This window comes from Ornithorhynchus anatinus, chromosome 2, assembly GCF_004115215.2.
Source record: "Ornithorhynchus anatinus isolate Pmale09 chromosome 2, mOrnAna1.pri.v4, whole genome shotgun sequence".
NCBI lineage: Eukaryota > Metazoa > Chordata > Mammalia > Monotremata > Ornithorhynchidae > Ornithorhynchus > Ornithorhynchus anatinus.
The window spans coordinates 120,504,336-120,576,424 of record NC_041729.1 but is presented as its reverse complement, the minus strand read 5'-3'; the positions used below and the strand labels follow the sequence as shown (position 1 = coordinate 120,576,424).

The 72,089-nt window shown below is 41.2% G+C and overlaps 1 protein-coding gene across 1 annotated transcript; it reads left to right on the top strand.

Annotated features, from left to right (window-relative positions):
- The first annotated feature begins 55,433 nt into the window (after positions 1-55,433).
- On the top strand, positions 55,434-61,110 carry PCDH20 (protocadherin 20). Its single transcript, XM_001509519.4, has 2 exons — positions 55,434-55,614; positions 57,004-61,110. Exons 1-2 carry the CDS (start codon positions 55,498-55,500, stop codon positions 59,719-59,721), a joined length of 2,835 nt encoding a protein of 944 aa, XP_001509569.3. The 5' UTR covers positions 55,434-55,497; the 3' UTR covers positions 59,722-61,110.
- The last annotated feature ends 10,979 nt before the right edge of the window (positions 61,111-72,089 follow it).

The window sequence follows — 72,089 nt, the reverse complement described above, 5'->3', positions numbered from 1 at the left end:
CAATATATTGCCTTTATTTTAAAGTTACTTTTCAAATAGCACTCCTGTGGGCAAGTCACTTAACTTCTCTGTGCCTCAGTTCCCTCATCTGTAAAATGGGGATTAAGACTGTGAGCCCCACGTGGGACAACCTGATTCCCCTATGTCTACCCCAGCGCTTAGAACAGTGCTCGGCACATAGTAAGCGCTTAACAAATACCAACATTATTATTATTATTATTATTGGGTATCAAATATTTCTCCAAATCTGCTCTTGCATAGTTATATCTACAGATATAGATAACAATTTAAAGGATTATTTTAAATAACTTAAAAAAATCAAATAATTTAAATAATAATTTAAGTATGGAGATATTTATCTGTTTTCACCCTGATATGGTTCATGATGAATAGGGAGTAGAGCAATGTAATATGCTGTACATAGTTGATTTACAACATTTTGACTGTATTTATAGACCACAATGGGAGTTTGGTCCACTACACTTTTGAAGTGGGAAATATGTCAAACATGGGGCACTCAAGGATAGAAACAATTAAAATGAAGTTAATGAGGCAGAAAGTAGCTTTGAGCAGGATTAAATCCACTTTATTGTAACATTCTTAATAAAAATGTAAATGTCAATTTTCTGACACTGAGATTGGTAGGAAGCACATTGCACAGCACCAAACTGTAAGTGACATATTGAATAGAGAACAGCAAGTTGCTTGCTATTAGAAAAACATGTGCACTGCTAAATATAGAGTCATCTATCTAGTGATAGGACAGTTCATGAAGAAATTGCAAATTTAATATAGAAATATGAGACAGAGAGTAAAATATCAAATACAAATCTTGAATTTGAAATATCATACACTTATGTAATATAAGCAACAGAGAAATTGGTAGGGAATGTTTACTAGTACAATCTCTCTCCTTCCTTCATGTGATAGGACCTCACTTAGAGAGGTGGACACTGGGCTTGAATTTTCCTGAGGGATGTTTTCTTTCACTTGAGAGTATCCAGTGGGGCCACAACAGGAGTACAATTCACATAAAACACAATTGTTTGGATTACAAATATACGGTCTTCCTACTAGATCTACCTTTCCCTACCTAGGAGAAAGGGTTGAACTATGACCCTATATGGCACTGGTCCATGAATGACATCTGCCAGTCGAACACTAGCCTGCTGCCCACCTCTTATGTATGCACCTATGCATGTGCCTAGGATGGTCTACTCCTCAACCATGGCAAAGACCCCACCACTTTCCCCTGCCAGAGCAGCCTCTCTACTCCCTAGAGTGTCAGGAAACCCAAGGGTCAGCAGGTATGAAGGTAAATGCCGCGGGTAGACACAATCTCTCCTGAGAAGTCATGGAGACCCCCTTTGGTATACACATTTCCCCACCAGCCTAGGGGAGGAAACCAATGTGCACATGTTCCCCTTCATCCTCCCAACTCTCCTATATCTTCTATGTCCCCTGGAGGGGCAGCATCCTGGGGCTAAGGGATATGGAGGCAAATTTCCCCATGCAGGCACTATCTCTCTGGAGGAGCTGGGAGAGAGGTGTTTCAGTTCACACACACTCCCCGCTCCAGAAGAGAAAAATGTGTGTCCTTGGCACTGGTGAAAATTCCACTCTCCATCTCACAATCCCTCTCAGATATGGACCAGCCTCCAATCTGCCCACCCAACTTAGGCCTGGGTCCTTTTCTCTACAGCTTCACAGTAATTCCTGCTTCTCTCTTCCCCGCCGTGACCCTCTGGTTGGAAGACTGAGCTACCTTGTAATATAAACTATGGAGACAGTTGGTCAGGCCCCACAACCAACTGCTTGTTCATTGAATCAATTTGAAAGATTTATTTGGATTAATGTGTCATAGTGCAAAATGTTCCAATGCAAGCTTTGGGGACCTCTTGAAGGAGAATAATGTCCTACAAGTATTTTCAAAATTCATACCATTTGCTCCAGGATGGATTCAATCATAATTTTTAATTAACAGTTAAGCACTGGAGTAGACTATATCTATATTCATGTGTCCAACCTGATTTGCTTGTATCTACTCCAGTGCTTGGTACAATACCTTGCACAAAGTATTTAAATACCACACATTATTATATAGCAGATATGCTATTTGTCCCACATGGGACTTACAAAATATAATAATGATAGGTTTATTTCACAAAAATTGGTGTTCAAAAGAAGGACAGCAGTAGGGTGTATTTTCTCAGCTTTGCTCATCAGCAGCCCCAAAGGAATTTGCTCAGACTTTCTCCCAGGATCATGGACCCAAAGTGGTGAGTTAGCCATTGATATATGAGAAGCAGCATGGTTCGGTGGAAAGAGCACGGGCTTGGGAGTCAGAGGTCATGGGTTCTAATCCAAGCTCTGCCACTTATCAGCTGTGTGACTTTGGGCAAGTCACAACTTCTCTGTGCCTCAGTTACCTCATCTGGAAAATGGGGATTAAGACTGTGAGCCCCACGTGGGACAACGTAATTACCTTGTATCTACCCAGCACTTAGAACAGTGTTTGGCACATAGTATTTGCTTAAATACCAAAATTATTATATTCAATCTCAGACAGCAGGTGGAGAGCATCTCCTCCAGTTGAGTTGGATGCATTTCTGCCCCTGTTCTCAGATGATAGCATAGGTCCTGGCTCCTGTCTTGATTTTGGACACACCAAACCTAGAAAAAGCTTTCTTAAACTATGTCTGAGAGCAATGAAAGATTAAAGAGGGTGAAGAGCTCAACATCATCACCACTAGCCATGCCTCATCCTTTGCCCTGATGGGAAAGAGGAGACACCTTTTACAGGAGTATCATAAGTAAACCTTAAGTTTTCTGTGATTTTGAAAGTAAAATAGAATCATGGACTAATTTAATGATTGAATGATACAAGTCTGGATATGGTAGAATTTCTTATTCTAGGAGAAGATTTAGGCAAATGAGAATGACTGTCCAAAGAAAAATATTAAAATGGGTCATAGAAATCCAAGATACCTATAAGTGACATTCACAAATTTAGAAAAACTTAGGTATAGTGAGGAATTTCTTACTGGCTTAAATGCTACTGAACCCTAGCTAAAAAAGAAAAAAAAGTTAAGGGATCCTTTTCATCCTTACTGTTCATCCCTCTGTATCTAGAGATGATATTTGGATTGAAGGACCTTTCAAATGTCCCGTCTAGCCTAATGATTACACTATTCCATCATTTAGGGATGATGTGACTCCAGGGTATATTAAGAAAACTTCACAGCCTCAATACAAATCAAAGAGGCAATTATTCAAAGAAAAATGATCAGGCTGAGAGAAATAGATTAAGTTTAATATAGAATGTTGGGTTTAAAATTCTTCAGAAGGTTCTAGGTATTATTGTGGGAATTCATAGTGACCGAATAAAAGCTTAATTATAAATGAACTAAGGAATGAGGTAATGACAGTGTGACAGTCAAAGTAGCTATCCCTACATGTAAATGGGGAGAAAAAGCAAAAAGTTGCTACAAGAGGAGAAAACTCACTTGTAAAGCATCCCTCTTAAACAGTATTTAAGTACTAGGCTTTCTCAAGATATTTACCTGGAATACAGTCAATCACGGGGGAGGATTGGGAAAGGAGGAAGGAGAGGTGGCTAGTAAGGTAGAAGAGAATGTTATCCACCATTTTGGGGTAGATTGTTTGAGCATGACTATATGAGGGATCTGAGAAGAGTTTCAGCAGGGTAAGGATACCCAGCAGGTTTTCAGTCTAGAGGCTAGGACTTCAGGGAAATGAGGCTTCTTCCTCTGAGAAGAACAATGTGAGGATTGGCAGCAGATCTACCCTGACATCTGACAGTCCTTAAAGAAAGTTTTGGACAGTTGAAATAGGTAAAATGAGAAGTCAGAAAAGGGCAAGAATGTTCATTCATTCAATAGTATTTATTGAGCGCTTACTATGTGCAGAGCACTGTACTAAGCGCTTGGGATGAACAAGTCGGCAACAGATAGAGACAGTCCCTGCCGTTTGACGGGCTTACAGTCTAATCGGGGGAGACGGACAGACAAGAACAATGGCAATAAATAGTCGTGTGCACCAGGATATCTACAGACAAGTAGGAGAATTCCAGGGAAATGGTAAAACAAGGTAGCAAGAGGGAGGAGGTTTAAATCAGAATCCTGTTCCATTTTCTACCTGATTCCTGAGTGAATGATGTTTGCAAGTTGCCTATTAAAAATCCATAAGATTTCTGTAACTAATGTATCTTCCCAGGAGAAGAGCTTGGGAAACTCTAGATTGCAAGCACATTGTGGGAAGGGAATGTGTCCATCAACTCATATTCTACTCCTCCAAATACTGGAATAGTGCTTGCATAAAGTATTCAATAAATACAATTGATTGCTGATTGAAGTCCAACTTCCACATGAGTAGCTGGACTTAAACTGAGGGAGGAGCAAGGGAGCCCTTTCTCCCCTGAGTTTACTGTTCATGGGAGCACAGCTGGCTGGCTAAACTCCAAATAGTCTCATTGTTCGGACTCTGGCACTTGTTTCATTCATTCATTCAATAAGATCTATTGAGCATTTACAGTGTGAAGAGCACTGTACCAGAAGCTTGGAATGTATAATACAGCAACTAAGAGACAATCCCTGCCCACCATGGCCTCACAGTCCAGAGTGGCAGTGGGAGGGGACACAGACAAAAATACAATTAAAGAGGCATCAATATAAATAGAATCATAGATATGTACATATATACATAAGTGCTGTGAGACAGGGAGATAGCAAAAGAGCAAAGGGAACAAGGCAGGGTGACAGAAGGGAGTGGGATCAGGGGAGAAGTGGGGTTTACTCTGGGAAGGCCTCTTGGAGTAGGTGCACCTTAAGTATGATTTTGAGGTCAGGGAGAGTGATTGTCTGGCAGATTTGAGGAGAGAGGTCATTTCAGGCCAGAAGTAGAATGTGGGCCAGGGGTCAGCGGTGAGACAGGCAAGATCGAAGCACAATGAAGAGGTTAGCACCAGAGGAGTGGAGTGAGCAGGCTGGGATGTAGAAGGAGAGAAGGGAGGTGAAGTGAGGTTGAGAAACAAGAGGTTAGAATGATAGCTAAATGGGTGGAACTGTAGTCCTTAAGCATTCTAATTCCTGTTTCAATCCCAGCTGCATGGGTTACATATACTTCTACTCTGACACATTACACAGGTAATTCATTTTAATGTCCATTTACACAACTAAGATTAGAAGCTCCTTGAAAGCAGGGATAAAATTTACTAACTCTTTTGTATTGTACATGCTCACAAGTGTTTAGCATGGCCCTTTGCACACAGTAAGCACTAAATAAATTATTAATGGTATTTATTGAGTGCTTACTATATGCAGAGCACTGTACTACATGTTTTGGCAAGTTCAATACAATTTATTTGGCAGGCATGCTTGTTAGCCACAACAAACCTACAGTCTATAGGGGGAATCAGACACTAATAAAAATTAATATATAATATGATTTAATGATATGTACACAAGTGTGGTGGGTTTGAGGGTGGGGTGAATATCAGGTGTCCAGAGATCACAGATCCAAGATCATACATAGATGGGAGACAGAGTTGGGGAAAAGAAGCCTTAATTGGGGAAGGTCTCTTGGTGGAGATTTGACCTTAATAATGCCTTGAAGGTGGAGAGAGTAGCCATCTGGCATCTATAGAGGGAGAGGGAGTTCCAGGATAGACAGAAACATTGAACAGGGATTGGTGTCCAGATAGATGAGATTGAGTCACAGTGCTAGCTGGTGCTAGAGGAACAGAGTGTGCAGACTAGGCTCTAGTAAGAGATCAGTGAGGTGAGGTAGGAGGTAGTGAGCTGATTGATTTAAAGCCAATGGTAAGGAGTTTGTTTGATGTGGAGGCAGATGGACAGCCATTGGAGATTCTTGAGGACTGCAGAGAAATGGACTGAACATTATTTTAGAAAAATGATCCATTCAGCAAAGTGAAGTATGGACTGGAATGGAGAGAGACAGGAGATAGGAAGATCCAAGAGGAGGCTGATGCAATAGTCAATGTTGGCTAGGATAAGTGTTTGGATCATTGAGGTAGAAGAGAGAAGCAACAGGACTTGGTGACTGAATAAGTGGGTTGAAAAGCAGCAAGGCCTAGTGGGTAGAGCACAGGCCTGGGAGTCAGAAGGACCTGACTTCTAATCCCTGCCATTTATCTGTTAAGTGACCTTGGGAAAGTCACTTAACTTCTCTGTGCCTTAATTACCTCATCTGTAAAATGGGTATTAAGATTTGAGCCCCATGTGAGACATAGACAGTAGCTAACCTGATTACTTTATATCTACCCCAGGACTTAGAACAGTGCCTGGCATATAGTAAAGACAGAACAAATGCCATTTAAAAAAAAAGTGAGTCAAGGACAACACCAAGGTCATGGGCTTGTGAGACAGTAAAGATAATAGACTGTATACAGTGATGGAGAGTATTGGGTTTGGGTGGGAAGATAAGGACCTCAGTTTTGGACATGTTAAATTGAGGTGTTGGCGGGACACTCAGTAAATATGTCCTGAAAGCAGGAAGAAAGGCAAGATTGCAGAGAGGGAGAGAGATCAGGACTGGATATGTAGATTTCGCAGCACAGAGGTGGTGGTTGAAGTCAAGGGACTAAATGAGTTCTCCAAGGGAGTGGGTCTAGATGCATAATAGAAGGGGACCTAGAACTGAGTCTTGAGGGACTCCCATTTTCAGAGGGTGGGGGGTTGAGGAGAAGCTTGTGGAAGAAACTGAGAAGGAGTGGTCAGAGACATAAGAGGAGACACAAGAGAGGAAAATGTAAGTGAAACCAAGGTTTGATAAAATTTCAAGGAGAAGGAAGTGGTCTATATTGTCAAAGGTAGCTGAGAGGACTAGGAGATGGTAAAGGCCATCAGATATCACTAGTTGATTGAGATACACATGTTCTGGCAATTCCATTGTCCTTTTACATATATCAAAAGTAAATTTAGAACAGAGGAAACAGATTTTAATAATCTAGTTTAAATATATCAGTCTCTAGACTAAGCTCATTATGGGCAGAGGATGTGTCTTGCAATATTGTACTCTAAGCACTTTGTACATAATGATTGATTAACATGGCAGAAAATGAAGTATTTTCCAAAAGTTAATGATACAGATATATTGCAACCAATTGTAAATTTAGGCAGAAATGGGTTTTTCCTTTAATTGCTTTGTATTTTATCCTACTGGGGCAGCAGGAAATTAATTTTCTTAAATGGAATGGAAAATTGTCAGTCATATTACAATTTATCATATAACATATATAATGAACTACATAAAAACATATAAGTACTACATATATATTTATACACCCAAATATGATGTTAGTGGTAGTGAGATTCTGTGCACATTTGTGGGTGTTACAGAAAAGACACTTGATCAGCATTAGTGGGCAGCAAGATCTTGAGAAAAAAATGGGACTGGGTTAACAACCCATTTGTGCTATTAGTCTAGGTATGATTTGTTAGGACAAGTCATTCAATCTGTCAGGGCTTCAGTTTCCTCATCTGTAAATTCGGGATAATAAAACTTGCTTCTCCTTGTATAGAAGGGATGTTGTGAGATGAAAGTGGATCAAATCCATTGTATTTATTAATAATAATAATAATGTCAGTATTTAAGCACTTACTATGTGGAGAGCACTGTTCTAAGCGCTGGGGTAGATAGAGGGTCATCAGGTTATCCCACATGAGGCTCACAGTTAATCCCCATTTTACAGATGAGGTAACTGAGGCGCAGAGAAGTTATGTGACTTGTCTACAGTCACACAGCTGACAAGTGGCAGAGTGAGCTAGGATTTGAACCCATGACCTCTGATTCCCAAGCCCGGGCTCTTTCCACTGAGCCACGCTTTTACCACTTACTATATGCAAAGCACTGTACTAATCACTTGGGACAGTATAATACAATAATATAAGCAGACATTTCCCTGTCCACAGAGAGCTCAGAGCATAGAGGGGAAGACAGACATTAACATAACACTTCCTCTACCAAGCTGAAGACCCCCTCACCCACATCCTGCCTCAGGCCTGGAATGCCCTCTCTCCTCAAATCCATCAGAAAAATCACTCTCCCCTCACTCCCACTCCAAGCCCCACAGCACTTATGTACATATTGTCGCAAGCCCCCGGTTCATACTAACCAAGACATTCCTGGATCGGGGGAGCCTCAGTGATACATATTAGAAGTCAAACCACACCTCTAATTACCAAGGTTACTGGGAAAAGTTTTTTACTTAGTTTTACCAATGTGTAAGGGAGTGGCACATACATACACTCACTCACTCACTCCACCACCCAAGGGTCCAATACCAGTCTGTGGACAAAGGAGCCCTTTCTGCTAATGCTTCTTTCTGCTTCCAAGTGCTGCTGCCTTCTGCTGCTGTCGAATGCTGCTTCTGCTGCTCTCAGCATGCTTCCTTCTTGCTTCTCTGCATGCTTCTGCTCCTCTACATGCCTCTGGGCTACCTCCAAATGTCTCTGTGTTTGCCACAAAATAACTGCCTTTTATCTTCCTTAGGCATGGCAGCTGTGGCTCTACGTAGCACTCATTGTTTGGCCCAGGCCCGTTACTGGGTAGAATAGGGAAAGAAGGCCACACCTCCCTCCATGCTCTACTCCCAACAGGCCAACAATCAACCACTGCAGGTAGAGAGCTTCAGTGTCTTTACAAAGTCTCTATCTTGTTGTTGTTCACAGGATCACAGTCATTAGTAAGGCAGCTTGCTGTGGGCTCACCACACATCTATAATTTATTCATTTATATTAATGCATGCCTCCCCTTCTCTAGAATGTAAGTTTGTTGTTGGCTGGGAATGTGCCCATTTATTGTTGAATTGTACTCTCCCAAATATTACAGTCCTCTACAGACTGCAAGTCCTCAGTTTATTATTGAATGAATGACATTGTGGATCTGCAAATAAGTGCTGCGGGGCTGAGGTAGATAGTAAATGAAGGAAGCCAATCTCAGTGATGCCGAGAGGAGAAGGGAATAAAGGAAATGTGGGCTTAGTTGGGGAATGCCTCTGAGGAGATATGTTTTCAATAAGGCTTGAAAGGTGGGAAGAGTAATAGTCTGTTGGTTATGAGGTGGGAAGGTGTTCCAGGACAGAGACATGATGTGGGTGAGAGGTCAGCAGAGAAATAGATGAGATCCTGGTACAGTTGAGTGGGTTGGCATTATGTGCTAGCTGGATTGAACTAGGAGATCAGCTAGGTGAGATAGGAGCGGGCAGGTTGATTGAGTGCTTTAAAGCTGATGGTAAGGAGTTAGTCTGATGTGGAGGTAGATGGGCAGCCACTGGAGGCTCTTGAGGAGTGGGGAAAACATTGACTGAACATTTTTGTATAAAAATTACTTGGGCTGCAGAATGAAGTCTGGACTGGAATAGGGAGAGATAGGATGCAAGGGGGTCAGCAGGGAGGCTGAAAGAAGTACTCAAAGCAGGATAGGTTAAGTGCTTGTATTAATGTGGCAACAGTGTGAATGGAGAGGAAAGGGCAGATTTTGTGATGCTGTGAAGGTTGAACTGACAGGATTTAGTGATAATTTGAATACGTGGGTAAAATGAGAAAGATTAGTCAAGAATAATGCCAAAGTTATGGACTTGTGAGACTTGATATTTCTTAAGCACTATGTGTCAAGCACTGGAATAGATACAAGCAAGTTAGGTTGGACACAGTCCCTGTCCCATGTGGGGGCTCACAGTCTCAATCCACATTTTACAGATGAGGTAACTGAGGCTCAGAGAAATGAAGTGACTTGCCCAAGATCACACAGAAGAGTGGCAGAGGCAGGAATATAACCCAGGTCCTTCTAACTCCCAGGCCCATGCTCTATCCACTAGGCCATGGTGGTGATCTCTAGAGTGATGGGAAAATCATGGGGAGGAGAATGTTTGGGTGGGAAAATAGTGAGTTCTGTTTTGGACATGTTAAATTTGAGATATCAGTGAGAAATTGAGGTACAGATGTCTTGAAGACAGGAAGGAATACAAGACTTCAGATGGAGAGAGAGGTTAGGGTTGGTGATGTAGATTTGGGAATCATACACAGTGGTGGTAGTTGAAGCCCTAGGCGTGAATCAATCACTGCTATTTGAGTGCTTATATGCAGAGCTTACTATGTACAGATACTGAGCACTTGAGAGTACAAAACAGAATTAGCAGACATGTTTCCTGTCCATGAGTTTACAGTCTAGAGTGAATGAATTCTCCAAGGGAGTGGGTGTAGATGGAGAATAGAAATGGATCCAGAATTGAGCCTTTAGGGACATCTACATTTAGAAGATGGGAGACAGAGGAGAAGCCCACAAAAGAGACTGAGGATGAGTGGCCAGGGAGATAGGAGAACCAGGAGAGGTCAATGTTAGTGAAGATGAAGATGGATAATATTTCCACAAGAAGGGAGTGGTAGACAGCATTGAAGGCAGCTGATAGGTGAGGAGGATTAGAATGTAGTAGAGGCAGCTGGATTTGGCAAGTGTTTTAATAAGATGCAAAGGGAGGGGGTCAGATAGGCTAGAATTTGAGAGAAGGCAGAAGATCTCCTCTCAAGATACCGCTGGGAATGATGAGAGAATTGAAGAAGAGAAGTTCGAGGGAGTAAGGGGGATTTTAAGGAGATCATGCCTGATAGTTACAATTTTCTGAATAAAGTATTCATTCATTCAATAGTATTTATTGAGCGCTTACTATGTGCAGAGCACTGTACTAAGCGCTTGGGATGAACAAGTCGGCAACAGATAGAGACAGTCCCTGCCGTTTGACGGGCTTACAGTCTAATCGGGGGAGACGGACAGACAAGAACAATGGCAATAAACAGCGTCAAGGGGAAGAACATCTCGTAAAAACAATGGCAACTAAATAGAATCAAGGCGATGTACAATTCGTTAACAAAATAAATAGGGTAACGAAAATATATACAGTTGAGCAGACGAGTACAATGCTGTGGGGATGGGAAGGGAGAGGTGGAGGAGCAGAGGGAAAAGGGGAAAATGAGGCTTTAGCTGCGGAGAGGTAAAGGGGGGATGGCAGAGGGAGTAGAGGGGGAAGAGGAGCTCAGTCTGGGAACGCCTCTTGGAGGAGGTGATTTTTAAGTAGGGTTTTGAAGAGGGAAAGAGAATCAGTTTGGCGGAGGTGAGGAGGGAGGGCGTTCCAGGACCGCGGGAGGACGTGACCCAGGGGTCGACGGCGGGATAGGCGAGACCGAGGGACGGTGAGGAGGTGGGCGGCAGAGGAGCGGAGCGTGTGGGGTGGGCGGTAGAAAGAGAGAAGGGAGGAGAGGTAGGAAGGGGCAAGGTGATGGAGAGCCTTGAAGCCTAGAGTGAGGAGTTTTTGTTTGGAGCGGAGGTCGATAGGCAACCACTGGAGTTGTTTAAGAAGGGGAGTGACATGCCCAGATCGTTTCTGGTGGCCCAGTCATTAGGAGCAAGAGGTGGGTGAGGCAGAGGGACAGGGGATTTGAGGATAATTGATGTGAAAAGTCTTCAGAAAAAGAGTTGCCATACAGATTCAAGGTGCTGTTACATATTTCAGCTTTCCTCATGGCAGTTATTTGTCAATCTCAAATATACATTCTCCTCACATGTGAAGTTGGCTGGGATGGCTACTTTGCTTACCTAGGATCTCATGAACATATTTCATTTCAGAATCTAGTAGTTGCTGAGCTTATCTTGACACTTGATGCTTATTGTGTTGTGAAAGTTTAGTCATTATGCAATTACTCAAGAGGACAAATGGGAACTCATCCACTTGGATGGCTTCAACAACCAGCTTTATGTGAATGATTTCCTAATCTAGCTGACCAACCCTGACTTCTATTCTTTGCAATGCTATAAATTCCTTCCTTCAAAACATCTTTAAATGAATGTCCTGCTTAGACCTCTTGTTCAATATGTCCCAAACTGAATTCCTCATCTTCCCTCACAAATCTTTCTATGTAACTGCCATTTTCCCCATCTTTCAAGCCTTAACTTCACTATTATCCTTGAGTCCACCCTCACTTTCAAACACTCATATTCAGTATGCTGTTGAATCATTTTAGTTTTTCCAACTCAACACTTCCAGAATCAGACCGCTTCCTACCCATGTAGCCTTATCACTGGGCCAGGCAGTCATCATTACCTGTTTTTACTATTGAATCAGCTTCTTAGATCTCTGTGACTGGTCCCTCCATTCTCCAGTTTGTACTTCATTTTGTTGACCAGGTCATATACTGGCATTCTGCACATATGTCCCCACTCCTCAAAAACCCTGAACAGTGGTCCATTCCTCTCTGAATCAAGTAGAAATCCTGAACAATTGAAGGCACTCAACTCTACTTACTATTTACATACTTTCCTCTATTCTACCCAGTATTTGCAGACCTCTTAAAATTAACCTGTTCACTGTGCCTCATATTTGTCTGTCTTGCTGACAACCTCTTCTTCACTGCCTCCATCTTCATATCCAATAGATCACAACTTTTCCCATCTTAAAGGCCTAAGATAACATATCCTCCCCAGTTATTTTCCAATTTTCCCTACTTACCACCCCCCCAACTTCCTTACCAGCTCTTTCAGGCCACCTAAGTACAATAGCTTCTTCAAGACATATCCCCTTCACCTTCTACTACAAACCTTACAGCCAGTCCATTTCACCCAGGAAATCACAAGTGTTGGTGGAGATGGGGAGGAGGGAGGTTTCTGAGCCTAGATGTATCAAAAGATATTTGTGCTTCCAGCCTGAAACAATAGGTTCTCTGAAAAATCACTGAAGAGCACTTAAAACTGTACTTTAATCTCAAACTCAATTATCCAAGATGGCCCACTACTAGATTTTTTGTTAAGGGGGCAGGAAGGTTACTATGGGAAATAGGGATCAGGTTTTATGTCTGCCAACTCCTTTCCCTGTGCCTCTGATACCAGTCTTCCTCTCTGGCCTTGGAGGAAAGAGTCTTCAGCACATGCACCCTCTCTAGCCCCAATCAGGGGCTAGAGAATGTCTGCAAGCTAATGGTAAGCCATTAACAGACCACCCACCCCCCCACCCCATACACCTTTCTTTTTACATTTGATTAATCCCCTCTGACTTTCAGCTGGGTACTGGGGAGGGACAAAGCTGAAAAAAGAAACTAGAATGCAGGGGTTGAAATAAGCAGCTCTGCCTGCCCCCTTCACCTAATAATAATTGTGGTATTTGTTAAGTGCTTACTATGTTCCAGGCACTGTACTAAGTGCTGGAGAGGATACAAGCAAATCGGGTTGGTCAGAGTCCCACATGGGTATCACAGTCTTAATCCTTTTTTTTTTTTTAAACAGATGAGGAAACTCAGGCCTAGAGAAGTGAAGTGACTTGCCCACGATCACACAGACGTGTGTTGGAGCCAGAATGAGAACGCAGGTCTTTCTGACTCCCAGGCCAATACTCTATCCACTAGGAAGCTTTGTTTTCTTTCAACAAGTTCTCTGCTGCCCAGAGAAAGCTGGGACACTGGCAGGGGAGATTAATCAGAGGACAGAATTTGGCATGCTCTCAACAGGTGGAGTTTCCACCAATTAGATCCAGCCTGGGGAACCAATCAACTATATTTATTGAGTGCTTACTGTCTGCAGCGCAGTGTACTAAGTGCTTGGGAGAGTACAATATAACAGCTGGTAGAAACATTCCAAAAGGAAACAGGAGGCAAAGGTTTATCAACATATATTTTTAGTTAAAGGAATTTGAAAGACAAAAGCTTCCCAAAAACCTTTCAAGGTTATAGAGTTGTAAAACTTTGCAAGCTGTAACTTGTATTGTATCTCTGGAGGGAATTCATACCTACTATAATGTACTCTCAAGTGCTTAGTATAGTGCTCAATACTGTTCATTTATTGTCAAAATAACATGACATAGCAACTGTAACAGCAAAATCAGCTGTCCTTTTCTGCTGAAAATTCAAGACTTCATCCCACTCCTGGCAGGGCTGTCCTGAATCCAGCAATCCCAGCCAGTCTACCATTCTAACATTGTGTCCTTCTTTACCCTTTTGTGTATCCCTCTTTGATGATGGTGGGAAAGGCGAGAGAGGCATGACTCGGGGATGAGGAGGAGATAGAGAAGGAGTAAGGGAAAAGGAAGAGCAGGAAGAGAAGGTGTAGCATAGCTTCAGCTCCAGCTTCTCTCTATTCATAGTAATTACTTGGCTTTAATCAGTTCAATCTGTACATTTGTTCTAATACATTTCTTAAAAATTACCATTTGCTGGTTTACCACACTCAACTGGTAAATTGATAGATAAAAATATACTAGGATATCAAAACAGAAAAAGAGAAAATCAAGGCAGTAGAAAAGCTGGTGTGGGAGAAAGGAATATTTAGTGGTTTATTACCCAGATTTAATCTTTAGCTACAGTGTTTGCCATGCATGATATTATGTAAATTGAGCGAGATATTGACCAGACCCTGGATTAACTTGATAGTGAGAGTCAAGCCACTCTTTGGTTTCTGAATATTGTCCATTAACACATTTGATAATGGGTTCTAATATTTTTTCTAAAATTGAATTATATATTAGTGTCTAAATATTTGAAGATGTTCCAACAACAAAAAGGGAAACAACAAATAGTCCATCTGAAGGAATACAGAAAAAAGCAGCAATGGCTCTAACTCATCAGAAGATAGGCTTTTGATAAGCTTTAAAAACAAAAACATTAATTACAAGATGCTTTTCTTTTGAAGAGGAAAGTCCACAAGTGTCAATAAGACAAAAAGAGGCATTGGAGTTGGCTTATTTTGTTTAGTTATCAACTTACATTAACAGTCTACATTACATTTTCTCAATCATCTTCTTTCCTCACAACTCTCCTCCTCTACCTAATTGCAACACAGACACACACAGCTTGGATTTCCCCAAAAGATAAAGAATGTCATATTTTCAAACAAAAAGGAGCTCATTTACATCATTATGATACAAACCAGAATGATATTGCTCATTATTGCTGCTCTGTTCATAAACACACAATATTTAGATTAATGAGATAGCAGCTTGAATGGAGAGGAAAGGGCAGATTTAGGGATGTGAAAGTTGAACCAACAGGATTTAGTGACAGTTTGACTTTCCTAAACCAGGGAAACCTCAAAGACATGTAATAGCGTCAAACTACACCTTTGATCACCAAAGTTACTGTGGAAAGTTTTTTACTTAGTTTTACCAATGTGCAAGGGAGTGACACATACACTCACTCACTCACTCTATTCCATCAGGGGCCCAAAACCACTCTGCTGGTCAAGGGAGCCTGTCTGCCAATGCTTCTTCTTTTCTGCTTCCAAGTGCTGTTGCCTTCTGCTGCTGACTGCTTCTTCAGTGCTTGCTTCTCTCTGCATGCTTTATCATGACTTATGCTACATCAGCATGCCCCCTAGCAATTCAAAATGAGTGCCTTTTATCTGCCTTAGGCATCACAGCTGTGGATCTAAGTAGCAGGCATTGGTTGGTCTAGGACTATTACTGGGTAGAACAGGGAGAGAAAGCCACGCCTTCCTCCATGCTCCAACTCTACAGGCCAACAATCAGCTGCCTCAAGTAGAACCCATCAGTGCTTTCACCAATCTCTTCGTTGTTGTTCCCAGAACCACAGTCATTACTAAGGCAGCTTGTTGTGCGCTCACCACACATTCTATTTCATAAATTCATATAATCAAATACCAAAGAACATTTGTGGCCTGAGATCAAGTTCAAGCCAAAGCAGTATTGTCTGGTGAAAGTTCTAACCTATTTTTCTTTGTATCTAAAACTTTAATATGAAATGAAATTAAACTTCAATAGATGTTCAGCATTATCCCAACTCTGTGTAAGAAATGCTTTGCTAACTACTGTCATGTAAAATAATTTCATGAGATATTAAGTTTTAATCACACCCAATTCCCATGTAACATGGGTTGTGAGTTTCTTCAAACTGTTAGGTAATATCAATGATATTTATTTAGTGCTTACCATGTGCAGCGTACTGTAGTAAGCATTTGGGAGAGCACAATACAATGGTGTTGGTAAACACGTTCCCTGTTCACAGGATCTTGCAATATATAGAAAGAGACAGACATTAAAATGAAATTGTAGTATGTGCATACAAGCTGTGAGACTGAAGGAGGGGTGAGTATCAAGTGCTTAAAGGATACAGATCTAAGCAGATAGGAGTCACAGAAAGGAGAGGTAGTAGGTGAAAAAAGGATTTAATCAGGAAGGGCCTCTTGAAGGAGGGTACATGTGGTGGTCTGTAGTATATAAAGGGGAAGAATATGAGCAAGAATTTATCAAAGGAATAGACCATGTTAGGGAAATATGAGTTAAAGCATTTGTAATATCCACTGGCATGTGTACAACAGCACTCTGTAGCCAAATAGGTTCCAGTTGTCACATGAACATTTCCACCTTCCCCTGTGATACTCTAACCAAAACATGTAGTAAAAACATGGCTTATGACATACTTGAGTGTACTGAGAACAACTGACTTGCAGTACCACACTCAAATGCACTTGTCCTTTTCTAAGACCAGAGCATAGCTGTATTCTCTTAAAAGGAATCATTCATTCACTTAATTACTGAGCGTAGAGCATTGTACTAAGTGCTAGGAAAGTACAATCTGGCACTAGGTGGAATCTCACTTGGTTTTAGTTGTTTGTCCTATGAAAAACATTGCCTGTATTTTCTTTTTCAATTTTAGGCTTTGTGTCATTTCCAACTTCTTTTTGTGAAAAAAACTAGAGGAAACTCATTTTAGAGGCCATCAGCAGGTTGCAAAACAGGCCCTCCCCTTTTGTGCTCTTTCCCTTGCTGGATTAAGCATCAGACACCTAAAGTTAAGAGTTATGGCTAATGGATCCATCTGACATTGTATACTAGTCTCTGAGTCATTGAGCCAAGTCATAATTCACTTTGATGACTAGCTAGTGAAAAGTCAGAATGATCAATATGCCAATGCATTTCCTTTCCAACAAGTATGACAAGGTAAAAAATTTGATCATTTTTACTTTCTCCTTTCCATGCATATTGATTGAAAATGACCAAATCCCTAATATCTTTCTATGCTTCATAGACAAATGTCATAAGTCAGATTGGAATGGGAAGTTTAGGGATAGTGATCAATTCCCTACAAAAATTGATCCCAGTGTTTAATGAAAGGCATCATTATTATTAATTAAACTTTATAACTCTTTTGGAGTGGTAAGCATTGATCTGAAATCACAAACTGCACTAATACTATCTTGGCAATACTCTTGTTCTGAAGTTCTACTATCTGGGGAACAGCACTGTTGTTGAAGTTGAGGGCTTGATCTGCAGTACATAAGATATTTTTCTATGAACTATTTAGTTTACTATGGAAGAGGCCCAATGAATTTATTGTTTTTAGCTTGAATGTGCAGAATATTTTCAGAGAATGTTGATAATTCCAAATTTGAAGTGATAATTCAAAATTCCTATTATTACTTGAATTAAGTGATTATGTAAATGAACATTTCTGTTCTACCTCTATTGACCTTTAATATTGTTGTCACTTTACCAGGATATTCTGCTTTGGAATAAATTCCCATATTTGATATAAAATTTCCAATTTACTTTGAAATATATTGAAAGGTCTTTCTGCAAGACCATCAACAAGGTGAGTGGTGTTTTTAAATATCCTGTTTTTTGGTCTTATATCATTTAATTAAAATAAAACTTAAGGTGTCCACAAGGTTGAGAGGGTTAATTCTGAAAGCAGGCTTGTGGGTATTATTTCTATTCCTTGCAAAGAAATATGTTCCTTAAATGCAATATATTTATAGCCTCCACATAATGACAATTTTGAAAGAACAGGGTCCAAGATAATGAAATAAATAACTTATAGACCCATGGAGAGTTACTTAAAATGAACAAATGCCTTGAAATTCACAGCAGGGTCAAAATTACATCAGTATAAGTATGATGTAATGGTATTAGAACTTTGGAGGAGTAAACTGTCATGTACATGTTTGTTACAGTGACTTTTGTGCTGCCTATCTGTCACTTATGGGTAAAATATGGGGAGAAATAGAGATTCCATTAGATTTGCATAGTTCTTCCTTTCCTTCTTCTCTACGCGCAACAGAAGATAGTCACCCTAACTCTCAACTGGAAGAAAGGATGAGATTGCAGAGAAAGGGCCCTGGTATTGTTTCAGGGCTGAAAGCTTGGAATTTGGACGAATAATCCAAACTACCAAAAACTTCTGATGCTCTTTGAAAGGATTACTGTTGTCTGAGTAAGGGGACATCTTCATGGAAAGGCTGAGAATATATCTTCTCTACCAACCCCACCCTGCTGATGCTTGGTTTTGTCTCCATATCTGTTATCAATCCCCTCTCTCATTTTGTTGGTTTTTTTTTAGACTGGGAACCCTCGAGGGACAGAGATGATATTTAATCCCATGTGTGCATTCTTTCTCAGTGCCTAATATAGTGCTCTACAGATCTGTGATTTATTTATTTATATTAATGTCTTCCTTCCCCCTCTAGGCTGTAAGCTCATTGTGGGCAGGAAATGTATTTGTTTTTTGTTCCTATTAAACTCTCCCAAGCACTTGGTATAGTGCTCTGCACACAGTAAGTGCTCAATAAATATGATTGACTGATTGAGGGAAGTTATCAGCAAATGTTAGTTGTGGGTGAACAATGAAGGACTGCAAAGAGATGTGTCAGGGATCCCTCAGGAGCTATTATATTGTACTTTCCTGAGCACTTAGTATAGTGCTCTGAACATAGTAGGTAATTAATAAATATGATTTAGTGACTGATTGATTGATTGATAGTGAAGCAGCCACTGGTGAACTACTCTCCCTAAAGCCTTGTTACTTCCCCACAACACTTACATACATACCTATCTGTAATTAATTTAGTGTTGTCTTCCACTCTGGTTTGTCAGCTCCTTATGAGGAGGCCTCGTCTCTATCTATTCTATTTTACTGTACTCTCCCAAGCTCTTATTACAGATCATACATTAATCAGTTGATTAGATGGGGGATGGTGAACCATGCAACCAGATGATGGGACTCCTAGGAGAAATTATTAAATATTGGGATGGTTTTAGTTGGAGTAGGAATGCTGGGTATTTCAGTAAATATTATACCCAGATAATTGTTTTCTCCTCTGCTGTTTGTTTTATCAGTTTCATAATAAAATGATTATATTTGGGAATGAGTGATTAGGGAAGTGCTTCTCTAATAAGGACACATCAGTTAGCACCAGAAACCAGAACTTTCTTTGTGGGGACTTGATCCCTACTTTTTTCCCAAAATGACTGGATTCCCAAACCCCACCTGATTTGCACTCAGTTTTATTGGTTTCCATCAAAGATAACTGAATTGTCTTATGATAATAGGAAACACTATTCAACCATTTCATTATTTATTTAATGGGAGATAATTTTTTTTCATGTAGTCTTTTTCATTGCCTGCTGTGATCTCTAGAAAAAAAAATCAAGAGGAAACTGCTGCTTGGAGAATATTATCTCTTGGGAGAAAAGATAGATATTTTAAGCTAATTGTCAAGAAAATTAGCTACTTAGATGTTCTGAACTGGCTGTTTAGGCTATTCTGAATTCCTTGGGCATTTCAATGACCATCAACTTTGTAAGGTGGAGATGGCCCTATTTATTGGTTATGAAGAAAAGTTGAATTTATTTTCACATGTCCTATCAAGTGCGTTTATGACATTGTGTTGCTCAGAGAATTTTACTGTAAACTAAGCAAAGTGCTGGGATATAAGAATCCTGAGTTTGAAAACCCATTTCATCATTGATTTGCTGTTTGATTTTTGTTTGATAGTTCTTTTGACTTCTCTCTGCCTTCATTTACTAATTTGAAAGAAGGAACAATTTAAGCAATCATTTTGATTACATCACAGCATTGATCTCATAATGATACTGTAGGGTATTCAAACAGCTGCTGTGAAGAAAGTTAAAATGGGACGACCAAAATCAAGGTCAGGGAGAGCATTGTGGAGCTTTGATAATGCACAGTCTTAGTCAATAGGACATCACAAGAAAGGGCAAAAGAGGATTAGGGCCATGACAACAATGGACAACAGAGAACAACAAAGAACAATCTTAGTGGGTGCACAGGGGTCAGGATACACAATCCCAGATTGGTCTTTTCAGCCAGATGCAAACCCTCATTAGAAAAATGTTATTGAAAAAGGTGAAGGAAGGGTAGTGTATCAGAAACTATTCCTTCGGCTTGGAGGGAGTAATCACCACCTATGTCTACTCAATGAGTCCTCTACAGGTCAGTTTTATTTATTAATCTGGCCTAAAGCCCACACAGCCTATAAATTCCAGAATTGGTTCAGCCTTACTGAGCCCAGGGTCTGCTAACTAACTCTTAGAATAATGTTTTCTGTTAGATTGAAAGTTTCTTAAAGGCAGGAATCTTGTTTACTTACTCTATTATACTGTCCCAAGATCTCTATATGGTGCTCCACAAACACAAAGTGTCTCAACAAATGTAATTCATTAATTAATTGATAAATAGAGAGTGCAGAGAGCAATTTCATAATGCATGGACTGGGGAAGACAAAGGACCTCAGGATAAACAAAGTAATATAAATAAAAACAAAACTTCTATAACCAAACTCATATGAGGCTAATCCTTCATTTTGTTGTTATTTATAAACAATGGAAGGAAATAATAGTTACCACTGATAGAATGTTTTGTAGCTTTTTGTCCAGTCAAGCCAGTCAAAGTCAAAAGTTCTTAATCATACAATAAATTTAGCACCATGGTCTGATGTGTTGGAGAAATATTGCTCTTCTTTCCACCAGATTTCAGAGAAAAGGAAGGCAACATTCCTTCTACCATTTGTTCACCAGACATCTCCATATTGGGATAATATCCTGAAGCCAATATTGCAGCCAATATTGCAAATTCAGACAGGACCCTCTGTGTTTTTCTGAAGATGTCCTGGGCTCATGTTCTTTTCCCCTTCAGGGGCAGAAACCTTAACCTTCAGAGTCCTGGCTGCTGTATTCCAAACATCCAGGGATCCTCTCTGATCTATTACCTTTATAATCATGATAGTACTTGTTTAGAGTTACTCAGTGCCAAGCACTTTCCTAAGTACTGGATAGATACATGATAATCAACTTGGACAAAACACTTGTCCTTAATTGAGCCCAAGCCCAATGGGAGGGTGAACAGGTAACTCCATAATCTACATAAGGATCATCAATTCCTTCCTTATCTATGTTTGTAGAAACATACTTTCTACAAACCTTTATTGCATATAACATAGAACATATACAAAATCTTGTTTTCCTCACCCATACTGACTCTAAAATTTGACCCCAAATAAATGAGAAAAATCTAAGCTACAGTTGCCTTTCATAAATTCAATCTTAATATTTACTAGATCTTAATTGTCACACTTTTATGATTCTTATTCTTTTTTTGTCTCTTGTTAAGCAGTGCCAGATACTATCTTAAGCACTGGGCAAGGTGTAGTACATGAAAATTGGCCACAGTCCCTATCCCACAAGGGGCTCATGGTCTAAGTAGGAGGGAGAACAGATATTAAACTCCCATTTAACAGATGAGGAAACTGAGTCACAGAAAAGTGAAGTAACTGTCCCAACACAGCAGAAAAGTGGTGGATCTCAACTAGAATCCAGATATTCTGACACCTAGGACCTTGGCCACTAGGCCAGATTGCTTCCCATAACTGTAACTCTTTGTACCTTAATCAGTGATCTGGACAGATCAATCAATCAGTCATTCAATCAACTGTATTTTATTGAGTGCTTAACATGTGCAGAGCATTTAGGAGAGTATACTACAACAGAAATAGAAAGTCTGTTCTCCACCCAACCAGAGTTTAGAGTAGAGGGGGGGAGGCAAACATTAAAATAAATTACCAATATATTTATGTGTATATGTTCATAAGTTCTGTGGGGTTGATGGTTAAGTGCATATCAAATGCTTAAAGGATACAGAACTAAGTGTATAGGTGACACAAAATGGAGGGGGAGTAAGGGAAATGGAGGCTTCATCGGGATTAGCCTCTTGGAAGAGATGGGATTTTAATGAGGCTGTGGAGGCAGGTCTGTCATATATGGAGGGGAAGGGAGTGTAGGCCAGAGGGAGAACTTAGCAAGGGGTTAGTTGAGAGATAGGTAAGATCAAGGTACAGTGAGTAGGTAGGCATTAGAAGAGTGAAATGTGTGAGTTGGGTTGTAATATGAGATAAATGAGGTTAAATAGGAGGAAAAGAGCTGATTGAGTGCCTTAAAGCCTATGGTAAGGAGTTTCTGTTTGATGCGGAAGCAGAAGGTACACTATTAAAGGTTTCTAGCAGTGGAGAGACATTCACTGAACATTTTTTTTGAAAAATGATCCAGGAAACAGATTGAAATGTGGATTGGAGTGGGCAGAAACAGGAGACAGGGAGGTCAGCAAGGAGGCTGATGAAGTAGTCAAGGTAGGATATGATAATCAATCAGTTAATTGTAATTTTGAACATTTACTCTGCGCAGAACACTGTACTGAGAGCTTGGGAGAGTACAATAAAACAGAGTTATGAGAAGTGTGTGGATCAGCAGAGTGGTAATTTGGATAAAGAGGTAAGGGTGGGTTTTAGAGATATTGTGAAGGTAGGAAAATTAATTGATCATGGTACTTGTTAAGCACTTACTAAGTGCCCAACACTACACTAAGTAGGGGCGTAGATACAAGTTAATCAGGCTTGATACAGTCCCTGTTGCACATGGGGCTCATAGTCTTACAGATGAGGTAATTGAGGCACAGAGAAGTTAAGTGACTTGCCCAGGTCACACTGCAGAAAAGTGGCAGAGCTGGTATTAGAGCTGAGGTTCTTCTCCCTCCCAGGCTGGTGCTCTATCATCTAGGAAACACTGCTTCATAGAACCAAAAGGATTGAAAATGATGTTATATTGGGTGGTGTGACTAGCAGTTTGAAAGGCAGGAATAGAATGTAAATAGACCTTGAGAAATTAGAATCCACAAGAAATAGAGTGAAATTGACTGAAAATAGGTAGAAAAGCTCAGAAGTACCCTTAGAATCATACAACAGAGAGCACAGTCATAGGAGCAGGGCAAAGTGATCAAGTATAAATCCCATTCAAAAACTTCTCCGAGTCCTAGACAACTACTAGCTGAATATGAAACAATAATGTTCTTTCATTCATTCAATAGTATTTATTAAGTGCTTATTATGTGGAGAGCACTGTACTAAGCACTTGGGAAAGTACATTCCAAGCACTTAGTACAGTGCTCTGCACATAGTAAGCGCTCAATAAATACTATTGAATGAATACAATGCCACAATAAACGGCCACATTCCCTGCCCACCATGAGTTTACAGTCTAGAGTCGGGGAGACAGATGTCAATACAAATAAATAAAATTACAGATATACACATAAGTGCTGTGGGCTTGGTCAAGAGTTGGGGAGAGCAAAGGGAGCAAGTCAGGGAGATGCAGAAGGGAATGGGAGGTGAGAAAAATTGGACCTTAGTCTGGGAAGGCTTAGTCTTGGAGGAGATGTGCTTTCAATGAAGCTTTTAAGGAGGGAAGAGTAATTTTCTGTCATATTTGAGGAGGGAGGTTGTTCCACAACAAGGGCAAGATGTGTACGAGGGGTCAGAGGCAAGATAGGCAAGATCGGGGCACAGTGAGAAGATTAACACTAGAGGAGCCAAGTGTTCAGGCTGGGTTGTAGGAGAAAAGCGAGCTGAGATAGAAGGGTGCAAGGTGATGGAGTACTTTAAAGCCAATTGTCAGGAGTTTTTGTTTGATACAGAGGTTGATAGGCAAGCACTGGAGTTTTTTGAAGGGGGGAATGTTTGAATAGAAAGATGACCTGGGCACTGGAGTGAAGTATAGACTGGAGTGTGGAGAGGCAGGAGGCTGGGCGGTCAGCAAGGAGGCTGATGCAGTAATCTAGGCGGGATAGGATGGGTGATTGCATTAAAGTGGTAACATTTTATATGGCAAAGAAAAGGCAGACAGGATTTGGCGATGGATTGAATATGTGGGTTGAAGGAGAGTGAGGAGTCAAGGATAATGCCAACATTACGGGCTTCTGAAATGGGAAGGATGGTGGTACCATCTACAGTGATGGCAAAATCAGGGAGAGGACAGAGTTTGGGTGGGAAGATTAGGAGCTCTTTTTTGGGAATGTTCAGTTTGAGGTGATAGGAGGAGATCCAAGTAGAGATGTCTTGAAGGCAGGAGGAGATGCGAGCCTGGAGAGAAGGAAAGAGATCGGGGGAGGAGATATAGTTTTGGGTATCATCTGCACAGAGATGGTAGTTGAAGCCATGGGAGCAAATGAGTTCCCCAAGGGAGTGATTGTAAATGGGAATAGAAGGGGACCCAGAACTGAACCTTGAGGGACCCCCACAGTGAGGGGATGGGAGGCAGAGGAGAAGCCCATGAAAGGGACTGAGAATGAACAGCCAGAGATATGAGGAGAACCAGAAGACAAAGTCAGTGAAGCCAAGGTTGGTTAATGTTTCCAGGAGAAGGTGGTGGTCCACAGTGTTGAAGGCAGCTGAGAGGTCAAGGAGAATTAGGATGGAGTAGAGGCTGTTGGATTTGTCAAGAAGAATATCCTTGGTGACCTTTCAGACTGGTATCTATGGAGTAAAGATGATGGATGTCAGATTGGAGAGGGTCTGGAAGAGAATAGTGCCATTATTTGAAAGGTCAAGATCATCCTGGGTTATATGAAAAGGATGTATGGGTTGGGAATTAATCCTTTCATATTCTATACATTAAGAGAACACTCTTTAGACTATTGTATAGCATCTAAATTCCTTAATTCTAGGACGATACAGAGGGACAAAGTTCAGACAAATTTGATCAAAAGGAAGGAAGGACATAAGTGGAGTCTCTGAGAACAGGTTGAATTAATACCAGCTGTTGAATCAAGAGAAGAGAAGGCTGAGCAGAGATTTCATAATTTCCTACAAAATATGAAGGATTTGTGAGGAGGTACTATTCAAAGTCATCTCTTCTCCATGTCTCCAAAGGCCTAATAGGGGAAGCAAGACTTATATTCAACTGTATTATTTCCACTTGAAGAATTTCTTGACCAGAATGGTAAAGCACTTAAACAGTCTCCCCAAGGGGATTGTGGAGTGTCCATCCTCAGAGTGACTCTCACCCAACCTGGATAATGAAGTAATTCATCTTGCCTGCAGGGAGGGGGCAGGAGCAGATTACATCCTAGTAGCCTTTGAAACATCAGCATTCAATGAACAATTTGCATAGACTGCAAAAACATACTTTTTTTGCAATATATTATGACAGGTAATGTGTATTTGAAAGTATCCATACTCATTTTAGTAAATGGAAAATATAAGCTTGTCTTTTAAGTGGGAAAAATTAGTTGATTCAATTTTTTTACTCATATTAACATAAAAATCATGTTAATAATTTGAAACACTCATAAAAGCAATATTTAGAAATTAAAACAAGAAATTTAATCTGAAATAAGAAATTAAATTAAATCATGAAACTAATCACCAGTAACGTTCTTCTTCTTCTACTTGCTCACATTTATAATTTTATTTACACAACATTCTCTCTATTGTTAGTTTGGTTTTACAAACAATTTTTATCCATATGCTTCTAACTTAGATTTCCAATTTGTAAACTAAATTTATCTTTATATTTGATCAGTTAGTGAAATTGCTTATGATGGTCCCAGTTTTACAAAATTCAAAATGTCACCATCATTAATTTAATGTTACGGTAGTTGTGCTTCTATTCTGGAAACCCAATTATGCAAGAATTTGTTAAGTTAATCGCTTACCTTAATTCAGCCTAGTTTGGATATTTAAAATGGACTGGAAAAACCTCTTTCTTAACAACTTTACTAGAATGACATTTTTGTATCAATTCTTCTTTAAAATGAGCCTACCTTAAAATTTTAGTTTTGACTTCTTAAAAGATCGTAGAAGCTTCACAGTGACCAACTCCCAAAATAAAGGCAGGAAAATGTCTGGGTAGGTCAGATGCAATTTCTTGGGTGTTAAACGTCTCTCTGATTCAGAGACTGTGAGCCACCAGGAATATCAGCAGGAGCCTTAAAGGGTCTGGATGACATGTCAGAAAGCTGAACCAATACCAATACAGGAATTGAAACTGGACCTGGTGTCACAGAAAATCATTTACTAGAAGGTAGGCGAGCAGGCCATTCAAGGTCACCTAGCTCTAGCTGGAGACCCCAGGTTTCTATTTCCAAGAAGAGTCATTTGCAACAGGAAAATGGAGGAGAGTGAAGCCTTACCTATTGAACTTGAATGGGCTGAGCAAAGCTTTCTAATAATAATAATGTTGGTATTAGTTAAGCGCTTACTATGCGCAGAGCACTGTTCTAAGCGCTGGGGTAGACACAGGGGAATCAGGTTGTCCCACGTGGGGCTCACAGTCTTAATCCCCATTTTACAGATGAGGGAACTGAGGCACAGAGAAGTTAAGTGACTTGCCCACAGTCACACAGCTAAGTGGCAGAGCTGGGATTTGAACTCATGAGCCCTGTCTCCAAAGCCCATGCTCTTTCCACTGTGCCACGCTACTTCTAGAATCCAAAGACTGTAAGCTACAATTTAGGAACAAGCTTTAGGAAGTGAAAATGTTTGGGGTTTTTGTGTTGTGTAACCGGATTTAATTTTACCCCTTTTTGATCTAATATTTATAGACTTGAAAGGTTAGTTGTCAATCAATATGTATGCTCTTCCTTAACTACTAAAAGTATTTTTACTTGAAAAGCTTTTTTGCATTCTCAGGTTTGTCTTATTGACACAGTGAAGTCCCGTTTCAAATACCGTGATACCAAAGCAGCAATCAGGAAACAAGGGACTGTTGGATTGAACAGAAGCTTTAGAAAACAGAAGGACCTGGGTTCTAATTCTGTCTCCATCACATGTCTGTTGTGTGACCTTGGGCAAGTCACTAACTTCTATATGCGTCAGTCACCTCATCTTTAAATAGGGATTAAGATTGTGAGCCCCAGGTGGGATATGGTCTGTGGCCAGCTTGATTACTTTCATTCTACCCCAGCATTTAGTACAGTGTCTGGCACATAGTAAGCACATAACTAATACCTTAAAAAACCCAATTAAGTTACAAAGTGGCAGTCTCAAAATCAACCAAATGTTATTAAGTGCTTACTGTGTGCTATTGAAAGGCCTTCTGAGCAACATACATTTTCATTGATATTATAAATGAAAGGAAGTATTGTGATTACCATCTACCACCTAATTTATAATCATACTCCCAGGAGTGGGGCAGAGGGCTCTTCAGGAAGATAGATCATTTCAAGCCTATATGCTGGGTTAGATAAGTGAACCTCAATTGATCCAGAAATAAAAATTTCAAGTTACTAGATAGAGGCAGGTAATTCCAGATACCTTCAGGATGCTCTAACAGGATAACAATCCCTAAAAGTGAGTTCAAAACTGGTACTCTGAATTTAAAAGCATTTGAATCACCAGGTTGATGAAAGTCCACAAATGTCTTAACTGAGTTTAGCAGAGTGGATTACTCTTTCTGTAGGATATTACTATTTGCAGCCATGTTCTCCAGTATCAGAACAATATTCAGCACACTCCAAAGACTAACTGACTCATGCTTCAGAAAGAGATGAAAAACGGGCTTCAAAACAGGCCTCTTCCTATTAATTTGTTATTGGCAGAGAATATATTTTCTAATTCTGTTGTATTGTACTCTCCCAGGTGCTTAGTTCAGTACTTTGTACATAGTAAGCATTCAATAATTGCTATTGAATGATTGACTGATCAATTCCCAAATACTTGAAAATGTGAGACAAGCATTATTCAAGTATTTGTAATTTTTTTCTCCACTTTTCTGCCCCCACTTCCCATTTCTCCATATCAATCTAATCACCAGATTGAAACTATTCCTTCAGAGTCCTGGCCCATCCCACAATACACAGGAAGGACTGCTGTGAAAGACAGAGTGAAAAACTTTTCCTCGGCCTGGAACCTGGGACAGTTTAGATTTCACCAGATGAACTTCAGATCACAACCCCATCTTCCTTTTTCCTAGTACCACCCCCCCTGCTCAGAAAGTCCAGCAACCTCATAATGTAAAGTTTGGAGAAACATGATAGGACGACTCCATAAACTACTACTTAATGGGATCATCATTAGCATATCATAGAACAAGGTCCAGAAAGTCATCGTGGAACCCCCCTTGATTCTATCTTCATTAACATCTATATATGCAGACCTCTTCTCATCCAAGCACTTATCGTATCCCACCCTGACTACTGCATGAGCCTCCTCACTGAACTTCCTGCCTCCTGTCTCTTCCTTCTCTAGTCCATACATCACTCTGCTTCCTGGATCATTTTTCTGAAAAACCATTCAGTCCATATCTCATCACTTCTCCAAAACTTCCAGTGTTAGCCCATTCATCTCCACATCAAAGAGAAACTCCTTTCCATCAGCTTTAAGATATTTAATCCGCTCACTTCCTCCTACCTAACCTCACTGCTACAACTGAGTGATTGAGTGACCAAATCATACCACATTACTTGATGAGTAAAAACAAAAATAGTAAAGTTCTGTTATGCTTCTCTATTCACAAAATAATAATTTTCTTTCAATTCTATGATTATCTTAAATCTATTTGTCCCCATTCAATTGGAAAGAAGATTTGTAGAAATCAAAACTCTGCTCAGAAAGCTTTGGGGATTTTACGTTCAAAAATATTAAAAGTAGATAAATTAATACATTCCAATACAGCAGAGTATAATTGAAAATAGTAGGGATATGATTCTATACAAACAGACTGTCAATGTAAAGGTAGGCTGGAATATCATTGGCACAAGTCTATAGAGGAGTTTACCACAGATGCAAAGTAGTTAGGGAAAACCATAGCCTGAGAGGCATCAAAAATAAGCTGTAAAATGCTGCACATGCAGCTGCCATAGACTCCACAAAAATCTTAGCTCTGTAATAGTGAGATTATAAATATTGAAGAATAAAGTATAAGCAATATATGTAGTGCCCTCTCAGGGTTGCACCTGAAGACTTTCCAGTAGTCTACCAATCTGAACTATGGGAGCGATAGTCAAACAAAGACATACCCATTCTATTCCTAGCTTGGGCAGTGGCTAGCAAGTGGAAGGTAATCTGCTACAAGTCAAAACTCATCTGTGTTGGGCAGCAGTGGCATGGGGGAGAGCTGAGGGCAGAGACTTAAGTTTACTGCATGGAAGGAGGCAATGGCAAACCGCTTTCTTATTTTTACCAAGAAAATTCTATGGATATACAACCAGAATGATTACAGATGGAGATGCGCGTTCTGGGAGAGCTGTGTCATGGCATTGCTGTGGGTCGGAGGCAATTTAACATCATAAGATGAGACAATATACATAGGTTGCAACATCACCTTAATAGGAGATTTTATATATATATATATATATATATAGATAGATAAAAATATACATTACAGTGCATAATAAATGATGTTATACTATATTATATGAATATATAACTATAAATATATAAACATACAGTGTTATACTGACAATACAATATATAATATGATAATATGATATAACAATATATATACCTCTCTTGCCTACTGTAGCCTATTCATGGTGCCCCTGTAAATTTCAAGGGATGGTTAATGGAGCCTGGGATTTTTCAGTGGTCCTCTCATGTAGTGAGTTCCATTGCTGCTAAAGGCTGTTTTGACCAGAGGCAAAAAGAAACAACAGCCACAGCTCATAGCCATTGTACAGTGTCAACAAGAGCTCTATTCATTAGCATTTCAATATTCATGATTCCCCTTCACTTTCAGGCAAGGCAGAAAGTAAGCTGGCGAGAACAGGAATGCTGGCCCTGTACAAATGTGATAAGGAAAATTACAGAAGATTATAGAATTAACAATTTACAGGCATATCCTATTAGTACTATATCATGGCCTTTGCTTTTCCCCAGCTCAATCACTGAAATCGTATTAAGACAAGGTTGACATACTATTGTATGATTTAAAAAAGCACTAGTAGGGGAAGAAGTTTTTAAATATATTATGTGGCAATTTTTCTATTTTGTAGAAAATATTTCAAAGGAATTTTGATTGATTTCCAAATTCAATATATATTGAATATGCTAAAGGAAGAATTTTATGGTGATATTTGTCACACAATTTCTTCCTCTCACTGCTCCTTCTGCCTCTCTTTCCCAGCACCCACACTTGCACATTCATTATCAGTATTGAATTAATTGGATGAGTACACATTTGCTTTTACACATTTATTCTCAAATTCCTAGCCTGCATTTGACAAAGCAAAATTTAGAAACAGTCAAGAACAAGTTATCCAAGCTTTCTAAATCTCAAAACTGGATTGAGGATGGGAGAATCTTTTATTTTTCACAATGTCTCTTTAATTCCTAACTAAAGTCTCCAATTGTTAAAATATCTTTCAGTTTTAACTTACTGTTTCTGACTTATTATAACATATATAAGGGTTTGGGAAAGTGAACAGCTACTGTGGTTCCTATATCAGATTTTGTAGAGCTGACATATAATATATATAAAATCTAAAAGTATAAGATAGACATTTTGGATCATGCTTTGATATTCCTTGGGGTTTTAGATATAGAATAATGCTTAAATTAACTTTTGGATATTATGATATTGGAGTTTTAGTTGAAATTTGTGTTCAGTAATAATGGAATTCTGCCATCTAGAAAATGCAGTTTTCTAGTCCTTGTTATGAAAGTCATGATGAGGATATGTTTATAGGTTTCATAGAATTTTGAATTTAAGATATCCTTGGCCTTGAACTAAAAGTAGTAATTCAGCACTGGATCTTAGGATAAGAGCTAATGGATCAAATAATTGGCTATTAGTAATCTGCTTCATCTAGCAAGTATTGCTACATTCTGCAAACCTGAAAACTTTCATCCATTCTTGTACCCAAGTACAGTAAAAATAACTTAAAATAGCTCATTTGGAATACGATGAATGCAGATAACACTGGAAATGTCTTCATTTAAAGAAAAGGATGCAGTCTTGTAGCCAAAGTTTGCTGAAAAAAATACATTTCATATCCACCAATTCTGGATGAGAGTCCAGAATAGCCATTTGGAAGGCTATCAATATATTACTCCATTTTTGAATAGAACTATTACTTTCCTTTTAACTCATAATCTTGTGGCTACTTATTATTAGATTTTTAATTCCTCAGAGAAGTGAGGCTTAACCAGCAAACTTTCAATCATCTATCAGTTTTGTCACTTTTTAAGACAATGATGGTGTTATTCTGAAAATGTCTTGTCTTACTCTGTTAAATTGTCTCCGACCCATGGCAACACCATGGAAACATCTCTCCCATAACGCCCCACCTCCATCTGCAATTGTTCTGGTAGTATATTCATAGAGTTTTCTTGGTAAAAATATGGAAGTGGTTTACCATTGCCTCCTTCTGCACAGTAAACGTGAGCCTCAGCCCCTGACTCTCTCCCATGACATTTCTGCCCAACACTGGGAAGCTGACTTGTAGCAGATTGCCTTCCACTCACTAGCCACTGCCCAAGCTAGGAATAGAATGAGTACGCTTCTGTTTGACTCTTTTCCCATAGTGGAGACTGGTAGAGTACTGAACACTCTCCAGGTGCAACCCTGAGAGGGTTCTGAAAATATAGATTACCTTATTAGTGTAATAATAAGGAGCAAAGTGGATATATTCTGGACTGCCATCTCGAATTCAAAATGACCTGAATTAAAATAGATTATTGTGCCTGGATTTTTGAGGACCAAGTGCAAGGTTTGTCTGCAAAACCATGATACTAAATTTCCAAATTGACAGTCCTGTTTCCCATTTAAAGATGTGCTGGGATGGAGGATATGAGACTATTCCCGGAAAATATATTCATGTGTGTGCTTATGAGGTATTTGAAACATTAGAGAAGCATTGTGGCCCAGTAGACAAAACACGGGTTTGGGAGTCAGAAGACCAGTTTCTAATCCTGGTTCTAGGACTTTCCTGTTGTGTGTCTTTGGACAAGTAACATAACTTCACTGTGCCTTCATTTACTCATCACAATAGAAATTAAACACCTGTTCTTGTTATAGAAACTAGGCATTGAGATTGAGGACTCAAACTTGTATGTACGGGGAATACTGAAAAAAGCAAGAGAATGGGATGGGGTATGTAAGGGGAATACCAAAAGAAGAGAATGGGATGGGGAAAGCTGTTCCTGGGAGTAACAAAAGTCAGGTAGCGGGAGCCACACAAGAGTAAATAGAATACAAAAGGTTGTTGGGATGATGGCAATTTCAAGCCAAACTGGACAACAAAGACAAGATAATCCTACCACCACTAGGAAAACTATTAATATTAGCAATATTGAAATGGCAGGAAAACCTGCCCCCTTTCTTCTCTGGACAATCAGAGTAGAAGGTTATGCTAGCTGACCTAACAATGAACCTTTTGCAAGGACTATGTGGCCCTATGAAGAGGGGACATCCCAAAATATATGGACACACCCCAGGAATGACCCAGACCATCCAGACTGTGGTCAGAGTGAGGACGCCCAACTTTAGGATGGAGCCAGGGAGGGGCAAGAAATATTGGAGGGTGTAAAAAGGAGTCCAGAGGGCAATGGTCTTTGCCTTTTGGGCCAGTCCACGGGTCTCTGCATTCATTCAATAGTATTTATTGAGCATTTAGTATGTGCAGAGCACTGTACTAACTGCTTGGAATGTACAATGCTTCATAGAAGCAGCATGGCTCAGTGGAAAGAGCACGGGCTTTGGAGTCAGAGGTCATGAGTTCGAATCCCAGCTCTGCCACTTGTCAGCTGTGTGACTGTGGGCAAGTCACTTCACTTCCCTGGGCCTCAGTTACCCCATCTGTAAAATGGGGATGAAGACTGTGAGCCCCATGAGGGACAGCCTGATCACCTTGTATCCCCCCAGCGCTTAGAACAGTGCTCTGCACATAGTAAGCGCTTAACCAATACCAACATTATTATTATTATTACAATTCAGCACCAGTGTAAAGGCGAGCCATAAAACTATAGGAAGAGATTAAGTGACTTGTCCAAGTTCACACAGCAGGCCAGTTGAAGAGTTAGAATTAGAAACCAGGTCCAAACTGAACCTCACGCTTTTTTCATCAGGCCATGCTTTCTCCTGTCCACTGAAACTCTTTATACTGCTGTTGTTGGTAAAACCAACAAAATATTATTTGATTGTTAAATCTTTTATTGAGGGTTGTATTTTCATAGTTATTTGATATAAATGTACAAATAATACAAATAGACAGTTCCTTCATGAGTAATAACTGCTACTCTTCTTTGTGGGTGGTTCAACTCCCTTGTTCTTCATATTCATGCTTCTCAATTTACCTGAGGCATAAAATGCTTTACCTGTTGCTTCTTATTGCCTAATTAGAACCCACCCAACTTTGGATTCCACCACATAGGATTTGGCTCTGTTACAATGTAATGAGCTCAACTTGCCAAATGAAGGGTGTGTAGATTTAAGAATACACAGGATTTACTTTGAAAGGACATGAAAAAATGAAAAATTATTTTTAATGTATTTTTTCCCCATGAATAACTAGTGTTTTCTTCAAAGTTACTCAAAGTATCTCATAGAACACAATGCCTTTTGATTGGTTCAGGAAACCACTCCCCATTGTGTGGGAAGAAGTGCAATAATGAATATCCTTTTTCATTATTTAAACTGTTTGCAGCTACATGATGCAAATGATTAATGATTACTGGAGAAACGGAAGCTTGGCTTTTAAGTTCCCCTTGTAATAACGTCCATTTCTCTTGAATTTCCTAGGAGGACTTCTGCAGACCTTCAACATACAAGTGGCATTGTGGATAATGAATGGGACAGAAGGAATTCAGAAATTATCTAACAACATACATACTTATTTGCCATACACTTTTAAGCTCCCTATGCAATAACATCCATTTCTCTTGAATTTTCTGGGCAAATTTCTGCATACATGAACCTCTACATACGACTGGCATTGTGGATGATGGATGGGACACTGATGGTTACAGATTTCTTCGTTATATGTCATCCACAGTAATAAAACAAAGTGTGTGTGTGTGTGTGTGTGTGTGGCAGGGACATTAAGATGCTTGAATAAGGATTTATCTGGATTTTTTCTTTAGAAATGTCTATTTTTGTCTTGAATCTGCATGGGGCAACTTTCCTGGACAGAGGTATGCTGTGCAGACAGGGAATGTTTATGGAACCTCTGTGGAACATCGATGGAACCTCATGCCAGTATTTTCCCACAAGACCTGACTGGGAACTGATACACCCAAGTGGTTGACAGACATTGCTTAATTCTTGTGGCCTATTTCATTTGCTGCTCAGTACTCCTGGTTTAGTGAACCAGAAATTCAGAGAGTAAGGAAAATGGAAAGGGGTCAGGGGAAGAGGATATGAACAGGTTTTCTCTGAGTGCAAAAACTTGAAACCTGGAAGAGAAGAGTAAAAGAGACCAGAATAGGACAGAAATCCAAGATCCAGTTGTATTCAACTCAGTCTGGTACTAGGATTGGGTACTTGATGGGAGTGTGATTTGCATAAGAGGAAATTTGGGGGGTTACGAGTGTGTCTGGGCTTGCAACTGAACTGTGGTCAAACATGGCAATGCATCCCCTATCTTTTAATCAAAATACGCAATCTGACTCTGGCTGTCTCCCCTGACCCTGTTAGAGCAGTCTCTGTGACCCTCTCCATCCACACAACCCCTCTTGGAGTTCCTTTTTGTCCCTGAGGAATGGTGACCCTGGGCCAGAGTATAGGGAGGGAAATGTCCTGGGGTGTCTATGATCCCTCCTAAAGCTGGGACAGACCCACTTTGTTTTTCTTTCACCTCTTCTCTGTTTGAGGTGACTGCAGTGGCCCAGACAGAAGGATCATGGCACCAGCAATGACGCTCGTATCATCATCACCTAAAGGAATGTGATGCTATTAGTGAAGCTGGTACCCAGCTATTCCAGCAGCTGAAGAGTGGTCACATTTACTGTCCAGAAATTTGTTGGATATTGACTTTTAAGATCAACTGTTGGATTGTAGCTGTGAGTTGTATTATCTTTCCATGTTGGTAAGTGAAGAATGATGTGAACTCTAGGGGTATTGACCCTACAGACACATAATAAATTCTCTACATCACATGTTTGTGGGTGGACTTTCTAATTAGGAAGTTTAACAGCATCAGTTCTTGATGTGAGTTGCTAGGTTCAGATTTGAGTGGTGATTAAGAGGAATTCCTAGAGTAGCATCCCTGTCCCATTCTGCTACAGAAGAACAAACACAGTTTACATAATAAATGAATTAAATTACCATGTGATATTGCATAAGTGTTTGCAGATGTAGTTTATGTTCTTTATTTTCTCCTAGAATGTAAATTTCCAGAGAATTAAGTTGCAAATGTAACTTAAAATGAACAACGTCAAATGAAATTAAGCAGAACTGAATAAAGTGGACTTTAAATGTCGGTTATATAACATTTTAGTTACATTCTTGAAATACCTCATTTTATGGAAAAATGGCATTAAAGTACATATGCACATATACTGAATAATGCATCACTTTGTACCTGAATGTGCATTATAGAAGGGATGCCCCCTAATTTTTCAAATTCTCTATACCATTTAATGGAAGTAGGCTTTATGGAAGAAGTGACTGTGTTTTATTTTTCAATTTGCCAGATTCTTCCAGTACTTGAGTTAGAATTCTTGAGCACTCCAGTTATGGTTTACAGGCTAGGCTGGATTTCCAAAAGATGGATAGAGACCAAGCCATGTTTTAGTGGATGACTGTGTTCTCCTATCTCCCTTCCCATCATAAATTGGGCTTCCTCAGGTATCATGACAGTGGATAAGAATCAAGGCTTGTTGTAGCTCTGAGAAAGCACAGTAATTTGTTGTATATAATATTTCAAACATGAGTGAAATACAATCAGTGCACATAGACAATTGTGCACTTGCACCTGTAAAAATCCTTCAATGCCCTCTGGCCCTCAAAGATAAGATTGAGTCCAGTTGCGCCAGGCAAGCTTCATACTCATGTTCTGTGGCTTGGACATGGAGACAAAGTTAGAGAGGAAGGGGAAAGATAAAGTTAGAGAGGAAGGGGAAACTAATAGAGAGATTTGTGACTCAGAAGGACCTGGTTCTCATCCTGGCTCCTCCACTTGTCTACTGTGTGACTTCGGAGAGTCACTTAACTTCTCTGTGCCTCAGTTACCTCATCTGTAAAATGAGGATTAAGATTGGGATTAATGTTGGACATGGACTGTGTTCAATCTGATTAGCTTCTACCTACCCCTGAGCTTATTCATTCATTCAGTAGTATTTATTGAGGGCTTATTATGTGCAGAGCACTGTACTAAGCGCTAGGAATGTACAATTTGGCAACAGATAGAGACAAGCCCTGCCCAATAACGGGCTCATAGTCTAATCGGGGGAGACAGACAGCAAAGCAAAACAGAACAAAGCTAAACAAGACATCATCAATAAATAGAATCATGGAGATATACACCTCATTAACAAAATAAATAGGTTAATAAATAATATATACAAATAAGCACAGTGCAGAAGGGAGGGGAAGGGGGAAGAGCAGAGGGAGGGAGAAGGGGAAATGAGGAAGGTAGGAGGAGCTGAGGGGAAGGGAGGGCTCAGTCTGGGAAGGCCTCCTGAAGGAGGTAAGCTCTCAGTAGGGCTTTGAAGAGGGGAAGAGAGTTAGTTTGGCGGATATGAAAAGGGAAGGCATTCCAAGACAGTGGTAGGATGTGGGCCGGGGTAGACGGCGGGACAGGCGCAAACGGGGGACCACGAGGAGGTGAGCAGCAGAGGAGCGGAGTTTACGGGGTGGTCAGTAGAGAGAAGGGAGATGAGATAGGAGGGGGTGACTGACACATAAGTTCCTAACAAATGCCATTAAAAAAGAGGAAAGAAAAAAAGACAGAAAACCAGCCACTCCATGGCAACAGTAAGACAACAATAATCCTCTAGAGCCTAAACATGATTCCTCCCATGCACTGCCATAAATGCTGTAACCAAACCAAATAAGTTGAGAGGTACTGTAAAAAATGTTTTGCTTGAATCAGATACTCCCATCATGTGAAAATGCCCAAGAGAAGAAGCATGGAGCTATGGGTAACTTTGGGTCTTAAAATAATAGTAATAATAATAATAATAATAAGGTTGGTATTTGTTAAGTTCTTACTATGTGCATAGTACTGTTTAAAGCATTGGGGTAGATACAGGGTAATCAGGTTGTCCATGTGATGCTCACAGGTAATCCCCATTTTTACAGATGAGGTAACTGAGGCACAGAGAAGTGAAGTGACTTGCCCACAGTCACACAGCTGACAAGTGGCAGAGCCGGGATTCGAACCCATGACCTCTGACTCCCAAGCCCGGGCGCTTTCCACTGAGCCACGCTGCTTCAGCCATTTATTCGCATCTTTGCTTTTAAATATGGTAGGATTGAGAATCGCTATTCTTAATTAAGTGGTGGTGTTTTCAAAACAAGAGGAAATGATATACTAATAACAAAAGGCATCTTGTGTTCTTTAAAAATTTCACCAAATTTCACCAAAAATGCCCCAACCTGGGCTATCAAACCTAGCAATTGCATGGTCAATTTCTCCCAAAACCCTTGAAATATAAGTCACTACCTCCATAATTCCAATAATAGTAATAATAATAGAACAAATTACATTTTATGAATGAATCACAGGATAGTTGGTAAACACGATGATTGACCAAACAATTTATCAAACTTCCCAACAATAAGCTAGCATGAAATGTTTCTTGAAAGTATGAAGCCAGTTGAAAAGAAAAGATACTGGATATTCAATATCCCAATCCTTCACTCTATTTCTACCTATTATGTTTTCCAGCAATCTCAAATAATATGAATTTTCAAAAGATATGAAAGGTTTTTTAGGTGATAAAATGGCTGCTAATAAAATGACTACCTTCCATTAATAATAATTTCATGGAATGAGTTAAATAATGATAGCAATTCTATCCAGATGCACAAGGATCTCAGTCTCACTTCCAAGACTTTGAGATCCTCATATTATGGGTCACCTAGCATGCCCTTACAATAGTGTCCAAAAACACTGAAATGCAATTTGGTGTACTTGAGCTTTTATTTTTCCTAATAATACCCAAAATATGGATAAATAAATTATTTCTCTGGGGTTCAATTTTGATAGAGATGAAGAATTGAAATTTCAAAGGAAAACAAACAGGTTTGGGGTCTATGGGATTCATCCATGGGTTCATTCATTCATTCATTCATTATGATTATTACATATTTATTGATGTAATAATAAATACTATTGTAATAATATTAGCATATTACCATAATATTGCAATAATAATAAATGTAATAAAATTATTACATATTTATTGAGTGCTTACTATGTGCAGAGCACTGTACTAAGCACATGGAATGTACAATTTGGCAACAGGTAGAGACAATCCCTGCCCAACAATGGGCTCACAGTCTAAACGGGAGAGACAGACAACAAAACAAAACAAGTAGTGTGGTGTCAATATCATCAAGATGAATAGAATCATAGATATAAACACATCATTAACAAAATAAGTAGAGTAATAAATAATACAAATATGTACAAGTGCTGTGGGGAGGGGAAGGGGATAGAGGGAAAAGGAGAGTTTAGTCTGGGAAGGCCTCCTGGAGGAGGTGAGCTCTCACTAGGGTTTTGAAGAGGGGAAGAGAGTTAGTTTGGCAGATGTGAGGGAGGAGGGCATTCCAGGTCAGTGGTAGGACATGGGCCAGGGGTCAATGGCGGGACAGGCATGAATGAGGGACCATGAGGAGGTGAGCGGCAGAGGAGTGGAGTGTACAGGGTGGGCTCTAGAAGGAGAGAAGGGAGGTGAGGTAGGAGGGGGCTAGGTGATGGAGAGCTTTGAAGGCAAGAGTGAGGAGTAACATAGAATACATCACCCCTCCCCCTTCTCCATCCCCCTGCTCTCAACCCTCTCCCCTTCTTTTCCATCCTTCCCAGCAGTATACTCAGAGGAAATCTCCTCCCTCCTCGCAAGTGCCACTCCCTCCACCTGTGCTTCGGACCCTATTACTGCTCACCTTATAAAAACTATCACCCTTTGCTCCTCCCCTCCTTAACTTCTATCTTTAACCACTCACTCTCCAACAGCTTCTTCCCCTCTGCCTTCAAACATGCCCATGTCTCCCATCCTAAAAAAACCCTCTCTTGACCCCACTTCCCCCTACTTCCCCCTCCAGTTATCGTCCTATCTCGCTCCTGCCCTTCATTTCCAAACTCCTAGAATGAATCATCTATACCCACTGCCTTGAATTCCTCAACTCCAACTCCTGGAGTTCCTGGACCCACTCCAATCTGGCTTCCATCCCCTTTACTCCACCAAAACTGGCCTCTCAGTGACTTTCTTATTGTCAAATCCAATGACTCTTACTCTATCATAATCCTCCTCGACCTCTTAGCTGCCTTTGACACTGTCGACCATCCCCTTCCCCTAAACAGTTTATCTAATCTTGGCTTCACAGACTCCGTCCTACCCTGGTTCTCTTATCTCTCTGGCCATTCATTCTTGGTCTCCTTCACGGGATCCTCCTCCCCCTCCCATCCACTAATTGTAGGGGTTCCTCAAGGGTCGTTTCTTGGCCCTCTTCTGTTCTCCATCTACACTCACTCCCTTGGTGAACTCATTTGCTCCCACAGCTTCAACTATCATCTCTATGCAGGCACCCAAATCTATATCTCCTCCCCTGTTCTCTCCCCCCTGCCTCCAGCTCGTATCTCCTCCTGCCTATAGTACATCTCCTGGATGTCTGCCCTCCACCTCAAACTCAACATGTCCTAGACTGAGCTCCTTATCTTCTCTCCCAAACCCTCTCCTCTCCCTGACTTCCCTGTCACTGTGGATGGCACAACCATCCTTCCCGTCTCACAAGCCAACAACCCTAGTATTATCCTTGACTCTGCTCTCTCATTCACCCCACAAATTCAATCTGTCACCCAAACCTTCCGGTCTCACCTTCACAATATCGCCAAGATCTGCCCTTTCCTCTCCATCCAAACTGCTACCTTGCTGGTACAAGCTCTCATAATATCCCAACTGGATTATTGTGTCAGCCTCCTCTCTGATCTCCCATCCTCCTGTCTCTCCCCACTCCAATCTATTCTTCATTCCGCTGCCTGGATCATCTTCCTACAGAAATGCTCCGGGCATGTCACTCTCCTCCTCAAAAACCTCCAGTGGTTGCCTATCAACCTTCACATGAAACAAAACCTCCTCACTCTTGGCTTCAAAGCTCTCCATCACCTAGCCCCCTCCTACCTCACCTCCCTTCTCTCCTTCTAGAGCCACCCTGTACACTCCACTCCTCTGCCACTAACCTCCTCACGGTCCCTCATTTGTGCCTGTACCAAGGTCGACCCCTGGTCCACGTCCTACCACTGACCTAGAATGCCCTCCTTCCTCACATCCACCAAATTAACTCTCTTCCCCTCTTCAAAGCCTTATTGAGAACTCTCCTCCTCCAGGAGGCTTTCCCAGACTGAGCCCTGGCTTCCCCTCTCCTCCTCCTCCCCTCTCTATTCCCCCTTCTCCCTCCTTCTGCTTTTCCCCATCCCCTTCCCCTCCCCACAGCACTTGTGCATATTTGTATATATTATTTATTACTCCATTTATTTTATTAATGGTGTGTATATATCTATGATTCTATTTATCTTGATGGTTTTGATGCCTGACTACATGTTTTATTTTGTTGTCTGTATCCTCCAGTTAGATTGAGCCAGTTGTTGGGCAGGGACTGACTCTATCTCTTTCCAAATTGCACATTCCAAGTGCTTAGTACAGTGCTCTGCACTTAGTAAGTGCTCAATAAATACCATTGAATGAATGAATGATTGGGTTTATTAGGTATTCCTGCCTTACTTCAATTGCAGTGAGGATTAGAAGGGCACCCTCACCACCCCCGAACAATCAATCAATCATATTTATTGAGTGTTTACTTTGTACAGAGCACTGTACTAAATATTGGAAAGAGCAAGAATTAGCAGACACATTCCCTGCCCATAATGAATTTAGAGACTAGAGAGGGTAATAGACACTGCCAGCCACCCATTGTGTAGCAGGCTTAAATCTTGATGAACTTCTCAAGGAAGGCAAATTTCTAAACTATTCCAAAATATGGATCAATTTATGGTATAAAATTATTTCTATAAAAACTATATGGAGATCTGAATACTTCTCTGCTGTGCTGCAAATAACATGTCTGCTATGCCACTCAGACTAGGATTCCAGGAGTGTAAGATCACTGATATTCATTAGTACCTTTCCAGGAGTACTCTGGCTAGCATCTTATGGAGAATGTTGAAATGCCTGGAAAATTTCCACTTATCTTTCACTTTTCTTCTTGAAGATGGTGATGATGATGAAGATGGTATCTTTGAGATCTTTCTCCTCCAAGGGAAAGTAATATATAAGAATTGCTTTTTTGATGCAAAGACTTAGATGAAGTTAGATGGATGCCATGCTTGAGGGGAAGAATGTTGGTAAATTTTCTGCTGTCACATTTTGAAGGATTTTGCTTGAAACTTCACAGAACCTCTGGCAAGATTGTAGAAAAAGATTTCTTGGCTCCATCCAGAACTCTTTCCCTAACATGTTATTGTGGATCTGCTGATATGGCAACTGGAATCAATTCTGATCCATAATTCCTTTAGGAATAATCATACATTAATTCCCAGAAGCCAAAATGTCCACAACTTCATGGGTTTGTTAGTAATGCCGTCTGTGTCTAAAATAGATTTTAGGGAAGCTGCTGTTTAAATAAGCTCTGATAATACCCTAAAAGAATCATTTTCCCCCAAATCAATGAAATCTGGAAGTAGAACATACTATGATTTAATTTTAAAACAGGTATCAAGGTATAAATTTTCTGTTTTGCACAGAAGAATTAACTTTTTTAAGCCTAGTGCTAAGACCACATTCAGTGGATGTTGATAAAAAAATTAAAAAGTCAGTCTTCTGCATAAAACTTTCCTTCCTTTTTCTCTTTGCAAAATGTCTGTGAACACATATGTCTTCATGTGCCCATGTGTGTTTTTGCCTTTAGCTCTGATGGATGGCATCTTTGTGAGAATGTATGCAACCAGCTCAATTATCTGGTTCTGGGAGAAAAAGAAAGCATAAGGCTGAATAAAATTCATATATGATCCCAAATCTCATTTGTATCTAACTTTAAACTCATTTCTTTCTCAATGTTGACATGGCGATTAAAAAATGACTCATGATCAATTTACATTCACAACTTCCTCTTTCTCACTCCTTCCTCTTGATTTCCATAATGCCCTCTAGTGGAGGAGCTAATAAACAGAAATGTCAGGCAAGGACCCTTCATGACTACTGAGCTGAATATTCAGTTTTGGTTGTGTAGGTTACAAGAAAAAAAAATACCAAAATGGTGGTACACTTTCTTGTAGTGAGTGATAAAATAATGACCATATTCTATACATTTGCCAAAGTAATCTTTGTGCACAATATCATTGAAGTATTTTTTTTTTAAATTCAGAAACCCTGGTGAATACTCAATCTAGTCCTCTATGTTGTTACCCAGGTGAATGAGTTGTTGTCTTTTCATATTGACTTTGAGGCATTGGATTTATAATCACAGTATTTAATCTCACACCTCCAAAATCTGCCCAGAAGCACTGAGGAGAGACCAATGTTCCAACCTTTAACTCTAAAACAAAATAAATTTGTTGCTGTCATTAGTGCACTTACCCAATCCTGACAAATTTTAATGAGGATGAATTAATATTCTACAGGGACATGGACAGAGTCAGTGGTACCAAAATCTCAAAAACTAATCATCATGTGAATTTTCAGTGAATAAAAAAATCTTCGAGTTCACAAAGGATTTCTATCATTTGGATAGAAATTTCAAACATAAAATAAAGATCATTATAGGTGTGTTCTACAGACCATCTGCTGTGAATGAGGAAGCCTATTAAGAAATGCTGTATAAGAGTGAGATATCTGTAAAACTAGGGCAGGCAATAATAGTGGGAGATTTCAATTATCTTTGCCTAGATTGGTTGAATAAGTCACCAAAAAGAGAAACAGATGCAGTGTTCTGAATAGGATGAATGGCTTTCTCTGGGCAGCTATCATACAGTCTGCAAGAAAAGATAATATCTAATTCTGATTAGTGGGCTGGACACACTGCAGAAACTATATAGGGGACAATTATTCTGTATTATAGGATAGAGTTGAATGAGGTCACTGAAAAAGGTAATTTGTGGGAAGTCAGGAAGCTGTTAAAAATACAGTATCATAGACCTAAAGAAGATGTGTACTAGCAGAAGGAAATTAAAAAAAGCAACAAAAAAATCCAAAACAAACAAAAAAACCAAAAAGCAAAGCAAACAACAACAACAAAAAACTGGTGACCAAACAGAAAACCTGTATGTATGTATGTATGATGCTAAGGAAAAAACAAAGCTCATTCTAACCAATGCAGGAATATCCCCAGATAAAAACAATCACACTACATTAGGTCCAGGGATATATTTTGCTCTAATTGTTGATGCAGTCCAGAATGCATAAACTTCACTGGACATTAGAGTCAATCACTGGGGAGAAATCAATTCTTTCCTGCCCCTCCCCTGCCACTCCCCAAACCTGGATTTGAAGCCCACTTTTTTCTTTGGCTGAGATCTCTGGTAGGGGGTAGCACAGATGGAATCAGCTGGAAGTACTTCTTCACAAAATAAGTTTGTGAACCTAGCTACTTCTGCTCCATTACTGTGTATCTTTTAGCTGAAACTGAGAACACTGCTCACAAATATTACAGTCTTCCCTGACCCTACTCCACCCATACCCAAACATGAACTATTTGGGAGAGCTTCTCTAATTCAATTGAGTTCTTGGGAGAATGGCAGTCCAATGGGCCAGGTGGACAAGGGAGATCACTGGAGCAGCTTCTTCTATGTAGCTGTAATTTTGTGCTGTAATGAAAATGATAATAATAATAAATAGAGTTTTCTCCTGAGATCATGACTGAGGCAAAGAAGCTGAACTTCAATTACATATAAGAGGAGCAAGTGACTGCCCTAATCAGCCACTTTCCTCTCCCTCATTCCCCATTCATTAACTGAAGTGATCTCTACCCCTGTTTCTGATCACGAGTCCTCTCCACCACTGGAAATGTCTCTGGACTTAAGGTACAGCGGAATGCCATGATGATGAAATCTGACAAGTAGGTAGAGTAGGGACAGTGGCATGTGCCGGACTTGGAACTGTAACAGTGTGGGATTGAGGGACATGGCTATTCCAAACCAGACCAGAGCCCTGCCATTTAGAGGAAGGAAGGGGGTCCTGGATTACTGTAAATGGGTTACATTTTCCTGCCCTACTCCTGCCAGCAGTGGTGGTGACAAATGGTCTGAATGGATGGGCAAATCCTTAGATTACCCATTCCAGAAATAATGATTTGGTTAGATGGTTGGGAGAACAGAGTGGAATGGGTCATGTTTGGAGATGAACAAGATCAAAAGAGTATCTGGAAAGAGTATAATGGTTGAGATGAAGGAATGTTTTTGGTGTGGGGGTGTAGGGAATGATTTATCTATAGGGCTTAGCACTTCTGTTTCTGTAACTGAATTAAACTAATTGTATTTAAATCCATAGGGATGGGCACTCCAGGATACAACTGTTTCCAATACATTCAAATCTTGGTGGGCCATAGTATACGTGCTTCCTGAGTTATGCTTGTGCTAATCAGAAAGAACATGTGATGGTTGCTCTCCCTGCCAGCTGTCCTAATGTTTATGATTCACCGTAAGAACCCCTAATCTTTCCTCTCTACAAACAATCCTATTTATTGATTGCTTATTGTGTGCAGAGCACTGTACTAAGTGCTTGGGAGAGTACAGTACTACAGAGTTGGTAGACATGTTCCTGCCCACAATGAGCTTACAGCCTCATCTTGTCTTATGCTTTCGAGTAATCGCCGACCCATAAAGACTCCATGGACGCATCTCTCCCAGAATGCCCCACCTCCACCTGCAATCGTTCAAGTAGTATATCCATAAGGTTTTCTTGGTTAAAACACAGAAGTGGTTTACCATTCCTTCTTCCACAGAGTAAACTTTAATCTCCACCCTCGACTCTCTCCCAGACTGCTGCTACAGGTGAATTTTGACCTGTAGCAGATTGCCTTCCACTTGCTAGCCACTGACCATGCTAGGAATGAAATGGGTATGCTTCTGCCTGACTCCCTCTCCCATAGTCAAGACTGATTGAGAACTGGAAATTCTCCAGGTGTGATCCTGAGATGGGGCTTACAGTCTAATGAGGAGAAAGACATTAAAATAAATTATGGATAAGCGTATAATTGCTATGGGGCTGAGGATGGGGTGAATAAAGGGTATACATCCAAGTAATGCAGAAGGGAGACAGAGTAGGGGAAATGGAGGTTTTCTGTGAGATAGGGAGCACCTGAGGAGCAGGCTGGGAAAATCATTTCCCTGGGCTGGGCTGGGCTAGAGGTAGAGCAGGCTGTCTTCTTGGGCTGATTCAGGACTGCTCCAGCCTGGGACCAGGGGCTGCTCCCTGGACTGTGCATGTCTGAATGGGTTCAGAGACCATCACCCACCCAGAACTCCACAGCCAGAGCTAGCTGGGAGCTTCCTGCTATGCCTCAACAAAAGCTACTCCCTTGCAGGCAAAGAGGTGAACTGGGGTGTCTTGCTAATGCTCTTCGATGGGATCCCCAAGACCACAGGAGAAGGTACATCCCTGCAAGGTCTCAGTGCATTATCAGAGACTCAAGTTCAGGTAAGAGCCAGTTTCCCAAATGAGCTTCTGGTGCAGCCAGGGCCGGAGCAGTTCCCCCGAGGGGGCTCCAGGAGACTCGGTACTTAAAGATCCACGTTGTTGGTGGTGGTGGCCCAGCTGGGCCCAGGCTGGTGGTCAAATCAGAAAAATGTGTATAGAGCCTGAAGTCTAAGGCTTAAGGTTCCAATTTTTAACCATCGGTTTTCTACTTAAACATTTCTTCCGAACAGAGATTGCTAGATTTTGTTTGCGATTAGCCTCTCTGTGCCTTGGACTGGGACATTTCTCTTGCTCCTCTCTTCCTTCACTTCCCCGTGTTTTCTCAGATAATAAGACTTTCAAAGTTGGGAGAGTAGTGGTCTGTCAGATATGGTCCCTAACATTTGTTCTAACTACCCATGAGGTACTGTTTTTTTGTTTGTTCATTTTTTTAAAGTAATTTGTTAAGTGCTTGCTGTGTGCCAGGTACTATACTAAGTGCTGGAGTAGTTACAAGCTAATCAGGTTGAATATCGCCCATGTTTTACATGGGACTTACAAACTTAATTCCCATTTCAAGGATGAGGTAAATAAGCCACAGAGAAATTAAGTCACTTGCCCAAAGTCACGCAGTAGACAAGTGGCAGAGCCTGTAATAGAAACCAGGTACTTTGTCTCCCAGAACTGTGCTCTCTCCATTAGACAGTGCTGCTTCTCAGCATGCGTATCCAAACCCCTCTTAAATCTACTGATACTTACATCCTGTAACTCCGTCCCTCCCACATCAGATGACCTCAGCTCTCCTCACATTCAAAATCACTTTTAAAACCCTATTTCCTCCATCAAACTTGTTCCAATTAACACCTTAGTACTTTAAACAATATCATCCCTTCAGCCAGGTCCAGGACCTTTTGTACAACTGTATTATACTTTACTTTCCTAAGTGCTTAGTATAGGACTCTGCATACATACACACACTTACACACCTGTACACATCAATCAGTCAGTCAATTCCATTGATTGATTTTTTGAATTATGTCACCTTCTATAGAGATAATATCAGTGACTCCTTGGAGAGTAGCCATAACAATAGCATTGTGGCATGTCTATCACTAGTTTTTGGGCAAATCACTTGGCTTCTTTTGGGCTGAGTTTACTCATCTGTAAAATGGGCATAAAAACATTATTCTCCCTCTCTCTTAAACTCTGAGTCCTGTGTGGCATGGGGACTGTGTCTGATCTGATTATCTTATACCAGTTCCAGCCCTTAGCACAGTGTATGTATGGCACATGCAAGCACTCATTAAATACCAAAATTATCATTATTAATAATAATGTTATTGTATCATTGTTTTTATTGTTGATAATACGCAAAAGTCAAGCTTTTATTTTTGAAAAATGCTACTGGAACATTGGAAGATGAAGAAATGGAATCAAAGGTATTCCAACTATAAACCCCCCAGTGCAGCAAAACATTTTTTACTTGATCGCGACATAGACTGTTATTCAAAGATCTCTTCTCCCACACCCAGATCAGAGAGGACAGTATCTTAACTGCCAGAAACATCACCTTCAAGAATGAAGGATGTTTCTATTCTCAAGCTTTGTTAGGTCATGCTTTGGACCCACATTCCACCTATTTTTTTTTTCTTCTTTTGTTCTGTAAACTGTAATGCCTGGCCAGACATTTGTTACTGTGAACTGTGGACTCAACTTTCTTCCTGAGAAGGGTGGTTGGTTGGTAACTTTTTCCACTGGCACACACTCAATTTTCTGTGCTTCTACTTCCACGAGATTCTGTAACATTCTGATGGAATAATCACCAGAAATTCTCCCCGGTGCCCTTAGATGATTTCCCAGGACTTTTCCATAATATTAGGTAGATGAAAGTGGAAGGAAACAACATACAACTCTCTCTAAACTGAAAGCTACTTGTGAACAGGGAACATGTTTACCATTTATATTGTACTCTCCCAAGGGCTTCGCACAGTGCTCTGCACACAGTAAACACTCAATAAATATCATTGATTGACTGATTGATTTCTGTAGAGAATTACTTGATTGACTGAACTTCATTACCTTTTCTTCCATACTAGCAACCTCACATGTTAAGCATCACTTGAAGTCACTTACTGTAGGGAATAAGTTCAAGTCACTGTAATTTAAGCATGTTTACTATTTCAGATACTTCAAAGTTCAGTTTTGGTGATTCAAGGTTGACTTTTCAAAGTTTATAACCATTTGGGAAATTTTCAGTTGTAATGTCAGAGTTGACAATACTTTTGGCATTTTAACATTTCATTTCCATATAAATGGAATTAGTCAATGAATAACTTGTACTTAAAATCCATGTTCTTTTCTTGAAAACCTCATTTATTTGGGCATAAGAGAATGTTCAGTCTTTCATCCACTTCTCTGGCAAAAAAAACACAATTATTCAGTGTGTACATGAATTTTGTTAATTAGCATTATATGTCTGCCATTTTCTGATTCTGCCCTATCCTTGTAAAACATGCAAACCTATATGCTATATACTTTGACTAATAAAGTATAAATGGGCCCCAATCATACATCATAAATGATGATTTATTTACAATAGTAATCATTCATAAATAATGAAATAATAATTTTCAATGTGTACCAGTTATCACCAGCATATTAATATATCAGTATATTGTTATCAATATTATTATCACTAATTATTCCATTTGTGAACTATCAATGTATGCCCTCACTTCTCCTTCCCAGCTGCTTTTCCTCCGATAGTTCACTACACTTTATGTAGGAATGAAAAAGAAGTGAAATTTGCAGTTACAATTTGAAGTTTATTGCAACTCAGATGGAAGCTTTACTGGAGGATAAGGTGGATACAATTGCTCAAAATGAGTTAGGGTGATGATTTCTGTTGAGTCAGACTAAATTCAGATCTCCAATGATCCTCTTCCCTCCCCCTTCCCTAGGTTCAGAATTCGGGGGGATTTGGGGTGTGGGAGGGGCTAAGGGGACAATGCGACAGAGAAAGCACAAGGGTAGAGAGGGAGAGAAGGCTGGCATGTCAAGGAAAGAGGGCTGCAGGGGAACCACTGAGACACAGGTTTGAATGATCATGGGGCAAGAGGGGATTGGGTACTGGAAGTGGGCAATAGCCTGTAGAGAAAAAAAAAACATTTCAGTGACTTACTGGGTGACAGGGAGATTTTCACTGGTCTGACCAGCAACAGCTGTCTAAGATGTCCCACTGACAAGAAACTACTTCTAACTCATCACCCAATATGTGATGACTGTCCTTCATTGGCCCTGGTGTCAGTAAACTCAAAGTGGGAGGAAAGTGTTGCTGCATTTTATATTTTCATTTTAAGATAGAAGTTTACTACAGAAATTTCCCTGAGTGACCCTGTGTCCTTATTCAAAATTGTGGAAAACAATGATCTGCCCCTCAATTCCACGTTTGACCCGACCAGGGTAGGTCATGCAAAGCAGCGTGATGGACTCAATGGCCTTGCCCAACCCACAACACCCTACTTTCATTCAATAGTATCTCTCAGTGAGTCCCTAGAGCCCCTGGGAAAGAACTGATCCCTTCTCCAACAAGGGCTGAGAAGTGAGCTAGAGGTTGTCAAGTCTTGCTTGAAGTAGGCTCAGAGGGAACATCTGCTAACCACAGCCTGAGAAATATCCAATCACCCCTCACTCTGGGCAATTAAGAGAGCTTTCTGATGTAATTCATTTGACCCTAACCTCACTTCCATTCATTTTCATTCGGTTGTATTTATTGAGAGCTTACTGTGTTCGAAGCACTGTATTAAGTACTTGGGAGGGTACAATACAGCAATAAACAGACATATTCCCTGCCTGCACTGAGGTTACAGTTTAGAGGGTGAAAGGGGGATGAACAAAAAGTAGTAGTGGCTTTTCAATTTTGTACACATATTCAGCAGTAAAGCCTAGTGAAAAAAGCACAAGTCTGGGAGTTGGGGAGCCTAAGTTCCCATCTGGGTCAGCCACTTGCCTGTTGTGTGTCCTTAGGCAAGTAAGTCACTTAACTCCTATGCCTCAGTTTCCTCAATTGTAAAAATAGGAATAAGATACCTATTCTCCTTTCCCCTTAGGCTGTGAGTCCATGTGGGACAGGGATCATATCTCATCTATTGTTTTTACTCTAGGTCTTAGCATAGTGTTTTGCATTCATTCATTCAATCATATTTAATGAGTACTTACTGTGTCCAGAGCACATTACTAAGATCCTGGAAGAGTTCAATACAATAACAAACACATTCCTGCCCATAACGAGCCCACACATAGCAAGTTCTTAATAAATACAATTATTGTTGTTATTATTGTTGTTTTTGTAATTATTATCATTATTATTATCTGTGAATTGCTTTTACACATCATGCTATCCTTGTCCCCTACTGCCTTGGTAATTGCGCAGTCCTGGTATGGTGCTTACAGGGGGCCTAGAAAGTGAGACAGAGCTACGCTATGGTTGGGGATAACGAACATATCATGGACATTCACCTCTTACCCTCTGGGTGCATTTTCCTGAACTTGTCCCATGCATCCTTCCCTTTGGAGCAGGGCAAGTTACAGAGCTGAGATTCTGCCTCTGAAAGGTTGGCAAGTGAGATAAGTGCCATATTTCATAAACTCTCTGTTCAGCTGGGCTTGACAGCACTTACCATCCTCATGGAGGTGGGGAAACCTATTGACCTTCATGAAATTGAATGTTTGTGTACCATCTTTCCCCAGCTTATTTTATTTCACTAACCTATATAGGATCTTTGTAGTATAGAAAAATTGTGAGACATATGTGGGCATTGGGTAAATATGACACTTTCCATCCGCTATATTCAACAAGATTTTTCATTAGGGTAAACTGAATTGCCGAAATGCAGGAGACATCCTAATCCTCCTTGACCTCTCAGCTGCCTTTGACATTGTCTCCTCCTCCCCTATCCCATCCACTAACTGTTGGGGTTCCTCAAGGTTCAGTTCTTGGCCCTCTTCTGTTCTCCATCTACACTCACTCCCTTGGTGAACTTATTCGCTCCCAAAGCATCAACTATCATCTATACGCAGATGACACCCAAATCTACATCTTCTCCCCTGTTCTCTCCCCCTCCCTCCAGGCTCATATCTCCTCCTGTCTCCAGGATGTCTCCACCTGGATGTCTGCCCTCCACCTAAAACTCAGCATGTCTAAAACTGAGCTCCTTATCTTCCCTTCCAAGCCCTGTCCTCTTCCTGACTTCCCTGTCACTGTGGATGGCACGACCATCCTTCCTGTCTCACAGGCCCACAAACTTGGTGTCATCCTTGATTCTGCTCTCTCATTCACCCCACACATCCAATCAATCAGCAACACCTGCGGGTTTCACCTTCACAATACCGCCAAGATCCACCCTTTCCTCTCCATCCAAACGGCTACCTTGCTGGTACAAGCTCTCATCCTATCCTGACTGGATTATTGTGTCAGCCTCCTCTCGTATCTCCCTTCCTCCTGTCTCTCCCCACTCCAATCTATTCTTCATTCCTCTGCCTGGATCATCTTTCTACAGAAACGCTCTGGGCATGTCACTCCCCTCCTCAAAAACCTCTAGTGGTTGCCTATCAACCTTGGCATGAAACAAAAACTCCTCACCTTTAGCTTCAGAGCTCTCCATCACCTTGCCCCCTCCTACCTCCCCTTCCTTCTCTCTTTCTTCTGCCCACCCAGTACACTCCGTCTGCTGCTCACCTCCTCGCGGTCCTCCATTCATGCCTGTCCCACCATCGACCCTTGTCCCACGTCCTTCTGCTGTCCTGGAATATCCTCCCTCCTCACAACCACATGGCTTCCCCTCCACCCTCTGCTCTTGCCCCTTCCCCCCCCTCAGCACTGAGCTCATTTGTATATATTATTTATTACCCTATTTATTTTGTTAATGAGGTGTATATCTCCTTGATTCTATTTATCTTGATGATGTTGTCTTGTTTTGTTCTCTTTTGCTTTGCTGCCTGTCTCCTCCATTTAGACTGTGAGCCCATTATTGGGCAGGGATTGTCTCTATCTGTTGATGAATTGTACATTCCAAGTGCTTAGTACAGTGCCCTGCACATAGTAAGTGCTCAGTAAATACTATTGAATGATTGAATGAATAGGTTGAATTTTAAACCAATGGTAAAACTGGTGATACAGGCCTTCTGTCTTCCAGACCAGGGCTTGATCTTTTCTTCTTTGATACCTTCTCTCCCATTTAAAGACAACTAAATATGGGAGGCATAAAAAGCAGAATATTTGGGTTTTTTAAAATTTTTATTATTTCAGAACACCTGGGAAGCAAGCCCAGAGCAATTGAGAAACCTGAGAAGTTCACAAGTATTATTTTCAGAGGACTAATAGCATATTATCTCACCAAGTCATCTTTTAGAAAGTAATACCCAATACCAGATGGGAGGTCATCAGACTAGAGTCATGAGATGAATCATTCTGGAACATTTTCGCAACATCCAACAATAAGATGCATGGGATAAAAGAGGGATTTCTTGTCTCATTTTAGACCAATTAGAATGTGAAATCTTCATGAATCCCATCTAGTTTATGAAAAAATGAAGAAAAGTAGGAAATGCCTAAATGATGCAGAATAAAGTATGGCACTGATGGTATTACACAAAGCTGTAGTGACATCTTAGAGCTACGGATAATGCATTTTTGTTCAAAACCTTTGGAATCTCCATGGCTACTGGAAAAAAAAATATGGTACTTGTTAAGCACTTTCTAAGGGCCAAACACTCTTCCAAGTACAGGGGTAGATTCAATTTAATCAGGGTGAACACGGTCCCTGTCCCACACTGGGGTCCCACTCTAAATCCCCATTTTACAGATGAGGTAACTGAGGCCCAGAGAAGTGAAATGACTTCCCCCAGGTCACAGAGAGGACATGGGGCAAAGCCAGGATTGGAAACCATGACCTTCCGACTCCCAGGCCAGTGCTCTAGCCGCTGAGCCAAGCTGTATTAAAACTTCACTAATGTTTTCTTTTACTTTTCATTCACATCAAAGGCTTTTTTTATTAGATTTTGAATTTCTGCTTCTGAAAAATCTTCCAGCCAAAGTCGAAGTCAAACCATTTCTAAACCTTCATGGCTCATTCCTAGCCAAGTGACTTATCTATGTGGTATTTGGTTTTGCCCTTCTCTGTGAGAAGCAGCTACATAATAGTGGCCAAGTGGTAATGGATTCCTTCTTGAAAAGGAAACTCTAAAAAAGTGCATCTGTGCCAGAAACATCCACTATCAAGTAGAGGGAAAGAGAGGTAAAGCATCAAGAGAGAAAAATCACTCAATCTGAGCATAATTACCATGTGTGACACCATTGCTATCACTTGCAGCTTCTACAACAGCCCTTAAAAACAACAAAATAAAAGAGAAATAAAGGAAAGGGACCCAATCTTACCCCCAACAGGGAAAGGTCAGCATTTCTATTATTTCATTAAACAAGACAAGGAGCCGTGGCTGAAATTACAGCTTGTAGCTTTGTCTGGATAGATTTAGAATTCATTGAGATTCATGGTTGAGTCTGCATAGACTCAAACTATTACTGAGTGCCTGGTTTGGGCCTCACGCCGCAGACTATGTACACATTTCAGAAAGCGGCTTGGTATGGATTTTACGAGTGGAATGTGTTTTAAATTTGATTTCTAAGATAAATATTATAATTAAAGTTCAACACTAGACAGAAGGTGCAAGAAAAATCGAGTTGGCAGAAATGGGCAGCTGTCCCTAGATGCAAGGCATCTGCTTACCTGCCCTCACCAATTCTCAAACCCCAAATCCAACTCCACCCAAGGTATAATAATTATTAGTATTTGGGTATTGGTTAAGCACTTACTGTGTGCTAAGCCTTGTAGATGCTACAATATAAACGGATGAGATACAGTGCCTGTCCCACAGGGGGCTCACCGCCAAAGGGGCAGTAATGTTGTAGGTGCGGATATATAATACGATGCATTAAATGGCAGTACATTATAATATAAAAGTGTAACCACCTATTATATTGTAATTATACGCATAAAAAAGTTCTATGGAAAATGACCAGGTGCACCAGGGATTTGTTTTAATATTTGGAATCCTTCTGCTCAACTTTTACCTGGTCTCCCTCATTCTATGATTGTCTCCTCGGAAGAGATTGCAAGCACCTCTAAGGCAGGTAGTGTCTTTTCTTTTTATTCTTTTTATTCAGAGAAGCAGCGTGGCTAAGTGGAAAGAGCACAGGCATGGGAGTCAGAGGTTGTGGGTCCTAATCGCGGGTCCATCACTTGCCAGTTTGTGACTTTGGGGAAGTCACTTAGCTTCTCTGTGCCTCAGTTCCCTCATCTGTAAAATGGGGATGAAGACAATGAGCCCCACGTGGGACAACCTGATTACCTTGTAGCTCTCTCAGCACTTAGAACAGTGCTTGGCACATAGTAAGCGCTTAAAAAATGCCATTATTATTATTATTCTCTACTCCATCATCATCATTATTATTATTATTATTCTCTACTCCTAAGCACGGAGCACAGTGTTTTAAATTGACCGGGCGCTAAGTAAATACTGATGCCTGAATGAAGAGAGAAGGGAAGAGGAAAACCCATAAGTGGTTCAATGCAGCTTTAAGCCCTAAAGGGGAAGGTCAGAAGGGATATAAATCAGACGATGGCAGGGTCTTCGAGTGGCAGATCACCGGCAAAGATGTGTCGTTTCCATTTACCCCCAAACAGTTTTGGGGGTTCACGCACACTCTCTTCTTTCGGTCATTCAGCGGATGGGGCTTACTCTTGCCACCAAAGAGCGCCGCTGGTCGGAAGGCATACAGCTAGAGAGAGCGAGCCAGCCGAAGAGGTGCGTCGCAGGGTCCTCGCCCCTCTCCCAGGTGAGGGGTTCCCAAGCCGTCCTCCTGGACACCCCGCTAGGGCCCGGGCCGCGCGGGGGGAGGCATTTGAAAGACGAGGCGTGTTTCAACGTTCAGCTAATTCCGCCCTTCCTCCGGGCCCCGTAGCTCACCGCGCTGCGGACAGGGCACTATTCATTCAGTAGTATTTATTGAGCGCTTACTATGTGCAGAGCAGAGCACTGTACTAAGCGCTTGGAATTTCCAATTCGGCAACAGATAGAGACAATCTGAACCAATTGTGAACCAATGAAGGGCTCACAATCTATCAGCCGGGCCGGGACCTGCCGCCGCTTCCAAGTTACGAAAGTCCCGGGGGTGGAGGCCGTTGGGTCCGGCCTCCAAGTGCCCGGCGGCGCCTTCTCCCTGGCCTTCATTTTTTTTTTTTAATTTTCTCCCTTTTCCCCCGGCGAGCTGGGGAGAAAAGGTGTCATCATCATGATGCTGGCACCCTCGGGGCAGCGGGATGCGGGGCTCCCCGGGCACCTGGGCAGGGCAGGGCAGGGCAGGGCAGGGGAGGGAGGGAGGATGGATGGAGAGAGGCAGCCGGGCTCCGCCGCTCCCGCTGCTCTCCCCCCGCCCCCGCTCCAGCCCTGTGTTAATTGATGTGCCTGCGACTATTGGCTGAAGTCCTCCCGGTGATTTCCATGAAGAGAGGGAGTGTCTCTCCGGCTCGCCCACGAGGAGCTGAACGACTGCAGTCGCACGGCGGGGGGATGACCCGCCGGGGGAATGAGAGGAGCTCCTCCGGCCCGCCCGTCGGACCCGGCTGCCCGCGCCAGGACATGGGCCCCCCCAGCCGCCCCGGGAGCATCGCCAGCAGGACCCTGCAGGTAGGACTTAGGGGGACCCCCCGCCCCCATCCCCAGGCACTCACCCCCACTCCTGGACGGCCCGGACGCTTGCCGGTCCTGGAAGGCATTTCCCCCCGGCGCGAACCAGCCCATATTTTGCAAATCCGTCTGAACTTGACCGGGGTGCAGGGAGGCACAAATCTGTGGCTGCCATAGAGGGAGTGGGGGCAGAGAGGGGGCACTCTCTCTCTCTCTCTCTCTCTCTCTCTCTCTGTGCGTTTGTGCGGGATAGGGGCTTTTCAGCAGCCACCCCAAGTTCTCAATAAGGACGAAGAGGCAGAGAAGGGGCTGAGCGTCTGCCCGGGACCGAGCCGGAGCGCCGCGGGTTTGGGGAGGCCGGCCAATGGCAGATGACAAGAGGACCAAATTACTTGCATAAATCCCCTTCAACGGCTCCCTGCCTGGCTCCCTTCTCGGTCCCTGGGATGGCATAAGCGGTGGCGTACTCGGAGGAAGGAGGGGAAGGAGGAGAGGACGGAGGGTGGCGTGGGGGGCGGCATCTGGGGAAGGAGGGAATTGGGAGTTTTTCTTTTTCAACTTGTCCCCAGTTGCGGGTTGGCCATGGGCGCTCTCCCCTGCCCCAGAGATGTGAGGGTTCCTCCGGCCAGTGCATCGCCCTGGGGGGGTGGGCAGAGCCCCCTGACCCCCCGCATCCCGACCCTGCGGCCCCCTCTCCACGCCACACCTCCGCCCTCAGCAACCGTTGCTGCGCCCTCCCTAAGGAAGCTTCACCTCGGCATGAGTTAATACTAACAATAATAATGGTATTTGTTAAGCTCTTCCTATGTGCCAAGCACTCTTCTAAGTGCTGGGGTAGATACGAGGCCATCAGGTGCTGCCACGTGGTGCGCAGAGTCTTCATCCGCATTTTACAGACGAGGTAACTGAGGGCACAGAGAAGTGAAGTGGCTTGCCCAAAGTCACACAGCTGACAGGTGGCGGAGCCGGGATTGGAACCCACGACCTCTGACTCCCAAGCCCGGGCTCCTTCCACTGAGCCACGCTGCGGTGGATTCATTCGTTCATTCATTCAGTCGTATTTATTGAGCGCTCTTAGCAGAGCACCATACTAAGCGCTTGGAAAGTACAGCTCGGCAATAAAGAGAGATGATCCCTGTCCGCACCGGAGGGACGGATGCTCTCCGCATCCGGATCGGGGGAGATCAGAGGGCCAGAGAGGGGTGGGGATGGGAGTTGAAAGGCGACTCCCTGCCCTTCAGGGCAAATTCCCCTTGAGCGCCCCACCTCCCTGCCCCCTGGCCAGGGGTTGCTTGAGGGGTGCCTTCGTGTCTGTAGCCCAGATCGCTAACCCCTCTCTGTCTCTGTTTTTCTGTCCCCTCCCCGCACCCCTCCCCGTTCCTCCTCCAGCATCTGTTTCTGTTGCTCCTCTTCACCGGACCTTTCAGCTGCTTTGCGACCTACAGCCGGGCCACCGAGCTCTTGTACAGCCTCAACGAGGGCCTGCCGGCCGGGGTGCTGATCGGCAGCCTCGCCCAAGACCTGCACCTGGCCCCCAGGGAGCAGGGGGCGAAGGGCAGCGGGCCGTGGCGCCCGCCGGACCAGTGGGACCCGCCGCTGTCTTTCAGCTTGGCCTCCCGGGGCCCGGGTGGCCGCTATGTGACCCTGGACAACCGCTCGGGAGAGCTGCACACCTCAGCTCAGGAAATCGACCGCGAGTCCCTGTGCCTCGATGGGGCCGGAGTGGGCGGCGGGGCCGGGGACGTCTCGCTCTCTTCCTCGCCTTCTCTGGACTCCTGCCTGCTGCTCCTGGATGTGTTGGTCCTGCCCCAGGAGTACTTCCGTTTTGTCAAAGTGAAAATCGCCATCCGCGACGTCAACGACAATGCCCCGCAATTTCCCATGCCCCAGATCTCTCTGTGGGTCCCGGAGAATGCCCCCGTTGACACCCGGCTGGCCATCGAACACCCGGCCGTGGACCCCGATGTGGGCGCCAATGGGGTGCAGACCTACCGCCTCCTGGACTACCACGGCGTCTTCACCTTGGATGTGGAAGAGAATGAGAACGGCGAGCGCACGCCCTACCTGATCATCATGGGGGCCCTGGACCGAGAGACCCAAGACCGCTATGTGACCGTCATCGTTGCCGAGGATGGGGGTACCCCGCCCCTACTAGGGAGTGCCACCCTCACCATCGGCATCGGTGACGTCAATGACAACTGCCCCCTCTTCGCGGACTCGCAGGTCAACGTCACCGTATTCGGCAACGCCACCGTAGGTGCGCCCGTGGCCGCCGTCCGGGCGGTGGACCGCGATCTAGGTTCCAATGCCCAGATCGCCTACGCCTACAGTCAAAAGGTGCCCCAGCCATCCAAAGACTTATTTCACCTGGACGAAGTGACCGGCATCATTAGCATCTCTGACGAGATGGGGGGAAGCGTCCTCCGCTTGCACAAGCTCACCATCCTGGCCAATGGGCCGGGCTGCATTCCGGCTGTGATCACGGTGCTGGTGTCCATCATCAAGGTGGTCTTCCGGCCCCCTGAGATAGTCCCTCGATACATAGCTAACGAAGTGGAAGGGGTGGTTTACCTGAAAGAACTGGAGCCCGTGAATACGCCGATCGCGTTTTTCACCATCAAGGACCCAGAAGAAAACTCTAAGGTGGACTGCTACTTGGATGGAGGTGGTCCTTTCAGACTATCTCCCTACCAAGTTTACAGCAATGAATACCTCTTAGAGACTACGAAGCCTTTGGACTATGAAACTCAGCAACTCTATGAAATAGCCGTGGTGGCCTGGAACTCGGAGGGATTTCGTGTCCAGAAGTCCATCCAGGTGCAGGTTTTGGACGATAATGACAACGCTCCAGTGTTCGCCCAATCGTTGATAGAATTGTCCATCGAAGAAAACAACGCTCCCGATGCCTTTCTGACCAAGCTGCATGCCACAGATGCAGACAGTGGAGAGAGAGGGGCAGTTTCCTATTTTCTCGGACCCGATGCTCCCTCGTATTTTTCTTTAGATAAGCTCACGGGGGTTCTTACTGTGTCCACCCAGCTGGACAGAGAAGAAAAAGAGAAGTACCGATATACGGTCAGAGCAGTCGACTCAGGATTGCCACCAAGAGAGTCCGTAGCCACGGTGGCCATCACAGTTTTGGATAAAAATGACAACAGCCCAAGATTTATCAACAAGGACTTCAGCTTTTTCATCCCAGAAAACTTCCCAGGCTTAGGTGAAATTGGAGTAATTAGTGTCACAGATGCCGATTCGGGACGGAACGGGTGGGTGGCTCTTTCTGTGATGAACAGAAGTGACATTTTTGTCATAGACACAGGGAACGGCATGTTGCGGGCTAAAGTCTCTCTGGACAGAGAGCAGCAGAGCTCTTATATTTTGTGGGTGGAAGCCGTGGATGGCGGGGAACCGGCCCTCTCGTCGATTGCCAAAATAACCATCCTTCTGCTGGACATCAATGATAATCCTCCCCTTGTCCTGTTTCCTCAATCAAACATGTCTTACCTCCTGGTTTTGCCTTCCACTCTCCCGGGCTCCCCCATTACGGAGGTCTACGCCGTTGACAAGGACACAGGCATGAATGCTGTCATAGCTTATAGCATCATAGGGAGAAGAGGTCCTCGTCCTGAATCCTTTAGGATTGACCCTAAAACCGGCAACATTACTTTGGAAGAAGCGCTTATGCAGAACGACTACGGACTCTATCGTTTACTGGTCAAAGTCAGTGATCATGGGTACCCAGAGCCCCTCTACTCTACAGTCATGGTAAACCTGTTCGTGAACGATACCGTGAGCAATGAGAGCTATATTGAAAGCTTGCTAAGAAAGGAACCTGAGATTAGCATAGAAGAGAAAGCACCGCAGATAGCAATAGAACCCACTCATAAAAAAATCGAATCGACCTCATGTATGCCTACTTTAGTAGCCCTCTCCATAATAAGTTTGGGGTCTATTACTTTGGTAACTGGCATGGGCATATATATTTGCCTGTGGAAAGGGAAAAAGCTTCACCGAGAAGCGGAAAATCTGGAAGTACAAATCCCACTGAGAGGAAAAATTGACGTCCTTAGGCTAGACAGGAAACCTATGGATATTTCTAACATTTGACTCTTCTGGGTGAATAACCAGATCGATATTCGGCAGCCTTGGACAATCCCCACACATAGAGATGCAAATATATTGACAGCAGTTACAATGAAGGACCACTAATTTATAAATTATAGTATAATGTAAATAGCTGTTTACAAGTTTTTTTAAATTCTAATTCAGGTCTTCTAAAACATGTACAGCATTTTTTAATTAAAAAAAAAAGGTAGAACTACTTAACTAGAGAAGTGTCTATAAAAACCTGGGCATCATTTGCAGCTTTCAAAAACCAAGCAAGTCAGTGAGCATGAAGAGAGAGTAAGGGCCACATTTGTGGACCTTAATGACATTTCGGTTTAAAAAGTCCTCTGAACCACAAGAGGGCATCAGCTGATCCTGTGCAGGGAACGATGCGTGAATAAAGACAAAATATATTTTAAATATGTTGCTTTTAAGATAAAACTCACTAAGTTAAGTGAAAAAATTTATTTGACTAGTAATGTATGATGAAAAAAAGTGATAATTATTGCACTGGTAAAAGAGAGTATTTATTACCTCATGAGGAAAACATGTACAATACGATAGAGAAGGCATTAGTAAGAAGTGCAATTCCTTTTCAGCAAGGTAACAAAACATTGCCATGTAATGAGAAATTGAACTGTTGAACAGTGTTTGTTTATTTTTTTTCCCACTCACTATGGACTCAATAGCTTGCTTTTTTATTTTTTTGCTTGCTCAATCACTTTGCTTGCCATTATTATGGGGAAAATGTATTTATCTTTTTTTTTTGCAGCATAACATAAAACAAAACAGTGTATCCATAGCAAAATAGCCAGATGCAAGGAATGGTTAGAACCTTACTTGTCTCATAGGTGTTGATACTATTTTGTGTTTTTACAAGTTGTGTGTGCTTTATTCATCATTTTATTATGTAAAGGTTGTTATATGCATTTCATTCAATTTCATCTCTCATCAGAAAGGATTTTTAGAAGTGTGTTAACACTCGGGAACCACTCATTAGAGTTCTGGCATCTTTGTGAAAGATTTGGGGGGCTTTTTTGTGGCTTTTTTTTCTTTTTTATTGCCGGTTAGGTTAACTGTCTACCATTTCTGAGTCCCTTTCATTCGCTTTGGATCCAGTCCAGGATCTTACATATTATCCTGGTGGCAGATTTTTCTTTTTCTTTTATTCTTTTCTGCATTATTCATAATGAAATATCAGTTTTATCACTTCCATCTCTTTGTTTGAGCTTGGGAAAATATTTTGCAAAATGGTCTAACAAATTAATTTATGTAAACAAGGAAAATAAGTGTTATGCTTAAAATGGATCCTTCTCCAGCATCACATGTCTGTACTGTACCAAAAGTGTTTATATGTCTGCAAATTAAAGCTATATATTTTCATAACAACTTCTTTATTTTGTTAGCATTTTTACTGCTCAGTCCAAACCCTAGTTCCATGTTTTTGATAATATCCATTAATTTAATTAAATGTTGAACTTTTAGAATACTGGTATTCAACGTATTAATGTTGTATATGTGCATATACAGAATGTGCATATCCACTTCTACAATATATGACATTAATATAACCTATGATATCTTTACAAAGTAACACAGCGTATAGGTGCACTTATAGAAATCTATGTCTTTGCACATGACTGGACCCATGCACTTTTTTAAAAAGCATAATTGTTATATACTACTTTTATTCAGCACTGCATTGAAATTTCATATATTGGTATAAAGTAGTTTGCCTATAAGTTTCATGCAAAATTGGTTAAGAGAAAAAGACATGGAACAACTAGGTAACATATTCTTATAGTGTTTGATATTTTAACATAATATCACTAATATCATAACATAGCACTGATGGTGGCAGAGAAAAAAAAAACTTAGTTGTTGGCAATGTTTTCTATTTTATGGGCCAGTCTGACTAGTACATCAGATGCATAGGAAAGGAAATTTAGTTATGAAACATTACCCCTTAAGCCCAGACCCTGTTCAATATTAGTCTAATGAAGCATTTTAAAACATCTATAGAGAATTTAAATTTCCTCCCACTCTACTTTTAAACTTGGCAATTACTATGCAAACAAAAAAAGTAAAAAAAAAAACCCTCATCATTAAATTAAAAAATCTATCTGTCTTTAGATTTTAGAACAAGAAAATATTTTGAAATGAAAATTTAGACTATATTCAAATTTTATAGAAACTATAAAATGCTTACAACAACAAAAAGTCATATTGATGCATAATATTCAGTGCCAGAATTCCATCACAAAAATCTCTTTCACATCAAAAACATTTTTAACAAGGGAAGCTAGAGTAAATTAGGCTCTAAGATAAAAGCCCCATTTTACTAACACCTTGTGCTAGAAGAGTTGCCAAGATATATGCTAATTATGTCAATGTTAGTAGTAGAGTTGGCAACAAAATAAGTATTCCATTCATTAAAAATCCCAATATCCACTGAACACTTTAAGGAGTGAGTACTCTTTGCCCAGCCTAATGAAGAGGCGATTGCTCCGATCTCTGCACTGTTAAAGCCACTCAAAAGAGCAAAGAAATTGTGTCATAATTTAAACAGTGAAATTAAAAACTGAGATATGGGCTTTTCGTTCACTTCAGGCAGAGATAAAACCTTTTGCATGATTTGCTTCAGTAAATAGATAATAGAATGAACAGCATTAAAAAAAAATTATATATGGTCTATCATGTTGATTAATATAACCCACCTAAAAAAATTCATAGGACTCATACTTTTAATAGGTATGAGCCATTTGAACATTGAATCTTTCCAAGAGTCCTTTGTAGACAAAGGAATTGAAATTAATTTTGTCAGGAAATGGAATTGTGAATTTAAGATGATATTAAAGAACACTTTGGTGATCTGCTGATCTGAGCATAAAAAGACATACCAACTGGAAGAAGAGTGGATAAGCAAACATTTCACCCCTGGAGATTCAGACTCAGACTGTGATCAGTGGTGTCCACCTTGAGGACTATGGCTTGTCCTTTCATTCATAGTGAAGAATGGAGTTGAGTATCATGTTTGTTTATTTGATGAGGTTGTCAGATTCAGTTCAACAGAGACCAAGGATAGAAATAAGCAGGTTATTCCTCTCCGGGAGAGGTGACAGAGATTGGGTGATTGGGCTGAGGTAGAATAGCACATTTTGAATGTCAGCAATATCAGATTATGAAAACATTAAATAAGAGCTTATACCTAAATTATATTGGGAAATCATGATTGAAATGTTGCTTGCCTAGTAATTCCTAACTCTAATAGTAACCAAGAATTAGTATATCTACAAGGTGAGGCATTCTGAGTTATCAGCTAGAAACACTGAATCAGCTAGCATGTGATAAATATGCCCTCAATTAAGGAAATACATATTGGCCCATGATAATAACAATGGCATTTCTCAATTACTTACTCTGTCCCAAACACTGAGGTTGAAACAAAATAAGGAGATTTGACACAGTTCCTGCCCCACATCAGACTCAGAATCTAAGAGGAAGGGAGAACAGGTGTTTAAATGGTATTTTACAGATGAGGAAACTAGGTACGGAGACAGGTGACTTAACCAAAGTCACAAAGCTGGCAAGTGATGGAACTGGAATTGAGAACCAAGTCCTCTGATTCCCAGGCCTCTGCTGTTTCCAGTAAGCCACAGTGCTTCTCAGGTTCTTACTCTTCTTCAAGTTCAAGAGGCTCTGAGTTAACTCAATTAATGAAAGATGATGAAACTTGTTGCTAATCACATAGGTGCCAGAAAACATTTTGATTATCATTTAAAGCTGAGATCCTGATTTTCTGGACCTTTAAGGATGGAACATTTCACCAAAATCTGAAAATTAGCCTGACTACCCTAGCCATATCCCTATTGGAGTTCTCTTTCTAAATTCCCCATTTGGAGAATTTTTGCAAGCCTTCTGTTAAATATTATATATACATAGTGTCTGTAATATTACCTTGAATCCCTTAACAATCAAGAGAGAATGTGTTGCAAAGGAATACAAAGGAATTGCAAAGAGAAAAGGAAGGTTGTTACACCTTTCAGTACGGATCTTGATGCTTCTGAAAATTTCTATGCAAATCATTTCTAGCTAGCGAAGCCATCATTTGAAATGCAAAATGAATTCATTCATGTGCGATTGACCAGAATGTGCATGATGTTTTAGAATTTGCTTTCAGTACATGGTACACATTTGAATGGAGCATCAAGAAATGTCACAATATCCATCCTCCTCAAAATAGAAACATCTTCATTGAATGACATTTCCTTAATGGTAGTTTTACAACTCAAATACTAGTTGGCTCTTTCAGTGCTCAGCTCATGATTTGGGAGTGTTTCATTTACACATAAAAGTGATATTTGTACAAGGAACATTGATTTGCTATCAAAGAAGAATTTGGACTTGAAACAAGGTGGGTTTAGAACAAAAAAACAAACAGGCAAACAAAAAAAAAACAGCACTGGGAAAATATAAGTTCAAAATAGAATGTTTAAAAATGAACAGTAAACTCACAAGTAGAAAACAGTGGCACTACTGTGATTCCCCAGGAGCATGGCAATATTGGCTAAGATAAGATGAGCAAGAGGGAGAGGCTGTGAGGAGTGGAGATAAAGAAGAAATTAAGCCTCACTAATGGGATAGGCTTCAGCCAGAAATGAAACAGTGGTTAAAGTCTACTGCGATTTTCAAAATCTCATTGACAAGGTTTACCACCACAGACTTTTTGAATGATAGATCAGTGGCATATAAAATAAAAACCTACTTAAAATGAGATCAGAGTTGGGAAAGATAGCTATTTTTCCTGATGTAAAAGTCTAAGAAGTGATGTCCCAAGGCATCCGTGCTGGGGCTAGTTTTGTTTAATATTTTCAGAAAAATGAAGAAATCTTCAAATTCACAGATGTCACTAAATTATTCTGGATGGGGAAAGTCAGTTTCAGCCATTTAGTTGTTCGTAGCAACAGGAACATTTAACTGTCTCCTATCTGGACATCATCATTACATTTCACTGCAAATGCATGCAAAGTAATATAATGTCATACAGAAATTTATCCAGATTGCTGAACACAGAGTTCTCCATGGAGACCCCTTAGGCTCATTCTCCAGCCATTGCATTTCCCACTACCTCAGGTCCCTGTTCATGCAGCACCCCCACACTCCCTCCCAACTGGGCCCTTTTGAAAGCTTCCCTGCCCCTTTTTTTTAAATGGTATTTGTTAAGCACTTACATTGTGCCAGGCACTGTTCTAAGCTCTGGGCTAGATACAAAGTAATCAGGTTGGACACAGTCCATGTTCTACATGGGGCTTACAGACTTAATCCCCATTTTACTAAAGAGGTAACTGAGGCACAGAGAAGAGAAGTGACTTGCCCAAGGTCACACAGAAAATGGTGGAGCCAGGATAAGAACTCAGGTCCTTCTGACTCTTAGGCCCATGCTCTATCCATTGGGTCATGTTGCTTCTATGTCCCTATCAGTTGTATTTAACGGCATTCACTGAGTGCTCCCTATGTACAGATCACTCTGCTAAGCATTTCAGAAAGTAAAATACACAGAGGTGGTATATATGTTCCAGGCCACAGCAAGATGACCATCTAGAGTGGTACACATAAATTAATATCAATAAATAAATTATGGATAAGTATATAAGGGTGTGAGTTAATGGAGGAATGAATAAAGAGTGCAAATCCAAGTACAAGGAGGATGCACAAAAGAGTGGGAGAAGAGGAATTAAGAGCTTAGTTAGGGAAGGCCACTTGGAGGAGATGTGTCTTCAATAAGGCTTTGAAGGTGAAGAGAGTAATAGTCTGTAGACTATTCCAGGCCAGAGGGAGGAAGTGGGCAAGAGATCGGAAGCAAGAGATATGAGATCCAAGTAAAATGAGTAAATTGGCATTAGAGGAACCAAGTGTGTGGGCTGGGCTGTACTAGGAAATCAGGGAGTTATGATAGAGGGGAAAGGTAATTGAGTGCTTGCTTTAAAGTTGATAGTTTCTGTTTGGCACCGAGGTGGATGGGCAACCACTGGGGGTTCTTGAGAAGTCAGGAAACATGGACTGAATGTTTTTGTAGAGACATGATCCAGATAGCAAAATGAAGTATGGACTGGAATGGGGCAAGACAGGAGGCAGGGAGGTCAGCAAGGAGGCTGATGCAGTAGTCAAGGTAGGATAGGGTAAATGCTTAGATTAATGTGGTAGTTTGGATGAAGAGTAAAAGACAGATTTTAGCGACTCTGTGAAAGTTAAAGTGACAGGGTTTGGTGACAGAGGTAATATGTCATTTCAATCATTATGGACAGTGAACACATATAATAATTCTATTGTATTCTCCAAAGCACTTAGTACAGTGCTCTGCACATAATAAGTGCTTGATAAGTACCACTGATTGAGAGAAATGAGTCAAGGATAACACTTGTGAGCTAATGAGGCAGGAATAATAATAATCATAATTGTGATATTTGTTAAGCCCTTACTATGTGCCAGGCACTGTTCTAAGCACTGGGGTAGATACAAGGTAATTGGATTGGACACAGTCTCTGTCCCACATGTGGCTCACAGTCTTAATCCTCATTTTATAGATGAGGTAACAGGCACAGAGAAGTGAAGTGCCCCACGTCACACAGCGGACAAGTGACAAAACTGGGAATAGAACCCCAGTCCAGGCTATTTCCACTAGGCCACACTGCTTTCAGGAAAGAAGGATGGTGGTGCTGTCTATGGTGACTGGAACATCACGAGAGGACAGTGTTTGGATGGGAAAATAAGGAGTTCTGTTTTGGACAGGTAAAGTTTGAGATGTTGATGAAACATCCAAGTAGAGATGTCTTGAAGGCAGGGGGAAGTATGAGATTGCAGATAAAGAGAGAGATAAGGGCTGGAGATGTAGATTTGGTAATCATCCACATAGAGATAGCAGATGAAGCCATGGGAGCTTATGAGTTCTCCAAGGGTGTGGGTGTAGATGGAGAATAGAAGGGGACCCAGAAATGATCCTTGATGGACTCCCACAGTAAAAGGGTGGGAGGCAGAGGAGGAGCCTGCAAAAGAGAGACTGAGTGGCCAGACCGTCTCCTGATGTAGTCTCCCGACTACATGTTCCTTGTAGTAATTTCTTTGCCTGCTTACCACCTGAATCTGGTCTGGAATCTGTGCTATGACGGTGGGCCCTGAGGGCAGGAAGACCTCATAAAGCTACATAAAAATAGCAGATGAACTTCAGGTGAGGGAATGGAATGTGTTTATGGATAACATCCAAACTTCAGTTGCCTGGACTCTGAGTTGTTAGTCATGTCTCAGGAAGGAGCATTTGTCACTGTTCCTTAAATACATCACTTCAGGGGACACAGCCTGCCAAAAAGATCATTCTGAGCATCATGTGGATCTTGAAATTCAAGATAAAGCATAATTTGACCATTTAATAAAACAACATAGTACTTGAACACCAGATTTTTTTTGTTCAGTTATGGTCACTTTTAATCTTACAAAGGACATATAGCAGATCTAAAAAAAGGTTTGTTACGGGCAACTTAACAGATCAGAAGAATGGAACAACTTTCACATAAGACTCGTCTGAAATTGATATGTCTCTTCAGTCAGATGGTAAGAAGGGCTGTGACTGAAACGTCAGAATATAAAGCGTGTAGAGAGGGTAGGCACAGTACTGTTAGTCATCAAATCCCACAATGTTAAAAGTAATGGAGAATTATTGAATCTTGAAAGAACTAATAGGACACTTATGAAATTTGCCTGAAGAAATTGTACAGATAGAACATATTAATAGCTTCAATAGGTAATTCATCCTACCTAGAATTGTTGAATTCCTAACCTTAAGAATAGACATCAAGAAGTGTTATAGTTCCTTGAAGTGTCTGATGCAACTGTGGCAAGGGGAATATTGGGCTGGTTAAAGCACTGGTTTGATGGCATTTCTTAACCTCATATTTTTCGGTCTGCATCGGGGGAGGTGTACTTTAGAAGAGATTTAGTTGTGGATAGTTTCCATTTCTACGCAGAATTGATATGGGCCAAACTAACACTTGATTCCAAACATCAATGAGAGCACTTTGTCCTGCCTCAAAGCCAGGTAGCTTGATGTCAGCTCTGCTGGCAATCTGACAAAATATGTGGATTATCCAAGCCACTGGCCTTATCTGCCCCACCAGAATGCCACACTTGTGGATCTTCATAAGATTCCACAGATTCCAATCAGCCTGGCAGTAGGTGAAGAGGATGCTGAAAAACTTCCACCACCACTACACAGGAAGCAGCTGCCAAGTAGTCTGAGCTTTGGGACAACTAGAATGCACATATGTGAACAACTCTGTGCTTAAGAATCTGAATCTTTCTGGGCTCAAACAGATTGTGTCCAATACCCAAATACTCATTGTTATGACAAAATTAACGGGTCCAATCCCTGTTTGCTTTGACTGAAAAAGAAGTAGTTGTGCCATCTAAAACCCAGTGGATTTGACTCCTTTATTTGGACATTCCATGTACAGGCCTCCCAGTTGGACAGCACCACATCCTTGGCAGAGTGAAGGAAGAATATGGAGGTATCTGGACCCTATCTCTAAGCAATAGTTAATGCTTTCCTCGGCCTGCAGGCAAAGATGTCAAATTCATCCTAATATCCATAATCTCTTAGTGAAGATACTGAGAGAATCTTGCAAAAAGAGAGAGAGCGAGATGTGGGGAGAATGGTAGGGTTGGGGGGAAACATACCTGATAGGAGAATCAAATTATTCCTTCTGGAATTATACCATGAACTTTCATATTTTACAATTCCAAATGGACTAGCTCCTATTCCTATTTTGTCTTTTCCACTGAGTTTTTGGGGCCTATTATTCCTGCTTTCCCCAAGAGTCATCTGCCACTTGCAAATTGATTCATTCCTGTTTTTCCTTTTCCATTCATGGGACCTAAAGCAATTACTCTGGGAACCATACCATGCCCAGGAAGAAGGAATTGGAGTTAAAGGAATTGGAGTGGAAGAATGAGATTAGCATGGTACCCAGGATACTGGTAAATGGTTTGATAATGAAGAAGGCAAAAGAGTATACAGATTTAAAAACTTAAAGTTACCTTTATAAAAAAAAAAGAACAAGCATCTAATTCACTGCTTTTTAAATCAAATAAGATATTTCCCAGAAAATGATCACAGGCCTATCATGAAAATAAACCAACTGCTATTATTCACTCATTCATTCAATCATATTTATTGAGTGCTTACTGTGTACAGAGCACTGTACTATGTGCTTGGAGAGTACAATTCAGCAATAAAGACAATCCCTGCCCACAATGGGCTTACAGTCTAGAAGGGGGGGTATCAATAGATCAATATAAACAGAATTATAAATACATACACATCAAAACAAGTAAACAGGCATTAATATTAATAAATAGAATTATAGATATGTACATATATACACAAGTGAGGTGGGGTGGGGAGGGGTGGAGAGCAAAGGGACGGAGTGGGGGTGATGGGGAGGGGAGGGGGAGCTGAGGAAAAGGGGGGATGGGGAGGGGAGGGGGAGCTGAGGAAAAGGGGGGATGGGGAGGGGAGGGGGAGCTGAGGAAAAGGGGGGCTTAGTCTGGGACTATTACTATTACTACTTGATATACACATAAAGATTGCAAGCCACAAAGGTGATCTTATTAGAATTAACCATTGCCTTCTCCATCTCTCTTTCACTTACAAAGATCATTACTGACTTTTCAAGAAGATTGTATTGGTCTCAGAAATATATACTGAGGAAGGGAAATGAAGGGAGTAGAGTTGACTGGGAGTTACATGCAGGTTAAAAGAGAAGGCACTCATTTGTCACTCTTGAGACACATGATTTCTAAAAGGAGTTTAAAGAGAGGGGATGACCTTGAATTGGGCTGGAGAATTAGAGTAATTGATGAATCTGGACTAGCAAAAACTTTCAATTGCAGAAGAATCAATGCAGAATAGTCCAAACTGGCAAATGATTCCTTATCCATTCATTCAGAGTAGAATAATGACTGAGCTCCAGGTAGGACAAAGACTACCTCCTATCTGATTAGCTTGTATCCGCTTCAGTGCTTAGCACATAATATAAATATTATTAATGTTATTATCAGCAGTAGTAGTAATAGTATTCATTCAATCGTATTTATTGAGTGCTTACTGCATGCAGAGCGCTGTACTAAGTGCTTGGAATGTACAATTCCAACAACGGGCTCACAGTCTAAAAGGGGGAGACAGACAACAAAACAAGTAGTCAGGCATCAGTACCATCAAGATGAATAGAATCATAGATATATACACATCATTAATAAAATAGAGTAATAAATTATATATACAAATATACACAATGCTGTGGGGAGGGGAAGGGGGTAGAGCAGAAGGAGGGAGTAGGGGGAATGGGAAGGGGAGGAGGAGCAAAGGGGAAGGGAGGGCTCAGTCTGGGAAGGCTTCCTGGAAGCGGCGAGCTCTCAATAGGGCTTTGAAGAGGGAAAGAGACCTAGTTTGGGGGATGTGAGAGGGAGGGCATTCCAGGTCAGTGGTAGGATATGAGCTGGGGGTCGAAGGCGGGACAGGCGAGAACAAGGCACCGTGAGGAAGTTAGCGGCAGTGGAGCGGAGTGTATGGGGTGGGCTGTAGAAGGAGAGAAGGGAGGTGAGGTAGGAGGGGGCTAGGTGATGGAGAGCTTTGAAGCCAAGCGTGAGGGAGTTTTTGTTTCATGCGAAGATTTATAGGCAAGTACTGGAGGTTTTTGAGGAGGGGAGTGACATGCCCAGAGCGTTTCTGTAGGAAAATAACCTGGGCAGCATAATGAAGTATAGATGGGAGCGGAGAGAGACAGGAGGATGGGAGATCAGAGAGGAGGCGGATGCAATAATACAGTCGGGATATTATGAGAGCTTGTACCAGCAAGGTAGCAGTTTGGATGGAGAGGAAAGATGTAGTAGTGGTATCAGTATTAGTATTACTATTATACTTCTGGTACCCATTCAACTCTAATTATTCAGGAGTTGATTTCCAGGTTGTAGATTGATCATCCAAGGATATTCTCCTCCAATCTTTGTGACATGTCAATGCTACTTAACTGTCTCCATCAGATTGTGGGCAGGGATGGAAAGGCAGTTATATCATATCAGTCTATTTTGGCATTTGTCACTAGGGAAAAAGTGTTTACAGGACAAGAAGTTAAAAATGAGGCTAAAATAATAGCTTGGGTTTACTTGGGGCTTTTAGTTTTCCCTTTAACTCATTGCTGAAGTTAATTGAAAATTTATTCATACTTGTTCATGTTAAAAAACCACCTGGAAAATATTTTTCTGAACTAATGAATTTATTTGACATATTCCATATTGGAAAATTATGTCTCCTACTTTTGTGTTTCTTAGGCAAATACCAAGGGTAAAGTGAAAATAGTGTAGATAGTCATCTATAAGTGCTCCAAGAGTAAACCTTAATAGTTACCTTATAAATATGTACCCCCAAACTGGTAAAAGTTTTAATCAAATAAGACCATATTATGCAGATGAACCTTGTGTCATCTTATCTTAAACATTCATAATTTTTAATCAGAAGATTTTCTTTTAGGTGCTTGCTTGAAAAGTGGGAGGTCTTGATTTAATGGAGTATAAAATGTACTTTGGGAGTCATTATGCAAATTTTTCAAATGATACCTGAAAGCAGGTTCTTCAAAGTGATGAGGTATCATATAATGTATAGTGTGGGGTCACTGCGATGTTAATGGGCGTGAGAATTACTGCAACTGTAGCATAACTACCTCTATTTTGCTCCCTGGACTAGACACTATCCTGAGTGCCATTGCATTAGAGTATCTCATGGATTTCATTAAAGAGAGACTCACAGATTTTTCGAGTGGTAGACTGTGTAATATATATATATATATATATATATATTTTAAATTACTGGGACTTCAAAATTATTTCATAAGCCATTAAACTCTTTCTGAAACTATAATTTAATTCTGCCTTGCATAAGCTTATTGAACATAAAAAAATTAAAGGTGATTGATGTATTCAGTAATTTATTTTCTTGACCCTTAAAAGAAAAATAAAACTCTCAGGTATTCCCTGTATATGTTTTTGTGAATACAACTGTTACATTTCACTATCAACATAAGAATTTCCAATAACCAGTATTTGACATATTCCTTAAGATATCTGCACCAAATCACTTTCCACATTTAAATAGAACATTTCAATTTGGGCTACCCAGATTTGGTTTTACTAAAAAAAAAAAGTCACAACTAACCTTTTATGCCATTTAACACCCCCAGCCAATTTACCAATGTACCAGCTCATTAAATGGGTTAAGGAGTTCATATGAATTTTAGGTCTTTTGAATAAGACATTTTATACAG

Bases quoted from the DNA above. Each gene is read 5' to 3' on its own strand.
- PCDH20 (XM_001509519.4), top strand. From the start codon at position 55,498: ATGACCCGCCGGGGGAATGAGAGGAGCTCCTCCGGCCCGCCCGTCGGA. The intron at 55,615-57,003 runs GTAGGACTTAGG...TTCCTCCTCCAG, and splicing joins TCGCCAGCAGGACCCTGCAG to CATCTGTTTCTGTTGCTCCT.